General features: G+C 40.3%; 1 protein-coding gene across 4 annotated transcripts; it reads right to left on the bottom strand.

Moving 5' to 3' along the window:
• Positions 1-327: 327 nt before the first annotated feature.
• MAPK6 (mitogen-activated protein kinase 6) lies at positions 328-32,929 on the bottom strand. 4 transcript variants are annotated; one of them, XM_036441818.2, is made up of 6 exons: positions 32,774-32,929; positions 13,656-14,842; positions 13,247-13,391; positions 7,223-7,387; positions 3,093-3,294; positions 328-1,629 (listed from the first exon to the last, which is right to left on the bottom strand). In XM_036441818.2, the coding sequence occupies exons 2-6, from the start codon at positions 14,208-14,210 to the stop codon at positions 528-530; spliced, it is 2,169 nt and encodes a 722-aa protein (XP_036297711.1). In that variant the 5' UTR covers positions 14,211-14,842; positions 32,774-32,929; the 3' UTR covers positions 328-527. The 4 variants fall into 4 exon arrangements, with proteins under 4 accessions (XP_036297711.1, XP_036297727.1, XP_036297717.1 ...); XM_036441834.2 differs by having other exon boundaries at positions 32,760-32,924; XM_036441824.2 differs by lacking the exon at positions 32,774-32,929 and adding an exon at positions 32,073-32,205.
• Between the last annotated feature and the right edge of the window lie 33,876 nt (positions 32,930-66,805).

Genomic DNA, 66,805 nt, shown 5'->3' on the forward strand with positions numbered 1-66,805 from the left:
ATATGTTTTGCCACATACTTTTGTTACCTTGAGGTAGATAACACATGTGTACCAAATTCGGCATTCATTTTCAGTTGCTGCTGGTATCATGTGTTTTAAGAAACGTGTACAGTATGAAAAACTTGAAAATACTCATGAATGAAAAATGTTTTAGGAAAAAAATAGATATTTCCATGCAATTATGTACAGTCTCACTGTGTAAATTTCAAGGCAAGATTTTTGTTTCCTGTAAAACAGATCATTGTTCTATGAGAGAATGTTTTTTACTGTCTTAGTGCATTTCTTTGTCTCCTCCTGCATTGCATTATTTTGCTCTATTCTTTTGTGTGTGTGCAAATGACATGCCAGTTAAAATGAAAACCATCTCACATGTAGGAAAAAAGTCTGGATTTTAAAAACCAAGAACTAATAAAATCCTTTCTAAATGAAACCATCTGATTCAAGTAAAAAAATGACTTAAACACTAGTAATAAAAAAAGACAAACACATTTCATGAAGAATACGAAGAGAAATGTCTGCTGAGTGTTTTAGTTCAGATGTTTCAGAATGCTGCTGTATGTTTTATGAGGAATCTGTGGGGAAGATTTCATAGCAGAAGGTGTTAATGTGGCCTGTATTGACTTAAGTGGTGACCCAACTGGACTGTGAAACTGTGGGATGCCTATGGATTCAAGCTGCTTGTTCAAGAGGAACTCACCACCGTTATTCAGAAACCCTTCCTCATTTCCTCTCTCTCCAAACCTCCCATCTTCTATAGGCTCAGTGTCTAGCATTTCAGTATCTTCTTTCCTACTAAAGAACTTGTCCAAGTAACTGGTATAAGTGTTTTCCTTCTCTATTTGTTCATCCTTCCTTACCTCACAACAAAACTGATTTATGAGAAAACAGTCCTCTGCACCACCCACAAACTGGCTATCCCAAGAAGATTGGTACAAGGCTTCTAATTGAGCTAAGTTTGCCATTCCCTTTTCTTGTTTTTCTCGGCTTACTGACTTTGATATCAAACCTTTCAATTCTAGGTGGGACACTGAGCTATTCAAGTCATTTAATTTATCAACAACATCAGTAGGCTCATGTTGTGAACTAAGTTGAATAGTTCCTGCAATAAAGGAATCAAAGTCAAATCCCTGGTTCTTTTCCCTTTCTTTTTCAGCCAGTTGCTGTGATGCTTCCTCTAGAGCTATCTGGGCTTTAACCAATCCATTCCTTTCACATTTTGACTTGCCTTTCTTATCAGATTTTTCTTTGCTTTGTTCTTTCCAATTGGAAAGATCTATAATAAGCTTGGGTTCATAGTAATGGTTAACTTCACTCTCTCTCCAAACTAAGTTATCTAAATATGATGATGACCTCATTTTGTAGTTACAAGTATGGCTACACTCCAGATCACAATATTTGTTTTCATGATGATCTGGGTACTGCCAACAAGGCTCAGTGGAGTAATTGGTATCAAAAGCAGGATCTTCCAAATACTTTTCACGATCTCCATCCAAATATTTTCGAGGATCAACTTGTACTTCTTCTTCATCAGTGACATCAGACAGATTTCTTGGGTCACGCTGAACTTCATCAATATCAAAGTTAGTATGTATAGGCCAATCATGCTCTGAAAATTGACAATCATGGTACCTGAAAAAAGAATCAACACATTACTGTTAGTCCAGATGTCAAATTTCATTTGTAAATTCACTGAATGCCCTTGAGGTGAAAGCACTGTAAAAAGTCTCTGAAAGATAATAGAGTCTAAAGTTATGTCTTCCCTGCCCTCAGAAACTTATAATCTTAATAGGCAGGTAAGATCTGTATCCATAAAGAAAAATGAGGCAATATTTGGTAATTACTAATGAAATATATACTATAAAAATTCTGGGACCTCCATTCTTAAATAAGACCAATTATAATTTCACACTAACTTCCTCTTTTTTCTATTTTTCATCCACCTTAAATACAATTGCAGGTGAACATCTGAGTGGTTGACATGTCGATAGCTTAATTCCAACACAGTTTTACAGAGACAAAACACTTTATGGCCACTAAATGCAGATCTCTAATCTCAATCAAGTCTTACAGATTTTCTCTCTACTGGTAATAGGCAGACTAGAAAGAGAGGAAGGCTTCATGGACCTCATCCCCAGTGAATAGAAAAAAACTCTCCATGTGTATGTGCTACTGAATGCAGTATCCTCTACTGACATCACAGCAAGGTGACCACACTGCCCAGGTAGAGGCAGATGGAGACACACACACACAAACAATTGGGGAGATGGGAAGGTGGGAACAGAAAAGAGGTTAGGTGATTCAACTAAGTATGATAAAAAAAACAAAGGGATTGGAATACATTTGGGTATGTTTGGAAAGAATGTGTATATATGTGGTAGAAATGTCCATGTGGAAGGAAAAAAAAGGAGTTGGCAGATGTATGTAAACATATTCAGAAATACCTCCACATTTTAGGAGAAAAAATGCATGAGTAAACAAACTAATTTCAACATTAACAACTTCTTTATTAATTGGCAATCATTTTTCTTTTAAACACAGAAATATATGAATTCCTGAAGTTTTTAAGATTGTCATTGGGATTCCCAAATCTGACTACATAACAAAATCACCTGAAGATTTTAAATAATATTGATTCATTATTATATGTTACCAACCCACTTTTAAGATACTTATATCCAAACTTCTCTAGAATTTATAAATCCTAAAAGGCAGCAGGGGGAAGAAATCCTTTTAACTAAAATGTGTAACAGTATACATTTTGATGTTTTATATGGTTCAGATTAGAAAAGTTCCTTATACTGAACTTATGTTAACCATTCCCAAATAAATTGTCATGAGAAAAAAACATTTTAATGTAAATATCATAATTTATATCCTTTGACATAATAAATTATATGTAAAAATGAGATACTTATGGAGATATCTTATTGTATAGGGTTGATTCTTCTCATCCATCTTCTAAACCCAGCGAGACTTTTACTACATTTTTTAAGAATTCTACATTGTGTTATATATAATTTTAAAATAAACTTCACTGTATTGTGATTTATTAAAAATACAATAAATATTTTTCTAATTTAGGATCAATTTACCTTTCCCAGTTATAAATGTGACTATGAGTTTCATCCATAAGCAAAATATCATCAACTTCATCTTCAATATGGAAAGGATGACTGGAAATTGGCTCATCCATTGGAAAAGAATATATGCTCATGTAAGGATGGGAAAGTGCTTCTTCTGCCGTCAACCGATCCATGGGGCTGAATGTCAAAATTTGTTCCAGGAAATCCAGTGCTGCAAAAGAAAGAGATAAAACTCCTTAACTACACTGAAGGTCTAACACCTCATAAAGGAAATAAAAAAGGTCTATGCAATTAAAAGGTAAATTAATTAAAGTTTTGTCAGAGATATAAAACTAGCCTAATATATATATAAAAAGAAAAGACATTCATTCAATAAACATAGCAAAAATTTGAAATGTACTCCAAAACTCACTTTATGGTCAATTATAAAAGAAAATAAATATATTAATATGAGCCATATGAAACTACCATTTTTGTCAGTCAAAAAAAGGTCAAATAACAGCAATTTCATGTGGCTCAACCTAATACATAGGTCCTAATCTCAGCTTTGCAACTCACTAATTTCACTGAATAGAAAAAAACTCTCCATGTGTATGTGCTACTGAAATCTGCTGATTACTAGGTTACTTAAATCTGCTGAACTTCAGTTTCTTCATGTATAAAATGGATAGAGATATCTTGTAAGTTATAAAAACTTAGTATCTAGTGCTTAATAAAAAGACTTTCTCCTTTCCTCCCTCATCTCACTGACTAGCTGTTATACTAGTCACGAATCTCTGTTCACATGAATCTCATGCCAGCATATCACATAATGCTCTTGATCATTTTAGGGCCCTGGTGGAATTACCATACACCTAATTCTTCCCACTAATTCAGACTGTTAGATCTTCCTAAACTCCTTACCCCACCTGAACCACACTATCACCAGCTTAAAGATTGCTCTTACACCACCACACATTCGTATGCTTTATAATTTACACCAATCTTCAACTCTGAAACATTTCCAACATCTACTTTGTCTGCTTCCTAACCATATAGAACTGATGAAAGCTAGATGGAAAATCACATATATATCTGTCTCACTACAAATTCATACTGTAAAATTTCAATTTAGCCTTTGCTATTGTGTTCAGCAATGTTCTACACTATCCCTTCATGCTCTCAATCTTCCCTGTCATTCTCAACAGGTAAACCCACTTCACATTTATCTCAATTCTTGCTTCTTCACTATGATCTGTCACATATCCTATTATCCTTACTTTCTGTCTCAAATGAACAGATAGCCGTTCTCTAAACTACGCTATACTCTAGAAATGACCCTATTCACATTATCTTATTCAACCCTCAAATCAGTCTAATAAAAACTAAAGAGAAAAAAACCTAAGGCTCATTGGTACTCATACCCCTCAGTGACCCAGGGCTGAGATTCCTTCCTTTGCTCTATTTTATTATCCTAACCTAGGAGGTCATTTCACAATATATCAAACTATCCTTGATTCTCCTGGGGGGGGGGGGGGGAGTTTTAATTACCTCTGGGCCCACATGTCTCAAGGCATAAGAGACCGGAAGGCACAGAATTATGGATGGTTGACCCAGCACAATCACCATTCTTAGAGAGGAGGAGATATATTCAACTGCACAAGAAGAATATATAGTAAGATCCCTAGCATGCAACTAATAAAAAGAGGAAGAAATAAGAAACTTGGGAGCCACATTGAGCTCCCAAGTGTATGCACAAATAGTATATGCATTTCCATCATTGTAGATAGTTCTATTGGACAGCACTGCTCTAGAGGAAATGAGTCTAAGATATAGAAATATGTGGTAGCTCTAACCGGTTTGGCTCAGTGGATAGAGTGTTGGCCTCCGGACTCAAAGGTCCTGAGTTCGATTCCAGTCAAGGGCATATACCTTGGTTGTGGGCACATCCCCAGGAGGGGGTGTGCAGGAGGCAGCTGATCGATGTTTCTCTCTTACTGATGTTTCTAACTCTCTCCCCCTCTCCCTTCCTCTCTGTAAAAAGTCAATAAATATGTTTTTAAAAATAATTAAATAAATGAACAAATAAATAAAAGAAATATGTGGCCGAAACCGGTTTGGCTCAGTGGATGGAGCGTCGGCCTGCGAACTGAGAGGTCCCGGGTTCGTTTCTGGTCAAGGGCATGTACCTTGCTTGCGGGCTCATCCCCAGTGAGGGGTGTGCAAGAAGCAACTGATCAATGATTCTCTCATTGATGTTTCTAACTCTCTATCCCTCTCTCTTCCTCTCTGTAAAAAATCAATAAAATATATTTAAAAAAAAAGAAAAGAAATATGTGGTAAATTACAGAGAAAGGGAGGATGAGAGGTAAATATGATAGAGGAAAATGAAGAGGGTATTCGTCTAAAGAAAGGGTCCTAATAGTCTTAATGTGTTAATTGATATAGAACATATCTTTAAACACTGCATTAGTGAGCACGGTTCTGCCACTTGTGAATATCAGGAATATTTGCCCAATGGTTAACTTAATGAATCCATTATCAAAGACACTCATTCAACACATTATGAATTAATTCCAGCCGTGAGCCAAATTTTCAGGTTGGTTTGTAGCTGACTGAGACATTGTCCCACCTTAATGAGGGTAGCAAAAAAGAAGATTCAAATTTAGCTAGATTACAGTGCTTTAACAGCAATATCCAATATTTCTAGCTTGTCTCTTTTGATAAGACAAAGTAATAGAGCAATAACACACTGCAGAGCCTAACCACTTGATCCCTAAGCAGTGTCTTTCAACTTGGCTGACAAGACCATACCTGTAGGAGTTTTAAAAATAACGATACCTGCCTTGGTCCCCACCCCACTTCTGGATTCTGACTTAATAGTCTGCATTTTTAAAAAGTTCCCGCAGAAAACTCTGAGGCATAGTCAAGTGGTATGTGATTGCTATTCAGTTACGAGCAGGATGTTGTGACAGCGGCTATAAGGTTAGAAGCACGAGAACTAGCAATGGAATCTGATTATGAGGACAGTGAAGGCTGGTTAGGAATGTAGAACTACTTAAAAGAAAGCCCACAAAACCTGTTGAAATTAAATACAGTAGCTACCTTTTTATTTAGGCATTTACTATATGAGTTCCAAGCATATCTGGGAAGAGGAGACAATGTCAACATGATTTGCAAACTAGTGCCTAACTACTTCTAAAAACACTTGCTACTTTAAAACACTGACACACACACACCTCATATGAATAATGGGTGTATAATTCAGATAATGTTTAAAATGTTTAGGAAACTACATATCTCTCACTTTGTGATTCATGACAGAACTATACAATCCTGACACTGATGTCTTTTAATACAATATAATGTTTAAAGATGTAAGACACAATCAACTTTTAAAGAAGGTATTTTTCATGTCTAATGCACTTCCTAAAAAAAATTTTTTTAATGACAGATTACTATAAGAGTTAAAGATTTTTGTATCTTATTTATATCAAATCTAAAGATATATCAGTATTTTTAGATATGAAATTGTTTTAGTGGTAAATAAAGTTTTGATTCTCCCCAAGTTCCTACTACTTTCAAGCTTGCATAAACTTCCACTTTAGCACCTAATACTAACATCAATCTGCAAACTTATGTAATGTGTTTGCTCAGTAAACAATTTTGCTCATTCCTCCACTTCCTCCTTGTCCTGAAGCCTTTGCTTCTCCCCTCCCCCCCCCCCCAACTAAATTCACTTTTTCATACCTAAATCATTCTTACTCATACCTATACTTATTTATATAACCCTTACACAATTCCATTCCAGCTTAGGGAGCCAGTGATCCAATATGCTCATCTATGATAGTCAGAGTATAAACTGAAAAAGTAAAAGGAGTTACAACCAGGAGGGAGGTTTACACTTTCTGAAATGTGGAAAATGATTCAAAGGAGCAAAGAAAACAGATCCCAGCTTAAGTGCCAGGCCAAGAAAGAGAAAGTGAGAGTTTAAGTATTAGGTATGCCTTAAGTATCTAAAGACTAATATTTAAGAGAAAGTCATACATCTAAGGATAAAAAGCTAAAGCTTCATAGACAGATCCTGCTTGCTTAAACACACACACACACACACTTTATGACTATAAGGTTAGAAGCACGATATTCTTGAGTCACAATACCTTCTCGACTAATTCCTGGAAGCAGCTGAGTTAAAGGTTTGTGTGGCTCAGTCATGTCATTTCTAATGTAAACTGGAATTACGCTGAGAAGCTCCTGACGATCTTCCTCATGAACAACAGGAATAGATTCTAAAATCAGCTGCATCTGTTCAAGTTCATGTGCACCTGAATGAGATAAAAAAACAAACAAACAAAAAAAAAAACACACCAAATATAAACACACATTCCTCAATGTTTACATATTTGGTAATAAACATTCTAAAGCTCTAAGAAGTTAACTTTAATACTGTAATGACCATTGTGGAAGAAATGGTTTTAACTGAATCATTAATCAGCAGGCTTCATTGTTTTTTTTTATAACATTAATCTTGCCAAAAAAGCCTATCTATTTCAATTTCTAGTTATTAATATATTTAGTTTTAGTTCTTTATTTCCATAAGAAACTAACTCTTAAAAGTCTGGCCTCATATTAAGGTATCAAAGTATTCAGGAGTGGGGGGTGGAGGGAAAGAAGGGGAATCAATGAATTGGGATTCAAGAGACTTGGATTCTAGTCTTAGCTATACCACTACCTAATTGGCTATAACTTTGGGAATACTTAGCATGATGATGACTTCATTTCATCATCAATAAAATGAAAGGTTGAACTAGATTTGCAAAACAAAAAGTTTTATAATTATGTGTTAGGCTCAGTTAGCATTTCAGGACCACTAATTAAATAAGAGGAAACTTTAGGCTAAATGGGTGCAAAAAAACAAAACCCACAACCATTCATTTTGCTTTTCCACTAATTTCTAGAAATTCATTCAGCATTCCAATTTTTCTTTAATGCCTACTGTAAGCAAGACACTTTAGACTATAGCTATGAAACAAATCAGACCAAGTACCTACTTTCATGGAGTTTACAATCTAGTGGAGGAAAACAGATAATAAATGTAAACATTTATGTCAAATGATGACAAATGCTATGAAGAAAAATATATGCTAAAGGGGGGACACAGGATTGTTGAGGGTAGGTTTAATACATAGAAAATTACGAAGAAATAAATACCTCACTGAGAAGTTGAAAGTTGAGGAAATTAGGGAACATACCATATATTCATATAGATAAAAGAAATTCCAGGAAAATGGGAAAAGGCCCAAAAGGCCCTGAGGAGTGAGTAGGCCTGGAATGTCTAACAATTAGGCAAGTGTAGCTGAGATAGTGGAGCAGATCCCAGCCTAAGATAGAACACAAAGGGTCTGCTTTATCCTAAGCTGGATTGGAAGCCATTAGTTTAAGCAGGGAAATGACATAATTTGACTTGTTTTCAGAGAACTACTATGACTGCTATGTGGTAACTGGATTATAGATAGCAAATATTGAAGCAGGAAAGCTAGATAGAGGGTCGTATATAGACCAGGAGAGAAATACTAGCTGACTGAACTGAAGGGTGGGGGATAGCGATAGATAATAGCAGGCAGTCAGATTCTAAATATATTTTGAAGGAAAAGCCGGGATTTGAACTGACTAAGGTGAAGGATGATGATTTTGGCCTAAACAACTAAGAAGTGGCTGTTTTACTATGATGAGGAAGATAGCAGAAAGAGAAAATTTTGAGAAACTATTAGAGATCCAATTGACATATTAAGTTGTACCAAAAATAAGACCATGACACTTCTTATAGGTTAAAAATACACAGATTTCCAATGAATGCTTAGTCCTTGCCATTTATTGATCAGTTCATTTGAGAGGACTATCCCTAAAAAACACTTAGATCTCTTTCATGCTGCTTTTATAGAACGGTTCACTAATCTATCAATAAAGCATTAGAAGGGAACTACAGCTGGATCTTTCAAATAATTTCACAAATAATTCCATTAAATGGTTTACATGAGTTGAAAATAAAAGTTATGCTATTTAGAGGTGGTTTGTTTTTTTTTATCAAATTCTTTTTATTGATATACATATGCAATATCTGAATATACCAAAATACATTATCTTTGTTTAATCAATTCAGCTGTAAATTCTGACCCCATTTCATACAACTTGGAACATTACCTACATTTTAAGATAAATTTTTGCTTTCTTGATAAAATATTATGGTAACTTTAAAACACGTCCACAAATGCTTCGGTAGTCTTCTCTTCAGAGGGTGATATCCAACTCACCTCCCCTTAAGTGTGAGGTGTACTTAGTGACTTACTTCTAACACATGAAATAAAGCTCAAGTGATAGTGTGTCACTTTTGAGTCTAAGTAACAAAAATACATTTTGCATTTATCGGGTATAGTAATAATTAATGTCGTTTTTAAACATTCGTTTAAAATCTTGCTTGGCGTTGACTTGTATTGACATAACCTTCAAACACGTGGTATCTACAGAACGTGTGAGGTGCAATTAACAAGTTTTGCTTGAAAAAGTTTGTGTTTGGTTTGGTTTTTGTTGCAAAACTAGGGCTAAGAAGATGGCGGATGAAGAGCATATTCGGCACTGCATGCTTTACGAGTTCCAATTAGGAAGAAAAGCAAGTGAGGCTGCAAAAAACATCTGTAGTGCTCTTGGTCAAGATGCAGTTAGCGCCAGAAAATGCCAGCATTGGTTTGAGAAATTTCGCGAGGGAAATTTTTCGTTAGATGACAAGAGTGGTCGAGGCCGTGTGTCCAATTTTGATCAAGAAGCTCTTCAAGCTCTTTTGGTGCAAAATCCTCAAATTACCCAACAAGAGCTTGCGACAAGTTTAAATTGTTCACAAAAAACAATTTCCAATCAATTGCGTGCACTTGGCAAAGTCCAAAAGTTTGGAAAATGGGTTCCTCATGAGTTGATCGACAAAAACCGTAATCAAAGAGTCACAATTTGCAGTTCGCTCCTCTCTCGTCAAAACCGTTTGCCGTTTTTAGAGCAAATTGTTACCGGAGATGAAGAATGGGTGCTGTATGTTAATTTGAAAAGGCAGCCTCAATGGTTGGACAAAAATGAGGGTCCACAGCCCACACCAAAACCTGACTTGCATGCGAAAAAAGTGATGTTGTGTGTTTGGTGGAATTTTAAAGGAATTCTTCATTATGAACTTTTACCATCTAACCTAACCATTACAAGTGCAGTGTATAGTGCCCAATTGGAAAGGTTAGCCCAAGCTTTAAGAGAAAAAGAACCCGCGCTGATTAATCGGAAGGGCGTAATTCTTCACCACGATAACGCATGACCGCATACTGCAAGAATCACTGCTGAAAAACTGCGCCAGTTGGAATGGGAAGTTCTCCCTCAACCTGCATATTCTCCTGATATTGCCCCTTCCGATTACCATTTGTTTTGTTCTTTGCAAAACTTTCTTCTTGGAAAAAAATTTAATAATGAAGAATGCCTCAAAAATGCATTGACCGAATTTTTTGCATCAAAATCACAAGAATTTTACAACAGAGGGATTAAAATGCTTCCTGAGCGTTGGGCACAAGTAGTAGAAAACAACAGCAACTATATTGTTGATTAAATTTTGTTGTATTGTTTAAATAAATTCGATTTTAAAAAGTAGTAGAAAACGACATTAATTATTACTAGACCTAATATGATTTTTTATAAAGGGGTCAGAGCAATTCAACAGAGAAAGAATATTTCCCTGTGGGAACGCACTGGCCACCAAGGGGCAGCTCCTGTGTTGAGCGTCTGCCCCCTGATAGTTAATGCAGTCATAGTGACCAGTTGTTCCACAGTTTGGTTGGTTTGCATATTAGCCTTTTATTATATAGGATTGGAACTCATGCACTGCTAACAGGAATGTAAAATGGTACAACTGCTTTAGAAAACAGTGTAAAGTTTCTTCAAAAACTTAAGAGTTCTCATGTAACAGTGTAATGGTTACATGGTATCTTTCAGGAGGGAAAAAATGTTCTATATTAGATCCTGTGAACATACTAAAAAAAAATACCTTTCTTAAAAAAGATACATTAGCCAAAACCGGTTTGGCTCAGTGGATAGAGCACCGGCCTGCAGACTGAGGGGTCCCAGGTTTGATTCTGGTCAAGGGCATGTACCTTGGTTGCGGGCACATCCCCGGTAAGGGGTGTGCAAGAGGCAGCTGATCGATGATTCTCTCTCATCTATGTTTCTAGCTTTCTATCCTTCTCCCTTCCCCTCTGTAAAAAAACTCAGTAAAATATGTTATAAAAAGAAGTTTGATTTCTTTAAAAAAAAAATACATTAACTTTCTTTGCTCTCTCTTTTAGACATTAGTTCTGGGGGAAGCCAGTTGCCATATTGTGAAGACACTCACAGTCAGAACTGAGTAAGACCTCCTACTTAAAGTCATGTGAGTAAGCTATCTAGAAGTGGAATCTCCTATCCCCACCAAGCTTCAGAGGACTGTAACCCCAACCAACATCTTGACTAAGCAAATCTGAGCCAGAACCAGCTAGCAAAGCCACTCACAAATTCCTGACTCATAAAAACTGAGAGATAATATTTGTTGTTTAAGCCACTTAAGTTTTGAGGTAATTTGTCACTTAACAACAAATAATGTAATAATTATTTTATATATGCTGGAATATAACTTGTAATTACAGTATTGTTCCTCAAAAAAATTTAACCCACTGAACAATTTCATTTCCAGTAATCACTGGTATTTTCTGTTTTCTACAATGAAATTCAATCACTATCACACATCATGAAAGAAATTCCAGATAAATTTAGGAGGAAAAAATTCCAAAAGATTAGTTAATGTTAGTTAAGCTTAGTGCTATAAGTATCAGTATATATATAAAAAAAAAAATTAAAGGCACTTATATACACCATCCTTTCAATAAAGCTTTCTTACGTACCCTAATCTTTCTTTTACTGTTTTTGTAAGCAGACTCTTCCATTCTCTTCCTTCTGCCCTTAGCACAAACTTAGAATGGTGGGAGGCCCACTGTAACATTTGTTACAGAGGAAAAAAGGTAAGTCAAAAAAGACAAAAAGACGCAAATCACCAACACAACACTTCTCTAACTCAAAAAAATCTTCAGTAAAATCTTCAGTACTCTACTATTTCCTACTTTTTTCAAATGGCAATTCCTCTGTCTACTTTCTAAGTGTTCTGTCCCCATCTTAACCAGTCATAAATATGACACCTTGTTTTCATCAAACTTTTCTCACTGATTCATGTATACCAGGCCCAGGCCCTTATTTATACAGCTATCCATAAATAGATACCACTTTTTCTCTCTCTCTTTTCACCTTTCAAAATTCTTCACTATTCCTAGTGAAAATCCTTTGACTCCTTTATGTCTTCCATTCCAGCCATCACTGATATATACCAACTCAAAACTTTGCTTTACGATAGCTGGTGTTTTTCATGGATTATTTGCCTCTTGCCATCTTGACTAAATTCTCTTTCACACACACTTTAAGTCCCTAAATAGCACTAGCCTCAGCAAAATATTTCTGAGTTGGTTTGTTTGATTCTGAAAGATCACAGTAGCCAGGCAACAGGATATGGCAGCTCAAACAACAGGGATGATTGGGACAGGGCAGGCAAAGAAAGAAAAACTAGATTTTTTAGTAATAGCTAAAAAATATCACCAGGAAGTGACAGAAACTGACAAAACTAGGTTACCAACAAGCGTCATGGATCTAAGAAATACAAAATTATATTTAAGAAATATATACAAAAGAACACTAGAATCCTTTTTTAAAAAATCTATTGATTTGAGAGAGAAACACTGACTTATTGTTCCACTTATTTATGCATTCTTTGGTTCCTTCTTGTATATGCCCTGGTTGGGGATTGAACCCACAACCTTAGCATAAAGAGACGATGCTTTGGCCAACTGTGCTAACCAGCCAGGACAAAACACTATAATTCTCACTAAATTAACTGAGTAAACAATTAAGTGAATATGTGAATAAGTTTTCTCAACTTTTAAAATATTAAAAACACCATTTTATCTTTACATTTTAATATTCCAGACTATAATAAATTGCTTTAAGTCTTAGATAAATCTTTCTTCATAAATACATAAAAAATTATCTCTGAAATTTTACTCCATATATTTTAACTTTCTAACCTGCAAAGAGGGTTTTACCAGTCAGCATTTCAGCAAAGATGCAGCCTGCAGCCCACATGTCAATGGCTTTAGTATAATTATTAGGAGAAAGTAAAAGTCGTGGAGATCTGTACCATTTAGTAACCAATCCTTCAGAAAGATGACCCTGGAAAAGAAATAAAAATATAGCACATGAAGAATCCTGGATCTACAAAACAAACAAAAAAATAACCATAATTGTGAAAACCTAAAATATTATTGATTTCTAAACCTGTCCTCAGGTAAGGATAAAAAGTAATAAGGTACTATATTATGTAAAATTTAATACAAATAACTAAAAATTCTGCCACAGTACATAAAGGAAATACAAAAGTACATATTCCTACTGATGTACATCATTAAAGGTCTGTTTCGCTGGCTTTCCACATACCTTGTGGGAATAATGGGGATCCATGATCCGCGCAAGACCAAAGTCACCTATCTTCAGCACCAAGTCTTCAGTATTAATGAAAAGATTAGCTGGTTTGAGATCTCTGTGCAGTACATTTGCAGAGTGGATATATTTGAGCCCACGTAGCAGCTGATACATGAAAAGCCGGGCATGCTCTTCCAGTAAAGGGCCCTGCTCCAGCACATTAGCCAAGTCCGTGTCCATGTACTCCTGAACAATGTAAACACTGTTCAGTTCGGTAAGAGAGCCCACATCATCTGTTAACTGGTTTCCATTGGGACCAAGAATTTCAAACACTTTCACAATGTTATCATGGTCAAGTCTTCTAATGATTTTGATTTCACGTAGAGCATGTTTGACACTCTGGGGATCAGTAAGGACAATTTTCTTGATGGCTACTCTTTTGTCACAGTCATTGTCTACAGCAGAAAAAACCAAACCATTGCCTCCACAGCCCAATGGCTTTAAGTCCATATACCTAGAGCCCAGATCAAAACCATGAATGTTCATGAGACTTTCAAATTTCTCTGCCATTTTGAAACCCTTACTATTGCCTTTTCCTCTCGAATTGTTGAACTTGTGTAAACAAGGAAGAAAACTGGCATCAAAAGGAAGGATCTTTCAAAAAGGGAGAAGAAAAACAATTTTGCTTCCACAGCAAGATGGTTTCTTGATGTTCATTGCATATGCCAACCAGGCCCGTTGAGTTCCCCTTAGATTTAAAGCTCAAAAAGCTCTCCTCATATTGAGAATTAAAAAGATTGGAGTACTCATAGTTCAAGAAAGGGGCAGCAATTCTGCAGACATTTAAAGAAAACACTCGAGAAACTCAAACGGAATGAAATGACATAGTATGCACTCAGATTTACTGTGCTAAACGATTTAACATTTAACAAAAATGTGAATAAATATGCACACAACAGGCTTCTATGAACATTCTCCTCACAGTGCAGATACATTCAGTGTTAGACTGGTCCTGAGCAGCATCGTTCTAAGGTGCTGGTAAGCACTATTTCCGTTTTGCTTCTTGTCTTCCTTTGTTGCTGTATATTTCAACAGGAAGCCCTGGCAGCTGTTGGTTAACAGATGTCTCTTGTTAGTGATCAGGTGGCTCCAGCTCACCACAATCACAATCAAAGCTACCGTCCATCTTACTCTGATACAACCTAGGGGATGAGAAAAAAGAATAGTTACTACTGCAGAAAATGCTCTTTTATACAACTCTGCAAAGTGACATAAATTGGGCTTTAGCTATAAACTGATACATTAAACTTATTTTATAGTCACTAAATTTTAAGATTATGTGCAATCAAATATAGCTATCTGTGTTGTAAGCAATTCCTATGTGTTGGCTCAGACTCCAGATCCCCCAACACTAGGTTTTTTGTAATATTTAGGCTCATTAAGTTGTATCATTTCTTAAATGACAACAAGGAAGGGAAAATTCAGAATATTTTTACAGAATTTTTTAGAATTTGTTGAGGGTTAAAATATTAGTAACACAAAAAGGTAAATAAATAGCACATGTATTTATTTATTCTTGGCAATGTATCTTCAAGGAACACTTCTTACAGAAATGCTTGAAAATTAACATACAAAATACTTTTTTTGGTAATGGCAAAAATATTAAAAACAGCTAAACTTTCCACAATGGAATAAATGAACTATATTCATTTAGTAGGCTGCTATATAATAGTAAAAATCAATGATTGAAATCACTAAATATACACTAAATTTAAAAGGCCAATTGCAGATAGAAATGTGCATGCTGAAATTAAATGAATATAGTTCATTTATTCCACAATGGAATAAATGAACCTATATTCATTTAGTAGGCTGCTATATAATAGTAAAAATCAATGATTGAAATCACTAAATATACACTAAATTTAAAAGGCCAATTGCAGATAGAAATGTGCATGCTGAAACTAGTTATATCAGGTTCATAAACATGCAAAATAATACTATTTTATGGGTATATACACATATATCAAAACTATAAAAAAAACATATATGAGACTGATAACAAATTCAAAATAACTTCCTTGAGGAATAAGGGAAGGGATTAGAATCAGGGTGGGATTACACAGTATACTTCAAATATATCTTTGTTATTTCCTCTTGAAAAACTGAAGTATGACAAATTGAATGTTATAGAACTGAGAGGTATGTATATGAGAGCTCATATTATAGTGGGGGAAGACAGGCCAACAAATAAATAAAACACACAGATGTCAGAAGGCAGTAAGTAGTGTGGAAAAAAATAAAACAAAGGGGGCAGGGAGGGTGTCAGGGAATGCCTATCTGATAAGGTGGCATTGGAACAAAGCTCTACAGGAGGAAGTATGGGAGTGGGTGGGCCTTAGGGATGCTACGTGAGTGTTCCAGGTTGAGGAGTTAGCACTGAAGGGAAGTGTGTGTCTCATGTCCAAGAAACAACTAGGAGGCCAATGTAGTAGCCATTTAAATGTATATGCAAGTAATACAGCCTAATCCTAAATGGAAAGGGTTACTATTGCTGACTTTTTATCTAAACGGTGGCACAAGTACAATATCATTTATTTGTTTGAGTTCATCCTTGCCTGAGGATATGTTTCCATTGATTTTTAGGGAGAGTAGAAGAAAGAGGGAAAGAGAGAAACACCAATGTGAGAGAGAAAGATGGATTGGTTGCCTCCTGCATGCCCCCGACCAGGGCCAGGAGCCTGCAACCGAGGTACATGTCCTTGACCGGAATCAAACCCAGGACCCTTCGTCCATTGGCTCTACCAACTGAGCAAAACTGCAAGGAAAGGGTCAATCATTTAAAGGCAACAAGAAACTATCAAGTATGAAATAAAGCAACCCATTCTGAACATGATGTGACAATTTCCAATCACCTTCAGCCATGGCTTAGGAGACCCACTAAGACTTTCAAACACATCAGCTGTTTCACAGTAGTAAAGCTTTTGTGCAATAGGTAATCTGGCTTAATTTCTTGCCTGTTTCACATTCCTACATACAATACTTCACATGTGGAAATACAAGAATCTAAAAAAATATACAGCACTTGCCTCAAAGTGAACAAATCTTCACTTCTGAGAAATCAACAAACATGAAAAATTATGTGTGAAAGAGAAATTGATAATATTAAGAACTCAGGGACTATTTTACAAAAATTGATACTATCCCTGAGCTCTTTTAATAAATATGAGTGCTTCTTGTATCTGCTTAATATTATGAAGGACAGTAACAGCATAATAGCTTTCTTTGTTTTACTATAACAGAGATGCTTTCTTCAGTTTGCAAGTTTTTGTCTGCTTCTCAGAAATCAGAAAAAAAAGAAAATTAGCAGACTCCTAAAAATTCTGTAGCTTGTCAATTTGTAGTAAAACATTTAAAAGTTAATATTTGCAAATTAACTTTTGAATTAAAAAAATACTTCACATTTTAAAGAACTTTAATCAAGGTGTCCGCTTGTTAATATTTTCTAGTTATATACTTGATAATTCCTAGATACTACCAAATATCGCAGAAAAACAGTATTTTTCTTTTTTTTTAAATGTATTTTATTGATCTTTTTACAGAGAGCAAGGGAGAGAGATAGAGAGCTAGAAACGTCGATGGGAGAGAAACATCGACCAGCTGCCTTTTGCACACCCCCTACCGGGGATGTGCCCGCAACCAAGGTACATGCCCCTGACCGGAATCGAACCCGGGACCTCTCAGTCCGCAGACCAATGCTCTACCACTGAGCCAAACCGGTTTCGGTGAAAAACAGTATTTTTCAAAGGTTCCAGTACTTCTGAAATTTTTTATTTCTAGTTTCCACATGAAATAGAATGTTTGCTTCTACCTTTCTGCCCTAATATAGATAATCCCTTAAAGTTCAATCAAGTTTTAAGTTTTTTATAAATGCAAATTTTTAAGTCAGTTCTATAAACTTAACATAAGAACAGTAAAATCTCTAAATAATATCTTAAGCTTCTAGTTCACTAATAGAGCAAATAGCACTTTGTCAAAAAATGACACCACTATTATCTGACAAAACAGCACTATAGTGGGAATTACAGCCATGAGAATGAGATCTCTCCTCAAGAACCCCTCCCATCCACATCTGCCCTGTTTAAATTTTAGTGAGACCAAGCATCTCAGATCAGAAACAAGGGTGAAAACACCTTCTCAGAAATCTCAATGACTGATCTGCACTCATAGGGATAGAGAGTGAATAAAAATTCATCTCAGGGGAGGTAGGAGTCTGTGCCTATGCTGAGAACTGCAGTCCTCATAGATTCAGATGATGACTATACTAGTATTGAAAGCCCTGAACAGACTTCAGAAATATGCGACCATTCAAAAAAAAAAAAAAAGTAATATTTATCAAAACTGTAATTCCACTAGACCAGTGGTCGGCAAACTCTTTAGTCAACAGAGCCCAATATCAACAGTACAACGATTGAAATTTCTTTTGAAAACCAAAAACTGACTTCTGCGCATGGGCCATGAAATTTCATTCACACTGTACTTGCACACACACACGTGGTATTCTGTGAAAGAGCCATTCTCAAGGGGCCAAAGAGCCGCATGTGGCTCAAAAGCCTCGGTTTGCCGACCACTGCACTAGACAGTGAGGGCTACACCAATAAAACTGGGGGAAGGGGAGAAACCCATTATTTACAATGACAGCGTTTGCACAGTAATCTGCCTCACTGTTCTGTATTCTTCCAAGTTCAACATCCTTTACACCAGGAGCTTGAAAAATAAGCCCACCTTAATCAGTAAGTTGGAGGTAATATTATATTTCTACATGATAAAGTGGATCCAGTAAATGTTTTAATTTAGTCACACTTGTTCAGCAAGTATTTGCTAATTTGTATATTACGTGCCTGTCAGTATACTAGGCACCAATAAAAGGGGAATATGCTAATTAGACCAGGTTTTTCCTGACAAAGCAGGGACGGGAGGGAAATCGGTCAGGATCTCGGGTGCCTATGGGTGGTGAGGGAACGGCGGGGGGGGGGGGAAGGAAAGCCAGCCAATGTCTTGGGTGCCTGCCAGAGCAGCGGAGGGAAGCCTGGGTTCCAGGTGCCTGCAGGCGGCAGGAGGAGGGAAGCCCAGGTCCCAGAGGCAAGCCAGTTCAGGAGGGAGGCCGGTGCTGGCAGCTGGGGAAAGGAAGGCCTACTCTTGCATGAATTTTCGTGCATCAGGCCTTTAGTGGTAACCATAAACAGATTTGAGCCCTGCCCTCACGGAGTTGACCAGTAGAGTATGGTTGGAGACAAAGTAACACAGGAAGAAGGGGAATGCAAAGGGGACAAGAGCTACCAAGGAATGGCACAGGATGCTATGAGAGCCTACAGTGGGAGATCTGACCTAATTAGGGAGATCAGGATGTATGTGTGCTGTAGGAGCCATAAAAAGGCAGAAGCCTCCCATGCTCTCTTAGTGACCATGAACAGTTTTCTCCTTACCACACTGACTGTCAGAACAGTTGCATTCCAAACCCTGATCTCTTTAACTATCTCCACCTTTCATATCAATCATGCAGCTCCTTGCCATCCCTCAACTATACCAGCAAACTACTGGTCAGAGCATCCTCCATCCACATCAAGAACCTCTAGAAATGTCCCATTTACACCATTTTTTACACCACCTTTCAGATTTAACTTCAGAAAAGCAAAATTCAAGTCTTATACTTAAGAAAGATCTGGGGTTCCACTTTCCACACACTTCAAGAGAAGAAAAAGAAAACTAAGATGATACATTAACTTAAAATGTCCCTTTCCAGCATCCTTCCCATTTCTTTACCTCCAAATGTTACACATTCCTACCAACCTCAGTGCTGATACTGTGTTGCTTGGAGAGAGATCAGTAAGTTTTAATTAGCTGGGTCAATGTTGTTTTGTTTTCAACAATTTGATGAATGAAATGAAGTACACAGAATGATTTATAAGACTGATGCTGGCTTTATGCTTTACTAGTGATCTTTTTTCAGCGATTCCCATAAGAAGAAAATAAAAGCTCTCTATGTAGCCCAGGCTGGGTATCAGCTTCCTAAGTTTGTAAGACAGTTCCCTGGAAATGCACTAGACACAACTGTCTCATCAAGCATTCCTTTCTTCCCTAAATTACCTCCTGTTTCTTGTCCTTTAGCCTAGCCCCAGACTAAGAGAAATACAGGCACTCTGAGTCAAGCCTAAGTGTATAAAATTATAAAATGTCAAAGAAATAACTGCACTCTGTCCCATCACCTCTGTTCTATAGAAAATGGGTAGTCTTTCCCTCTTATCCACTTACAACTTGGCCTGGGTCAGTCAGTAAGGGAGCCTGGATGTGCAAAGCAAGTTTGAGATGAGGGCCTTATGCATAACAGTTACTTTTCTGGTTCTCTCTTCCATCTTCCACCTGCATCTTCTCAGGATAAATGCTTTTACGGGTCATCTGGCCTGATCAAACTCACTGATGGCTCTCCCCCTCCTCCCTCATCAATAGCTCTTGCCTATTTTGCTCTTCTCCAGGGTCAAGTGAGTAATTTGAGTGAAATGGAATCCAGCCAGCTTCACATCTTCTCAGCCAAAACCCCAGCTGCTATTGGGGAGAAGGGAAAGGTTGAGCTCTACTTATATTCACCCAGGACTGACTCCTAACCCTGGCACAGAGAGGTGTTGCAACCGTCACCCTTCCCTAAATTCAAGTCTTAAGCTCTCATTAAAGCTACCAAGTTTCTAGGGCAGAGAAGCCCAAAGGCTACGGCTTAACTTTTTGCTCATATGCATTCTTAACAAAGCCCTTGCTCCTAATGTAGAACAGTCCTAAGAATTATCAGGAACCCCTCTCAGAATTTGGACCTCAAAGAGCCCTAGAGTGCAAATCTGTCAGCGAATGATCTTAGAAACCTGGAGTGGTAGGAGGAACTTTAAAATTGAAACACCAAAACCTAACAGGCTTTGCCTACTATCAGGAACTACTGATAGCTACATAAACTTTCAAAGTAGAAGACAGGTGATTACATAGCAGCAAGAAAAGTATCCAATTTTTAAAAACTTCTCTTTCACTATGGGGAAGAAAAAAAGAAAAGAAAAAGGAGATATATGTACTACTATATATAATACTTTAAAAAATAAAATAAAATTTAAAAAAACAAAAAACTTCTCTTTCAGCCCTGGCCAGTGTGCCTCAGTTGGCTGAGCATCCTCCCATGCAGCAGCAGATCACCAGTTCCATTCCCAGTCAAGTTACATGTCAGGGTTGCCGGCTCAATAAATCCCCAAAAGAGGGTTGTGAAGGAGGCAGCTAATCAATGTTCCTGTTTCTTTGTCTCTCTCTCAATTCCTCTCTCTAAAATCAATAAAAATGTATTTTTAAAAACCACTTCTCTTCCATTTCCAACCTTTTTCTTAAATTGCCTGAATCTTTACCTAAATATATTTTAAATTGCTTCTGACCGTAAAAGGCCATTGTAAAATAAATGCCATTATGCTTATTTTGATGCTCTTATCTTGTTGCCATTTACTCTAGAGGGTTTCCATATTGGAAAATCAGAACCTTACCGACCAGATAAACAGAATAGTCAAATAATCTCTATAGACCTTTACAATTCTAAAAGTTGATGAAAGCACAGTACGAGTTTTTTATTTCACAGATTTAATTCTTTACAAGGACGTATTATAGTGATGCACCCAAACAGAGGCAATGTTCAACCACTCTACACTGAACATTTAAAAAAAAAAAATTTCTTCTACAAAATTAAGGCTAAAATTTAAAAATAATTATAATAATCCTTCATCTCCTCTCCTATCTTCTTGCCCACGCTCTCACTTCTGATCCCTTTCCTAACATTAAAGAAATATTGGAGCAAATATACAAGCAGGAGACATGCAGACTGCCTCCTTCAAGTACTTTTAGGCATCTAAGATTTAAAGATGAAAATATAAATTTCTGTAGCAGTCAGAATAGGTTAGTAACAAATAACCCCCCAAAATCTCAATGATTTGGCCGTGCTGACGTGGCTCAGTGGATGAGCATCGACCTATGAACCAGGAGGTCATGGGGCATATGACCCGGGTGTGGGCTTGATCCCCAGCAGGGACATGCAGGAGGCAGCCGATCTCTCTCCTCACTGATGTTTCTCTCTCTCTCTCCCTCTCGCTCTCCTTTCCTCTCTGAAATCAATATATATATATATATATATATATATTGATATATGTACTACTATATATAATACTTTAAATATATATATATATTTAAATACTTCAATATATATATATTTAAATCTCAGTTACTCACTAAGTCTTGCTCATGCAATAAGTTCCACAAAATGTAGAAGCAGTTACTATCTCTTCCATTACCACTCAGTGTGCCAAAAAGCAGAAAACATGGAAATATCTCACTGGTACCTAAAGCTTATATTCAAAAATGATATTGACTTCACTCTATTCAAATTTTATTCATCTTTGGTCACATGGTCACACCTACTTCAAAGGAGTGGAAAAATGCATGGTCCCAAAGCTGTTTTACTCAAATTTAGAACAACTTGAGTAAAACAGCTTTTTTTTTTTTTTAAATATATTTTATTGATTTTGTACCGAGAGGAAGGGAGAGAGATAGAGAGTTAGAAACATTGATGAGAGTCATCGATCAGCTGCCTCTTGCACACCTCCTACTGGGGATATGCCCGCAACCAAGGTACATGCCCTTGATCGGAATCGAACCCGGGACCCCAAACCGACGCTCTATCCATTGAGCCAAACTGGTCCCGGCGAGTAAAACAGCTTTAATTCTTCTATCCATCCATTACATTTTTATTCAAAAAAAATCTTCAGTGCTCACTATATGCCAGGCATCGTTTTAGGCATTAAGGTATTAAGTACAAAGTTTTAAGATATTAAAAAATTATTGTGGAATATGGCTCCAAATTTAATTTGAGGATATAAATAACATATTTGATACATAGCTATCCCATGTTATAAACTATTATAAACGCAATTAACTTTTTAACATATATTTTTGTTAAATATTGTTTATATTATAAAGGAAGTCATTTTAAAAGACTGAGAGATAATAGTAAACTTCATTAATTATTATGTATACGTAAAACTTTAGACAAAAAAACATATATATAAAAGAACATATTATGTGTGAAGCATTATGCCAGGTATATACTCTTACACTAAATTCTCCTAACAACATCTCAAAATGGGTCTTAAGATCTTTATTTAAAAAACCTTAAATAAGGCATTCAAGATCACACATTAGCCCTAACCGGTTTGGCTCAGTGGATAAAGCATCGACCTGCAGACTGAAGAGTCCCAGCTTCGATTCTGGTCAAGGGCATGTACCTTGGATGCAGGCACATCCCCAATAGGGGGTGTGAGGAGGCAGCTGATCAATGTTTCTCTCTCATCGATGTTTCTAATTCTCTATCCCTCTCCCTTCCTCTCTGAAGCAATAAAAGTATTTTTTTTTTTTTAAAGAAAAAAGATCACACATTACTGAGAGCCAGGATGTGAACCTCAGGTTTTTAAACCAAAGCCCATGATCTTCTCTCATGTAATAATATAATTTTCTAATTGACAAATACGGTACACACATATATATACTCACACCCAACCCTTTGAGAGTGTATGTCCTACAGAACATTCTTCTGCATAACTCAATATAATCATCCAAGTCAAGAAATTCACACTGGTGTAATACTCAAATCCTATATAATACCATCTAATACTAAGTACCTGCCCCTGTACCAATAATGTACTCAAAAGCTAAAACAAACAAAAAAGAAACCCAGTCCAGAATCTCGTTACATTAATTACAATGCAATCTTTAGCAAACTTTTCCTTTAGAATTTTAAAGTAATCAAATTATTTTATACTAGAGGCCCAGCACGTGATTAAAATCAAGCCCGGCGCCCCACCTCCAGCCGTGCAAGGAGGCACCCTGAAGGGGGACCAGAACCTGCACCTGACCGGCATAACGCCGCCGGCTGCCTGCCACGTGTGTCCTCTGGGGTAGGGGCAGGAGCTCCTGAGTGTTGCGCACTCCAGTCCACCCCCAGCCCCAGCCCCAGCCCCTCTGTGTATTGTCTCCACTCTGGCCTGCCTCCAGCCCCAGCCTCTGCACAGCCACTAGGGCTAGGGGCAACTCACAGTCCCCTCCCGCCCATGCACGTGCAGCTCCTCCCAAGGGGCTGTGATGCAGCCTCCTCCAGAGCAGTCGTGATGCCCAGCTAATTAGCATATTCCCTGTTTACATATACAATAAAAGGGCAATATGCTAATTAGACTAGGAGACCTTCAGACTTCCTTCTGGACAAAGCCATGGTAGTGGGGCCAAGGCAGAGTGGGGGGAGTTGGGGGTAAGCAGGCCAGTGTGTGTGTGTTGGGAAGGGAAGGGAATCTGGGGGACAATCAGTGTGGCAGGGGTGGGAAGTTAGGGGTGATCAGGCTGGCAGCAGAGTAGTTAGGGGCGATCAGGCAAGCAGGCAGGTGAGTGGTTAGGAGCCAGCATACCTGGAATAAGCGAGGGATGTCCAACTACTGGTACAGGCTCAATCCCACAGGGCTCGGGCCTAAATGGGTAATTGGACATCCTCCGAGGGGTCCCAGATTGGAGAGAGTGCAGGCGGGGTTGAAAAACATACTCTACCCCCGTGCATGAATTTCATGCACTAGGCCACTAGTATATATAGATAGTCCACAAAAATTGACTGAGCACTTGTGCAAGGCACTGTTTGATGGTACATTGGAGAATAAGACAATTAAGGGTTCTCCTCTTTCCAGAGTTTATATTCTAAGGAAGACTAACAAGTAAACTAATAACATAATTTAGATTTAGCCAAGTGCTATGATTGGATGCTTGGGAAATGGCTTTCTAAGGAGCTGAAACCCAAATGATAAGATACCAACATTGCTAAGAGATGAAAGAAAACAGAACTTAGTATTTTGAAGGAAAAGAACAGATGCCAGTGTAGCCACAGCACCTTGAGGAAAGGGTGTGTGAACTAATCATTATACATAATCTCCCTCTATAATAAAAGGGTAATATGCAAATTGACCAAATGGTGGAACAACCAGTTGCTATGACATGCACTGACCACCAGGGGGAAGAAGTTCAATGCAGGAACGAAGACTGAAGGCTGGTGAGCACAGCAGTGGTGGCAGGAGCCTCTCCTGCCTCCACAGCAGCACTAAGGATATCAGTCTGGCGGCTTAGGTCCACTTGCTGCCAGTCAGACATTCCCCAAGGGCTCCCAGACTGCTAAAGGGTGCAGTCATGCTGAGGAGACCTTTCCCCCCTCGAGAGCATGAATGTCATGCAAGTGACCATCCAACCATCTAACTGGCCAGCAGGTACAACGTGCACTGACCACCAGGGGGCAGATGCTCAGTGCAGGAGCTGCCCAGCTGCGATGACTTGGCAGCAGCAGTTCTCGGGTGACATACCCTGGAACCAGAGAGAGGGAGCCCAATTCTGGGGTGCATCACTCGAGAACCGCCCTCTCACAATCTGGGACCCCCTTGGGGGATGTCGAGAGCAGTTTTAGCACAATCCCTGCAGGCCAGGCCTAGGGATCCCACCTGCAGAAGGGACCCCCCTCACTCCACAGACGCTCTGCCGCCCCAAGAGGGGCCAGCCTGGGAGAATGTGTGGGAGGTTGGCCCATTTTGCCCAGTCCCACCCCTCCGGCCACTTTCTAATTAATTTCCTTTCAATGTACACGAATCTGTGCACCAGGGCACTAGTATGGAGATAAGATTGGATAAGTTGAAAAGAACACATAAGTTGAAAAGAACACAGGATCCTACATTTTATAACTAAAAGATAAGGAAAATTATTAAAGGCTTGAAACAATTGGTATAGTTTAATTTACATTTTTTAAATTCTGGTGACTGGGAAGAGAATGAATTGAAGACAGCTGAGTGAAAGTAGAGACCAGTTAAAAACTACTTCAACTCTGGGGAGGGAGGGTATGTATGGGGGGGGGGGGGGTCATTGGTATATGTAAAAAAATAATAATTTAATAAAAAAATATATTTAAAAAAAAACTACTTCAGTGGGTGCATGAGATGATGGCTGACACTAGGCTGGTAGAAATGAAGCTGTCAAATAGGAGACAAACTCAAATGATATTTTAGAAACCAAGAAAACTTGGTGATCGAGTAGATATGAAAGATGAAGAACCAAGATGATTTAGGGATAAATCTTAGGTCCCAATTACTGAGAAGAAGACTGGGACAAGAATAATATGAGAGAAAGGTTTCTAGTTTGGAAATGTTAAGTCTATTTAGATAATGTCTATTTAGATAACTGAGTGGTAATATCAAGCAGGCAACTAAGTAACCTATCTGGAGTTCAAGCAAGAAGTCTAAACCAGAAACATAAATTTGAGAATTATCCATAAGCACAGTGTATTTAAAACAGTAAGTTGAAGGAGATCACATAGGGAAGGAATTTAAAAAGAGAAGGGAAAAAAAACGCAGGGCTAAACTCTAGGATATGCCAATACTTAGAGGCAGGAAGAGGAGAGAAACCTCTAAAAAAAAGTATGACGAGAACTCTAGGCGGTGTGTCCCTATGGTTAGAGCTTCTGCTCTTACATCAGCAGTGGAGGGTTTGATCCACGGCCTGGGTGAGGGTGAGGTTGAGTGCTAGAGGCAACCAATCATGTGTCTTTCTCAAATTGATGTTTCTTTCTCTCTCCCCGGTCCCTCTTCTACTCTCTCTAAAAATCAATGGAGCTCTAGCTGGTTTGGATCAGCTTGAGGATCAAAGGATCCCAGGTTCGATTCCGGTCCAGGGCACCCACCTTGGTTGAAGGCTCCTCCCCAGCCTTTGCAGGAGACAACCAATCAATGTTATTCTCTCACAATGATGTTTCTCTGTCTTTCCCTCTCCCTAAAATCCAATGGAAACAAATATCCTTAGGCGAGGATTAGCACACATACACAAAAAAGTATAACAAGGTATGAGGTAGGAGAAAAGCAAGACAACCATGTGTCTCATAAGCTAAGAGAAGCAAGTAAATGGGCAGAAAACAGTTGTCAACTATATTGAAGGCTAGTACAAGATCCTATCATGTGGATTTGGCAAATGTAACTCACTGGGAACCTTTACTAGAACAATTTCAGTGGTAAGATGGTGCTAGAAGCCAGTCTGGAGTAGGTTGAAGAGCAATGGAAAGTGAAAAGAGCATACAAAGACAACTCTTGAAAATTTGCTTGAAAGAATATCAGCAAAATTAAGTAATAGCAAGGGGAAAATGTGAAATCATGAGAGGATATATTCGAGATTTCTACATCTACACTGACCAGTATGGTAGCCAACAGCCATAGCCACATATGACTATTGAACAACTGAAATGTGGCAACCATATTGGACAGAATAGCTATAGAGCACATTTGTATACTAATAACAATGACCCAATAAAAAGGAGAAAATTCATGATGAAGATAAGAAATGGGTCCTTGAGAAGTCAAGAGAAGGAATCCAAAGCACAAGTGGAGAAATCTATAAGCAAGAAACACAAATGAAACAAGGTACAAAATTCTAGTAAGCAATGGGAACCAGCAGGACCTAAAACCAGAATATGTCTTAAACTTGGCTGGAATCTTAAGCATAAGACTAAATTACAGAAGGCTATAAAACCTATGCAGTAGGGGAAGAGAAGGTAATTCATACTTATCGAGTACCTATAAAGTGCCAGGAAACTTTCTATGTAACAAATTATTTGTTATTCAGAACCACTACCATGTAAGTCTCCTTTTATAAACAAGAGCACAGATGCCCTGGGGGGTATAGCAGCTTCACTGAAATCATATAGTAAATGTCAAAAGTTGGACACGGTCTGAGTACTCTAGGGTTAGAATCTTCCCACTGCATAAGGTGGGAGGTTAAGAATCACTCAATGTTTCTGTACCTGAAATAAATAACAAATGACATATCAATCTGGCAACTATCAAGTGCCAACAAGCCTGGAGGACTAGGTCAAGAGAATAAATGTCCCCTCAAAGCTCTCAAGATAATGAAGAAACACTTTTTTAACAGCTATTTTTAATTTTGTTAATCCAACTGAAAATAACTTTATTGAGACAAAAGGAAAACTATACATTCTTGTAACTGAGATTATCTACTTTATTGAACACAGGAGTATTAATCAGAAAATTTGTACTGCTTTAATAACTACTAAAATACCTGAGCATCTTAGAAAAATAGGTAGGTAGAAACCTTCCATCTCTCCAATTTGTAAATGAAGAGGGAAATTATTAAATTAAACCTAATCATTATTAAATTACAGCTTAGATTATTTTAAATTTAATGTAGGTAAAGATCACCCAGATCTGTGCTGTCCAATATGATAGCCACTAGCTTTATGCAGCTATTTAAATACAAACTAATTACAATGAAATAAAATTAAAAATTCAGTCCCTCAGGTGCACCACCTGCAAGTACTCAACAGTTATGTGCAGCTTTCTCATTGGACAGCACAGAACAAAATATTTTAATCAACACAGAAAGTCCTATTTGACAGTAATTATATCCTCAATTTTCCTCTTGACTTTTTTCAGGAGGGCCCATGGAAAGGGCAACTCAAGACCTGAATTTTCCAAATCAGTCACTAATCAGCTGAGCAACTATGTATATGTCACTTACCAGTGCCCCCAGAAATGTACATTTGAATCACCTGCAAATCTTGTTAAAATGCAGATTCTAATTCAGTAGGTCGTAAAATGGGGTCAAGATTCTGCACTTCTGCCGAAACCGGTTTGGCTCAGTGGTAGAGCGTTGGTCTGCTGTCTGCGGACTGAAACACCCCGAGTTCGATTCCGGTCAAGGGCATGTACCTTGGTTGCGGGCACATCCCCAGTAGGGGGTGTGTAAGAGGCAGCTGGTTGATGTTTCTCTCTCATCGATGTTTCTAGCTCTCTATCTCTCTCCCTTCCTCTCTGTAAAAAATCAGTAAAATATGTTTAAAAAAAAAAAAAAAAGATTCTGCACTTCTAACAAACTCCCATGCTTAGATATCTCTGCATCTTTGTTTTTTTTAGCTGTCAAATGATGTGCCAGGGGCAAGATAATGCCCATGACCCTTCTATATTCACTAATGTTTTATAGTTTTACAGTTGTACAGAATTAAATGCAGAGACTTCATACTCTCTGTAGAGGTAGGCTCTTTCCTAAAGTGAATGAACAATTTTTGTGATACCACTGTTTTTTCTTGAAAAGGCATAAATTTAAATAGAAAATGTTGTTTGCTATATAAATACTTAATATTTGTACAACTTTTCAGAAATGGATTTAAAAGGCTGGTATATATAAAAGACAAACTTTTTAAAAACTGTTAGAGGGGCACATTTTATTTTCCATCTATGCAGTTCATTGAGGGGGTAAAAAACAATGCTGGACGCAGTCTACACTGTTACCTTAAAAGCATCAGCTCCACATGAAAAACAACCCCCTGGAAAAAACATTAACTACAATAACATTATTGTTGGTTTTGTAAAGTCTCAGTCATGGCTCTCGAGCAATAAAACTGACCAAAATCCCCATACCACTAGCAGGCTAGATAATGTAACAGTTTACAAAACAAGTTGAAGGAGATGACAAGAGGCAGCCAACAATGCCACAAAGGATTTACTTTTGTGGCATCTTCTTTCTTTTTTAACAGGTTCATGGTTCATGAGGGAATAGGAACAAGGAACCACATAGCAGTGGTAAGGCTAACCATTTCATAAGGTACCTCACTGGAAAGAGGCTAAGATATCCAGTTTGTTTATAAATTCTGAATTATTCACGACAGATAATTACCTATGATCTTAAAAACACACACACAATAAGTACTTGTTCAACCTCTAAGAGATAGAATGCTTTTAAAATCTGTAATACTTTTATATTTGTATTTTTATAATTCTTTTAGTAGGAATATATTTTAAGGTTTGAATTAAACCATTTTAAGTTCCTCTATATAAATTATGCAATGCTCTTCCAAAATCTCACCAAAGATTACTTCACATTAACAATACACTTTATTGCTCACAAAATTCTTCAAATAAGTCACTTTGAGAAAATAGTATACAAAAAGAAGTGAGGGAATGAGGAGTTTTTTCTTTTCATCTTTAAAACAAGCTGCTAGTCTCAATGTTTTTTTTCTTCTCAATCTTATTTTAAGTCAACCTGCTAAACGGGTGCTTTTTAGAATGTCAAAATATCTTAATTACCAAACTTCAGTGTGTGTCCTAAATTTGGAACTGTAAATTCAGCTTAGCTTTTAAAAAAATGGATGAAAAACAGCGCCACCTTGGCCAGTGTAGCTCAGTCGTATGTCGTCCCATGCACTAAAAGGATGCCCAGTTTGATTTGGGGTCAGGGTTCATGCCTGGTTGCTGGCTTGATCCCCTGGGGTAGGAGGTATGCAGGAGGCAGGTGATGACCAAGGATGTTTCACTCTCACATCAATGTTTCTCTCTCCATCTCTAAAAAATAATCAATAAAAATATATACATATTTTGTTTTTAAAAACAGTGCCTGTAACAATACCTATCTATCATTGTTAAGCTGAAAACTCATTTAGATCTGGAGAAAGCACTATATATGATTTCATCATAGTGGAATGCTCATGTTCAGATGCAATATTTCTGTACCTTTTCCACTTATTTAAACTAATTTGTACATTTTATAAAGATAATTTTATATTACCAATGAAAACATAAGGTTAATTTCTACCATAAAAGTACTATCTGTCTTTTGTAAATAATCTCTAACAAATCTCTCTCAATAAGAACCAAAGACAGTTGGGATCAAACATTTAATTTCAGCAACTGACCAGCAATTTTATCTTTCAACAAAAGTTCTAACACCTGTAGGATGTATGATAACCTTCTGAAATGCAATTTAAGAAGTCATCACTTTTTTAGAGAAACTATGGTTCCTCCTGAGAAAGAGAGAATTATAATGTGGACAGAAACATGTTAGTCTATCATTTAAAAAAATACAGAGTATAAAAAAAAAAAAAAAAGGCCACGTAGCAGCCCGTGGGCAGGATGAGTCATCACCCAACTCAAAACTTGCAGCACTTCAAGCTTCCTCCTACCCGACCCTATCCCCTTCAGCAATGCACCCTGAGTCAGCAAACTTTTTCCATTTTGTCAGTTACGAATTCTCACGAAGCTTAAATGAATTTATGCAAAACACTGCAACACATTTGGGACTAAACTTGTCATTGGAACATGTGCTTTTTCTACTGCAAAATTAACAGATCTTCAAATCAATCTTCTCTAGAATCTTAATTTACAGAAAGTAATCAAACACTAATCCTCTTTTGTAAATAGGTGAACTTCAAAATATGGTGACATGTAAACGTTTTTAGAAAACAATACTCCATTTCCCGGAAGGTTTATTTTTTCCCCTTTGAATCTGAACAGTAATATCTAGATGATAAAACGTGTCCTGCTCAAATCTGGCATTTCCTGGATGACGGCAAATTGCTGAATTTAAGACACCAGTAAGTAATTTGACAAGTTTCGCAAGGCAGTACGCTTAAGTGACGTAACATACATTTGTGTGAAAGGACTTTACACATCTTGGCACACAGCAAGCCCTTCCTAAACATATTTGAACAAGTACTCGCTAAGGATATATAAAGTTTCTCCCACCCAATAAAACATTATTTTTCAAACGTAAAAAAAAAAAATCTGACGTTGCTAGGAGAAACTCTAGAGGCAAGTCCCTCTTTGGACCCTTCATTCATCTAGTCCGATTACTCTTTCCATCTCAGTTTCCGGACGTGGAAACAAAGAGGCTATGCCCATCCAGAACTTCAAAATATAACAAGGCAGGAAGAATCAAGCAATCAGAAAATCACTCTGAAGCTGCTGGCGCTCCATTTTGTCCCGTTCATTTTTTTTTTTTTTCTCAACAAATCATCTTGTATCCGTAAAAAACAATAAATAGATAAAAATAAAGTTAATACTGAGACTGACTGCTAAGGGCATTTGTGGCACTGAAGAAAAAAAACAAACAAACAAAAAAAAACACGACTTTTGCTGCAAACCTAGCAGGCTTCCAATTCCACATCACCAGTCCCCTTTCCCTGGACTTTTTCCAATGAGCAAGCGAGAGAAAAACCGGGAAAGGAATAAGAAAAAAGATCCTGCTTCCCAGAGCTCCCACCCTTGTCACCTGAACCAGCTGAATTCTAACTACACAACTAGGAACAAAGGACGGCCAAAGCACCTTCACTTTGCAACGCGCCTCCTCATCCAGCCCGACAGCAGCGCGCCGCGAAGGCCGCGGGCACTGCGCCGACAAGACAAGTTTTCACGGGGGTCCTCCCCGCCCATCGCTCCCCGGCCCGGGCGCGACTGTAAGCAAAGGCTGCGGGAGGGGAGGGAGGCAGGGAAAGAGGAATTCCCAGAGACTCACGAGTTTTCTGCGTCTCTAGTGTGACCAGACTCGAAACTTGGGCAGAGGACTCGCGGCGAGCCGGCGAGGTGCGCGCGCTACGCAGTCTGCCGAGTCCCGGCCCGCCGCCGCCGCCGCCGGAAGACTTTGCCCAGCAGAGTCAGCTGAGGCCGAGTCACTGGCCTGGGAAGGGGGAGGAGACGCGGGAGCATTCCGACCGGCAGCGTGCCAGGCGGGCGAGACTCCGCGCCACCTCCGGCTCCGGGCCGCCCCTCCCAGCCCGCCGGGCCGGGCTTCGAACCCGCGGAGTAAGCGCGGGCGGAGGGGTCGGGCGGCGCGGCACGCGGGGCGCGGAGCCGGCGGGCGGGCGCGGCCGGGACCCGCTGCCGGCGAGGGGCGTGCCGGGTGGGAGGGGCGCGCCGGCCGCTCCGCCGGCCCCACGCGGGGACCCCGGCCCGCCGGCTCGCGCGGGGGGCCCACCGACCGAGCTCGAGCGGGCGGGCGGGCCGGCGAGCGCGCGAGGGAGCGAGCAGGCGGGCAGGCGGGCAGGGGCGGGCGGCAGGCAGAACAAAAGCGCCTTTGTTGAGCGGCGGCCGCCGGAGGGTCACACACAATGGAGGAGGGAGCCGGCTCCGCCGCCGCCGGGCCCGCCGAGGCGCCCTCCCGAGCCGCCCGCGGCGCGCCCCGCACACGTCCACACACACACACACACACACACTCACGGGACTTCTCCGACTCATCGAGGGCGTGCGGGGCCCGCGGAAAGCCCCCAGGGTCGGCTCCGGTCTCCGGCTAGGCGGGCGGCAGCGGCGTCTCGGAGGCTCCCGCTTTGCCGCAGTCGCCGCCATGTAACCCCGACCCGAGAGAGAGGGAGAGGGAGGGGCGGGGCCTCGCCCGCCACGCCCCCCTGCGTCACAGCTCACTCCACGGCGCCCCGCCCCCCGCCCCACGCGCCGGCATTTCCAACGCCCGTGACGGCAACGCCGGGGTGGCCGTTGTCACGCGGGCGCGGCGGCCGCCTCGGTGGGCTGGGCCGGGCCGGGCCGGGGGCTGGCAGGCAGGAGCCCCCTCTGCTCTGCTCTTGCCCCAGCACCAGAGCACCAAGTGCCAAACTCCTTAGGACCGCTCACCGCGCAGCTAACTGCATGCAGGGCCCTGGGCAACCGGGAGGACAGGTCTTCGCCCTTGCCCCCAGGACGGGCCCGAGCAAGGCTGGACCTGAAGATGGATGGACTAGAAGGCAAGAGCCGACCCTCAAGCCCACCTGTTAGAGGGCCACGTGCTCACAAGGCCATTCATGCTGCCTGAGGGCGTGGAGGAAGGCTTCTCAGTCAGGTCGCCACCGTGACCTGCGGCTCCATCCAAAGGAATGGGTTTAAGTTGAGGAGGTGTGGGGGAGCGTGCCAATGCTGGGAGGAGGAGAGCAATGGGGGGAGGTTGGGGGTGGGGGTTGTTGCACCCACTGTGGGACGAGGCCAATGTGACCAAAGCGGAGAGGAGGTGTACTGCGATGTTATGGGAAATAACGGACTGATGCCTTCTTGGACCCACTTGGCTGAGATGTAAACTTATTTTATCATGGCTTGTTGGGTCCAAGGAACCTTTCCGGTGTTTATGTGAAATCTATGTAGGTATTCATGAAATTAGAGACACGGGTCAACATATTTTTTCAGTGACTTCATCACCGTTCCTGAATGAGAACCAAACGCTTGGCAGCGCCTATATCCATTATTATGACCAGCTTCAAGCTTCAAGCGTGAGGCAAAGACCACTTCAAAGATCCTGTAGTGTCTTGAAGTTAAGTGGTTGGGATGGCGTTTCAATGTTTTGTTTTGTTTTTATATTTAAAACGCTACCATCTGAGTACCAAGTGTGAAGAGGCGATGGTGAGTAAAAACCGGGAGGAAAGGGAGGCTTGTTCCACCCGCAGGATTTTGAATTTGAAGATGCAGCCTCACACTCTGCCACAAGAGCTCCTCACCCGCATCTCCGCTGCCCCTGCTCTGGCTCCTCGCAGATTCCTACAACACCTTACCTCCCTCACCGTCAGTGTTGGGTTACCAGGAGGCAGGGGGGAGGAGACTAAGTAACAAGCACTGTGCCTTTCCTCAAGGAGCTTAAGAGCAATGTCAGCTCCAGACTTCTAACAGGGACCACCAAAATAACCAGTGCATCCCTTAGGCAGAGCCAAGTTTATTGCTTTCAGCAGTAAGAGAGAGACCACTATGTTGCCAGTCTTAGTAGTGTCTCAAAGAGGGAGGTCAAGATTAGGCCAGTTTGAAGATTTGATGGATCTGGTTTAAGATAGGTCTTTCAATGAAAGAGCATGGCTGAATTTGTGATATAATCATTTAGGATGACTGTACCCAGGGAGGAGAGAGAGAGAGTCTTAGCAAGCCTAGAAGAGAGTAAACTGTTTTTAGATACTGACTATAGGCAAGTCAGTAGCCTATTGTTCAGAATAATGAACTTTGAGGAAGTTCCTGAAACTGCAATTGAATTATTTGCATCTCCTTCTTGGACAAGACTTTCTTGACGTTTAAGACATGTTTATGCAGACCGTTGAGTTGTAAAGTATGTAAGTCCGTCTTAGTTTTTAATCCTATTGTATGGCTGTAAATCGTTTCAGTTCTCAGTAATTTCCCACAACTTTATCGGTGAGTAATGAATTCATTTTGGTGGAGTATAACCTGCCTTTTCTTCTTAATGAGACAGAGCAAAAAATTAGAGCACATCACCCATGACAAAGGGTAAATACTGTTTTTGCAGGACTTTTGTTTCAATCATGTACCGTATTTCAACAACTCTACAATGTCATCAATTAAGATATGCCATTATGTTATGTACTCTTGAGAAAGTGAAAATTCTATCAAAATATGATAGCCTATTGCTACATCCTAATTTCAGATATATTAAAATCGAGAAAGTACTTCTTGAAATGAATGAAATATAAGGGATATATAAGTATGCCAATTGGATCACCAGGTAAAATGTGTTTCTATTTATTGCTGATATTGCTGTGAACTATGCTCTTGTTAAAAGTGTTTGAAAGCCCTGTTTTAGTGGAAGGATGCAGGAGAGGAGCAGGTAAATACACCATAAGGCAGCTTGAGATGAGTGCTTCCTGAGCAGAGATGCAAATTACTTGTCTTGTTGGAAGGAACAATTGATGACAATGGGAGACTTCAGGAAAGATTAGTTTGAAAAAGAAAGTATTGGAGCTGGGCTTGATTCCATCAGGAAGTATCAGGAAAGTCATTGCTGAATGAGAGGGCACAGTTCTGTACAAAAGCATGAATGTACAGGGCACACTCTGGAAAATGGGTCAAGTTTGACAGGCCCAGGAAAATTAAGATGTTAGCACCATATTGAGAAGGCCTTGATTGGATATCAGGACTTTGGATTTATGCTAAAGGAGAGGAATTTAGATGATGCAACTAGTTTTTTAGAACAATAATTCTGGCATGAATGGGAAGGATAAACTAGTTGAGCAAGAGATTGGGGTCAGAGAGAGAGTAAGAATTCATTTTTTTTCTACCCTACATCCAGCCTACTTTACTCTGGTTAAAATACTTTGATGTTCTTTAAGGAACCACCCTTTCCTGTTTACAGTGGTCCCTCCTTATCCACGGTTTCACTTTGCATGGTTTCAGTTACCAGTGGTCAACCATGGTCCGAAAATATTAAATGGAAACTTACAGAAATAAGCATTCATAAGTTCTTTACTGAATTTTAAACTGTAGCATAGTGAAATCTCCAGCCGTCTAGCTCCATCCTGCCTGTAATATGAATCATCACCTTGTCCAGCATATCAGTGCTGTATATGCTAGCAACTACCCACACTTTAGTCTCTTATAGCCATCTAAGTTATGAGATGGACTATTTAGGTATCACAGTGCTTATTTTATTTTACTTTTTAAAGTATATTTTTATTGATTTCAGAGAGGAAGGGAGAGGGAGAGATAGAAACATCAATGATAAGAGGGAAACATTGATCGGCTGCCTCCTGCACGCCCCCTACTGGGGATTGAGTTTGCAACCCGGGCATGCGCCCTTGACTAGAATCAAACCTGGGACCCTTCAATACACAAGCCAAAGCTTTATCCACTGAGCCAAACCAGTTAGGGCTCACAGTGCTTATTTTACATAAAAATGGCCCAAAAGCCATTTACATAATTTTTATTGCAATGTATTGTTAGGATTGTTCTATTTTTTATTACTATTAATTTCTTACTGTACCTGATTTATAAATTAAGTTATCATAGTAGGTATATGTCAGAAAAACAGTATATGTAGGGTTCCAGGCGGCTATGGGAAGGTCTTGGACCATATCCCCTGAGGGTAAGGAGACTATTTTATGAGCTACAAAATTGGAATTTTGTTTTTTGGGTGATTTCACATGGGAGTTAAGTGCTATTATATTTGTATTTCAAACTGGCATTACACAATATAAAATGTAATTAAAAAATGCATGCTAATTTAAATATTTAATTTTTCCTTAGAATGATATTTAATCCTACCTAATAAAAGAGTAATATGCAAATTAACCATCACTCCACTCCACCAGTCATGCCCACCAGCCAATCAGAGCGAGTATGCAAATAACCCCAACCAAGATGCTACAGCCACAGAGAGCAGGAGGGAGGCATTTCCCCAGCAACAGAGGAAGCCAAGCTTTCCACCTGTCCTTGCCGGCCTAAGCCTCCACTTGAGGCTACAAAGTTTCAATTACAGAAGGTAAACAAATCCAAACAGAAACAGCTGCTGCCACAGAGCAAGCAGGAGGCTTGGCTCTGTTCCAGGCTACAAACTTTAAATTGTAGAAAGTAAATATAAATTAGATACCAGGGCCTCCACTTTGGTCACCAGGGGGCATGGCCGGCCTTTAAACCACCACAGGCCCCTCACTCAGGCTGCCCCTCGCCCCAAGGGAAACCCCCCCTGATGTGGGACACCCTTCAGGGCAAACCAGCTGGCCCCAACCTATGCACCAGGCCTCTACCCTATCTAATAAAAGAGTAACATGTAGATTGACCATCACTCCAACACACAAGATGGCTGCCCCCTTGTAGTCAAAGATCCTGCCCCTATGTGGACCCAAGATGGCCAGCAGGGGAGGGCAATTGGGAGGCACCAGGCCTGCAAGGGAGGACAGTTGTGGGTGATCAGGGAAGTAGGGGAGGGCAATTGGGAGGCACCAGGCCTGCAAGGGAGGACAGTTGTGGGTGATCAGGCAAGTAGGGGAGGGCAGTTGAGAGGGACCAGGTCTGCAAGAAAGGGCAATTGAAGGCGATCAACCCTGCAGGGAAGGGCAGTTAAGGGTGACCAGGCTGGCCGGGACCGGTTTGGCTCAGTGGATAGAGTGTCGGCCTGTGGACTGAAAGGTCCCGGGTTTGATTCCAGTCGGGGGCATGTACCTTGGTTGCAGGCACATCCCCACTGGGGATTGTGCAAGAGGCAGCTGGTCGGTGTTTCTCTCTCATTGACGTTTCTAACTCTCTGTCCCTCTCAATTCCTCTCTGTGTAAAATCAATAAAATGTATTAAAAAAAAAAAAAAAAAAAAAAAAAAGGGCGGGGGGGGGGGGGGGTGACCAGGCTGGTAGAGGAGGGAAGTTGGAGGTAAATGGGCTGGCACGGGAGCAGTTAGACATCAATCCGGCTGGCATGGGAGTGGTTAGGGGGTGATCAGACTGGCAGGCAGAAGTGGTTAGGGGCAATCAGGAAGATAGGCAGGCGAGCAGTTGGGAGCCAGCAGTCCTGGATTGTGAGAGGGATGTCCGACTGCCTGTTTAGGCCCAATCCTGATGTGGGTAGTCAGATTGGAGAGGGTGTAGGCTGGGCTGAGGGACATCCCCCACCTCCACCCCACCCCCATGCACGAATTTCATTCACTGGGCCTCTAGTAGTTGTAATAGTTAACTATCTATCTAAATTTATAATACCATTAGAGGCCTGGTGCACAAAGATTTGTGCAAGAATGGGCCTTCCTTCCCCTGGCTGCCGGCACCGCCTTGGCTCCTGCCCAGAGCCGCCTTTCCATCTTCCCACACTGCCTAGAGGCCCAGAGTCACTGGGACAGTGCAGAACGCCTGCATTCCACCGAGCCCTGGCCGCTTGGCGCCTGCAAATGCAAATTAACTTGCCATCTTTGTTGGGTTAATTTGCATAGTCACTCCTGATTGGCTGGTGGGTGTCACAAAGGTACTGAGTTTGCATCTTACTCTTTTATAAGTATAAATAACACATCAAGAGAGAGAAACCAGAAGAAAGAGGGGGAAAGCTTTATATTTTAATTATTTAGCAGCATCGTTTCCTAGTTTTTGAACAAGGGGCCCCAGGAGTTATTTAGCTGGCTTTGAAACTCCCATCCCCCACTTCTGCCTCCAAAAGAATCCCAACAGTTCTACTCTGAAGAAGGTGGAGTCAGGGGAGACTTCCCACCTACCCTCAGGCCCCTCACTGACAGGATTAGTGTAGGAGAAGTTACAGGATGAATACATCTCTGCCCTGTGAATATGACATCCAAGGCCACAGCGCCCAGCTGCCCACACTCAGGAGCTGCATTTCCTATAGTAAACATACCAGAGGTAGGAAGTGGGGGAGGAAGGAAGACCTTGTTCCGCACATTTTCCCATAGAATCAATGTTGTGGATAACAGCTCTAACCCTCTTAGGGGTCAGGCTGCATGTGGGCTAAATAGGCTTCTCACAGTTATTTCTCTGGGGAATATGTATTTTCAGATTCAGACAACCAAGTTAAAAATCAACTTTTGAGAATATAACTTAGTTATAAACAGGGACTCTATACCTTTCTAGCTCAAATTGCTGAGACCATAGAGAAGAATTGTATCTGTAAGACCCAGGTAAACAACTAAATGTAATTGAGGAGCTATTAAAAGTTATAACTTGCTCAGCTGCTATGGCTCGGTGGTTGAGCATCGACCTATGAACCAGGAGGTCACAATTCCATTTCCAGTCAGAGTACATTCCCAGTTGCAGACTTGATCCTCAGTAAGGGGCATGAGGGAGGCAGCCGATCAGTGATTCTCTCAGCATTGATGTTTCTATCTCTCCCTCTTCTTTCCTCTCAGAAATCAATAAAAATATATTTTTAAAAATACTGGGTCATTCGTTTTTTTAAAGTTAAAACTTCACTTTATCTTCTGAGTGGTATGACGAGTCCAGTTCTTCAGATTTACAGTTTGAGAATTTGATTGCAGGTTCACAAGGGTTGATTGGTCTCTAGCAGCCAACATCCACCAACCAAACCCCAGAAACTGCACTGTAAGCCGGATGCTAATCCGTTAAGAACACAGGACAAGTTGTGAGAATTGGGCTAAAGATTTATCCAGTCTGGTATTCTCTGACAATGATTGTGAACTTAATGTTTTACTCATTGTAAGCTCTAGTGTTGAGCACAGTGGCTGAATATAATGTTCATTCAATAAAGGTTTGTTAAAAATGAAGTGTTTTTCTCTGAGGGAACAATAATAAAGTTTACATTGATTTTTTTTAAATGAAGTGTTTTACATTGCCCTCTATGACATAAACTTCAGAAAGATATTTCCTCCAAGTGTTTATCTTTCTAAAATCTATTATCTATTTTTAAAGCAACTTTCTCCTGAGCTTATTGTAGTTGCCCTTTTCTATGACCTGGAGCAGTGTTTCCCAAACTTTTGACATATGTGTACCCCTTCTATAATTTTCGTAACGCTGAGTACCCCTTGTACTTATGAGAATGTAGAATTAGGTGCAGCTAAGTACGGTGCAGTGCATATCCCCACCAAACTCTGGTGCAACGCGTACTCCCACCAAACTCTTCCCGTACCCCTGGGAGTACGCATACCACACTTTGGGAAACACTGACCTAGAGTATCTACTAGACTTTTTTTTAAGGGTTTGCAGCATAATTAAATGAGTGACTAGAGGCCCAGTGCATAAAATTCTTGCACGGGGGGGGGGGGGGGGGGGGGTCCCTTAGCCTGGCCTGTGTCCTTTTACAGTCTGAGAGCCCTCGGGGGATGTCTGACTGCCATGGAGCGCTGAGCTTGCCAGCAGTGAGCCTGGCTCAGGGCAGCTCCTACATTGAGCATCTGCCCCCTTGTGCTCAGTGCACATAATAGTGACCGGTCGTTCTGCCATTTGGTCAATTTGCATATTAGCCTTTTATTATATAGGATGCTTTTAGGAAACCAATAACTCCTGGTTCTCTTTCTTGGAATAAAACATAGCCCCAAGCTCATCTTCTTTTACATGTACTTCAGACTAACAATCCTAACTGCATTATCCAAATCAGTACAGAATGAAAGTCATTTGCCACACTTTGTCCATAACTTTTGGCAATTCCCTTTTCTTCAATTTAGATCCATTTGCTTTGTGTTTACTACTCTAAAGAGCTTAAGAACATCTCACCCCAGTGACTTTTCTTCTATGAGCTCACTTTCAGACAGTCCATGGAAGTTTTAAATAACACAAGTCCCCTTTGAGGGCTTAACCCTTGAGGGCTCCACTCTGAAATTGAAAGAATCCATGTGGTATTCTGGCACCAACAGTAGTCAGCTGATTTGGGGACTGCCCCAATTCTGCCACTTAGTTGTTAGACTCTAGGCAAGTCATTTAATCTTATCTTTAAAATGGTATAAATAACACCTGCCTCACCTCCCTTGAAGGATTGTTCCAAGGATTACATGAGATAATGTGTGTGAAAGCATTCTGAAAATGCTAACACTGCAGTGTATAAATAAGAGGTGTTATTAATATCTGCATGCAGAAGCTTGTCTATTTAAGCCATGGTTTCCTGAAGTTAAGCTAGCTCTTCTTTCATTCAATTCATCCCACAGATATTCTTACCTGCCTTTATCCAAAATAGAATTTTCTCCCTACATACACACAGACACACTAGAGGAGGCCTAGGGCACAGAAATTCGTGGACTAGGGGGGGAAGAGGGGGGAGTGGTCTCTCAGTCTAGCCTGCACCCTCTCCAATCTGGGATCCCTCAGGAGATGTCTGTTAGGCCCTGTCTCTCTCACAATCCAGGACTGCTGGTTTCTAACTATTGTACTTGCTTGCCTGCCAGCCCGATCACCCCCTAACTGCTCCCCTGCCAACCCAATCAATGCCTAACTGCTCCCCTACCAGCCTGGTAACCCCCAAATGCTCTCCCCTTTCTGGCCATTTTGTGGTGGTCATCTTTGACTACATGGGGCAGCCATCTTGTGTGAGGGCATGAGGGTCAATTTGCATATTACCTCTATTATATAGGATATATTTTATTAATTTCAGAGAAGAAGGAAGAGGTAGAGAGATAAGCACATCAATAATGAGAATCATTGATCTTCTGCCTGCTGCACACCCCCTGCTAGGGATCAAGCCTGCAGCCCAGCCATGTGCCCTGATAGAATTTCAACCACTAAGTCACGCCAGCTGGGTTCTTCCCACTTTCTTGGTAACTTAGTTGGGTAGAGCTTTTTTTTTTTTTTTTTTTTTTTTAATGTTTAAGGATGTAAATTGGTAGAAACTTTAAAAAATGTAGTGCTCCCTGATTCCATGCTTATTTTTCAAAGAAATGTGGTCAAATAGTGAAGTAGGAGACATGTTCAAAAACGTTACTGCATAGGTAGAAGGCCTACATCTCCCCACAGAAAGCAGGAGTGACACTCTGGTCAGGTGCTCAGTGGTTACAGTGTGGGCCACACTTAAAGGGTGAAGGGTTGGATTCCCAGTCAAGAGCTTGTACCTGAGTTGTGGGTTCATTCCCCACCCCTAGTCGGAGTGTGTGCCTGCAGGATGCAACCGGTTGATGTGTGTCTCACATCGATGTTTCGCTCTCTTTCCCTCCCTCTCTCTCTTTCTCTATCCCTCCGGCCCTTTAAAGAAGGGATCTCTGAAAAACAATGGGGGCAAAATATCCCCTGGTGAGGATTAACAACAAAAAAGAAAACAGGAGTCACTTCTACTCTCACACAAGGCGAGACAAAAGGGGAAGTCCAGAGGCAGGCTCAGCTGAGGAGACAGCCAGAAAGGGATGAGGGGTAACTGGACACAGCCTCTAAGATCCTAGCAATCAGGATTATAATAAACAGACTTACTTACATAACAGCAGCTTAAGGCTTCTCCTTTCATTTAGCCTGTGGTCCATTCATCAAAGGAAAACTGCTTTCATTTTTACAAGCCTCTGATGACGGTTTATAGATACTCTTCCAAAAGAAAAATAAGAGGCAAACGATTCTTGGGAAAGAAGCAGAAAGATATTTAAAAAACTGATTTAGCTGTACAGCAGGTTATGAAGGAGGGAAAAGAGATTAAAATGGTTCTTTCCCTCCTCCTTCTATGACTCAGAGATTAAACCTAAAAATAATCTTCAGCCCCAGTATAGGGAAGCTGAACAAAGACACATCACATTGCAACTTTCATGATGGCCTTGGGAAGGAAGGGAACAAAAAGGCAGGAGGTAGGAAATAGCTATTAATGGTAATGTGGGCCCAGTGGGTGTGGCTCAGGAGTTGAGCATTGACCTGTGAACCAGGAGGTCACCGTTCAATCCCTAGGCAGACACATGCCTGGGTTTCAGTCTTGATGCCCAGTAGGGGTATGCAGGAGGCAGCCAAATTAATTATTCTCATCAATGATGTTTCTATCCCTCTCTTCCTCTCCCTCCATCTCTCTGAAATCAATAAAAATATTTTTTAGGAAATATTCTTAAAAAATAAAAATATAGCTGAGGCCGGTTTGGCTCAGTGGATGGAGTGTCGGCCTGCGGACTGAAGAGTCCTAGGTTCGATTCCTGTCAAGGGCATATACCATGGTTGTGGACACATCCCCGGTGGGGGTGTGCAGGATTGATGATTGATGATTCTCTCTCATTGATGTTTTTGGCTCTCTGTCCCTCTCTCTTCCTCTCTGTAAAAAAATCAATAAAATATATTTTAAAATAAAAATATATTTAAACAAACAATTTTTAAGATAATCTGGAAGACTATCTACAGAGAGGTGAAGTGAACTTGAAAGGCAATCTAGCTATGATGAAACAGGCATTTTCTTGTCCTGTTCTGAGGTATGTTGCATCAGTAAGGATGGAGCCTCAACTTGCCTTTCCAGTCTTATCTCCTATTAACTCTGCTTGTGATCCATATTTTACTCATTCAAATGAATTTCCATCTTTCAACATCATATCCCTTTCTTTATAGCAGCGACAGAAGACTCTTTTAGGTGTTTCCTTAGTCACAATTTAAGTATGTTCATTTAAAACAAGTCACTTATTTTGGAAGTATTTCAAACTTACAGAGAAATTGTACACATAGCATAGTGAACTTTTTTACCTGAAAATTTTTAGAGTACACGTTGGTAACATGATACCTATGGTGGACATTGAGATGCATTGACCAGCTGCCCTTTAAAGAAGGACTTATTGTCCTAATATGGGCACTGCGGTCAGCACACAGCTGTCAGCTGTCATTTCCCTCATGGTTTCCCTCTTTGTTTCATCTGCAGAGAGCCACCTTACCCAAGGAAATGCCCCTTTTCCAAAACCAATGCCTGATCAAGGCAAGCTTAGAAAGGCCTGGCTATTTCAGCCATGTGCAGGACAACTTCCCTGGGTCATTTCTGCTTAAGAGCTCTCATTGAGGGGGGGGGGGGGGCGGGGGGAGAGAAAGAGCTCTCATTGGGCTATCAGCCTACCTCTCAGGTCAACTCCTCTTTCTTTCCCCACCCATCCACCAATAGTGATCCCAAGAACTCTACCAAATAATTAGCCTGCACACAAAATCTATCTTAGAGTCTGCTTCCTGCAAAACCCAAACTGCCTGCATTGGGATTAGGAGAGGTCTGAGGGAACAGTCGATAAGATGGGGTTTTTGAGCTGGATCCCTTACCAGTTAGCTGGTAGGAGGACTTCGTCAGTGGTGATAGATGGAGCACAGATAGCCCCTTTCACAAGGTGGCAATCAGTTATGAGAAATTTTGCCAGTGGTGAATTGAGATAGTTCACTAATAAAAGAACGTATTAGCTGGAACAACATATGAGAGAAATAGTAATTATAGCAACCATAGGATTGGATGATTATTGTTTAGCTCTCTTGAAACTCTAGGAAAAGAAAATAAAAAGCAAAGAGAATAACTAGCAGCATCTAAAAACCAGTGTGAAAACTAGAGGGTCTCTGGTAACATGTAAAGAGGCTTTCATAACCTGCAATGGGAGGGCAGAGAAAACGAACTAAATATTTAATGTGTAAATTGCTGGAAAAGTTCAACATAAGGTTACTTTTGACAGCAATTTCATTCCTAAGTTATATATCCAAGAGAAATCAAAACATATGTCCACATAAAAATTTGTACACAGATAGTTATAGCATCATTATTCATAATAGCCAAAAAGCAGAAAAATCCAAATATCCATCAACTGATAATCAGTAAATGAAATATACTAAATCCATACAATGGAATACTTCTCAGGTATAAAAAAAGTGAATGAGACTGACACATGTTACAACGTAGATTAATCTTGAAAATATGATGCTAAGTGAAAGAATCTATATATATAAAAGGCTAATATGCTAAGTATACAACCATCTGACTGGTTGCTATGATGTGCACTGACCACCAGGGAGCAGATGCTCAACACAGGAGCTGCCATGATGCACACTGGCCATTTAGAGAGAAACAGCACCATGGACCTGGCACCCACAAAGCAACACTCAGCTTCCCCCAAGTGGGACATAGGCCCTGCCACCACACTAGCGGGACAGCCCACCAAATTGCAGCGGATGCTGTCACAACCCCACGGTGCAAAATGCAGCCCACAGCCCAGCCCAGCCTGGAAACAGTGGCTGTTGGTGCTGGGTAATAATGTCACATAGCAATGCCCGGCTTCCTCTCCCTGTGACTAGCTTTCTTGCAGTTTCTTCTTTTTTTTTTTTTTTTTTCATTTATTTATTTATTTAATATATTTTATTGATTTTTTTTTGCCCCCCTCCCTCCCTCCCACACATCCCCTCCCTTCCCAGAATTTTGTGTCCATTGGTTGTACTTATATGCATGTACACAAGTCCTTCGGTTGATCTATTATCTCCCCCAGATCTTCCTCCCCTCCCCACTGTAATTTGACAGTCTACTTGTTGATATACTGTCTCTATATCTATCTTTTGGTTCATCAGTTTATAATGCTCTTTATTATCCACAAATGAGTGAGGTCATGTGGTGTTTCTCTTTCATTGATTGGCTTATTTCACTCAGCATGATGTTCTCCAATTCCATCCAGGTTGCTGCAAATGATGAGAATTCCTTCTTTTTTATGGCAGCATAGTATTCCATTGTGTAGATCACATGTGTCAAACACAAGGCCCGCGGGCCAAATCCATCCTGCCAGGCCTTGCAATGTGGCCCGCACCGCACTGTCATCACTGCACTCCGCTGCGTTTCCATCACAATGACAGTTTATGACTGTTCAGTAAACCATTCGGCCCGCGATTTAGGCTGGATTTTAGATTTTTTTTTTTAATATATTTTATTGATTTTTCACAGAGATGAAGAGAGAGGGATAGAGAGTTAGAAACATCGATGAGAGAGAATCATCGATCAGCTGCCTCTTGCACACCCCCTACTGGGGATATGCCCGCAACCAAGGTACATGCCCTTGACCGGAATCGAACCCGGGACCTTTCAGTTCCCAGGCCGACGCTCTATCTACTGAGCCAAACCGGTCCCGGCTGGATTTTAGATTTTGGCCCCTTCTCTGATTGAGTTCGACACCCCTAGTGTAGATGTACCATAGTTTTTGGATCCAATCATCTGCTGACGGACACTTAGGCTGTTTCCAAATTCTGGCTATTGTAGATTGTGCTGCTATGAACATAGGGGTGCATATATCCTTTCTGATTGGTGTTTCTAGTTTCTTGGGATATATTCCTAGAAGTGGGATTACTGGGTCAAATGGGAGTTCCATTTTCAGTTTTTTGAGGAAACTCCACACTGTTCTCCACAGTGGTTGCACCAGTCTGCATTCCCACCAGCAGTGCACGAGGGTTCCTTTTTCTCCGCAACCTCGCCAACACTTGTCGTTTGTTGATTTGTTGATGTTGGCCATTCTGACAGGTGTGAGATGGTACCGCATTGTTGTTTTGATTTCTTGCAGTTTCTTCAGCGAAGGAACACGACTTGCTTTATAGCCAGGTGTAAACATTTTACACTTCAACCAAATGTTTGAAACATTTTTCCATGCCTCATCTCATTTGATCCTTACAGAAGTCCTGGAGTAGGTAGATAGGAGACTCAGTGGAATCCTATTTTTTTTTTTTTTTCATTAGCCAGAAAACAAAGATTTAGAAAGCTTAGAAATTTGACCTGACTGAAAAGAAGTAAATGGTAGAACTTGAAAATGACTTCAGGTTTTCTCACTGTACAGAATATAGTCAAATACTGCTGCAGTTGAATATTTTACCCTTTGTTCTCCTGCATGATCTACAATAATAATGTGTTTTGTGTTTATATTTACTGCTGTGTTGCTGACAATTACCTGAAAGAGAAGTTGGGGTGCTTCACTGGGATGGAAAAAGTTTAGCTAAATCAGAAAGCAGGTCTAATTAAGCAAGTTTATTCTATATATATATAAAGCTCTCACTGGCACCAATCACACATGTGTGTTTTGATCTGTCATTATGATTGTGAATTTGGATAACATTCTATTATAGAGAAAGTGCATATAGCAATATTAAGATATTTCTTCTAATTAATTTCCTTTCAATGTGCACGAATTTGTGCAGTGAGCCACTAGTGAAGTCATAAAAGGCCACATAACGTATGATTCCATTTATATGATACTAGAAGCCCAATGCACAAAGATTCTTGCAAGAATGGGCTTTCCTTTCCCTGGCTGTCGGCAACACCTTTCCACCCCAGCCCCAGAGCCGCCTCTTTCTGCTCTGGCCTTGCCTTCCCACACTGCCCAGAGGCCCTAAGTGGCTGGGGCAGTGCGGAATGCCCTGCCCCTGGCCAATCAGCGCCTGCATATGCAAATTAACTCGCCACCTTTATTGGGTTAATTTGAATACTCACTCCTGATTGGCTAGTATGTACAGTCAATTTGCATCTTTCTCTTTTATTAGTATAGATGTCCAGCATAGGCAAATCTGTGGCGACACACAGGAAATCAGTCGTTTCCAGGGCTGTTGGTAGGAGAGTATGAGGAGTGACTGCTAAATGGCACAGGGTTACATTTTGGGTTGATGACAATATTCTGAAATAGACTCTGATGATGGTTGCAGAACATTGTGAACATACTAAAAACCACTGGGTTTTATACTTTAGAGTGGTGAATTTTATGTATGTGAATGCTATCTGAAATTTTACAAAAGGGCTCAGAGCAGTGGGCATACTATTGTGTATTATGTAAAGCCAGAAAAACCATCAGATGACTATTCAATAGGAAGACTTGAAGGTCATACCATCCACCAAAGCAATAAAGAATGAGTTGGTGAAAGGGCACCTATAATATATTGCTATGAAGCTCAGTGGTGACTCTCTTGCAGGCTGGACTCATGGTAGAAAATGCTACTATAAAACTAAGCTCCTATTATCAATGGGAATGATACAACCCAGAAATAACTGAGTCAGATAGCATCATAAACCTGTAAGAAATCATGTGGACATAATTATGATAATGAGTGGCAAGACCAAAGTGATAACCAGAGGCATCTGGCCTGCAGAGAGTTATGGAAAGAGTTAATAAAACATGGTGTCATGATGAAAAATAGATGGACAGTCAATAAGGGTACTGCTCAGTCTGTACAAGAAAAAGAAAACATATAGGTTGAAGAGAATGGAACTATTTGGGAACAAAGTTTTTGTATATTTTTAAAAATAAGTTGGTGTTAATCTAAACTAGATTATTATGAATTAAGATTGAATTCATATATATCTATATCTATATATAAAAGCTTAATATGCTAAATGTCCAACCAAACTGTCGACTGACTGGTCACACTGACCATGAGGGGCAAATGCTCCAACTGGTAGGATAGCTTGCTGCTATGGTCCAGCCGATTGGGACCGGGTGAGACAGGGCTGGACACACCCTGGAGCCCTCCTATGGTCTCTCCTGTGTTCCCTCTCTGGCCACCAGCTCCAATAGGCCCCAATAGGGACTGGGCAAGATAGCCCTGATCAGCCCCAATCTCTGGCCAGGTGGAAGAACCCCACCTGTGCATGAATTTCATGCACCAGGCCTCTAGGATCTATATATATATAAAGCCCTAATATGCAAATAGACTGAATGGTCAAACAACTGAATGACCGAATAACCAGTCACTATGATGTGCACTGACCACCAGGGGGCGCACGTGGAACATGGTAGGCTTTGGCAGCAGGCTGCAAAGAGCGAAACATGGCGGGTGTCAGTTGCGGTAGGATGGTGGAACAGGTGAGCAGTGGCGCTGGTTGCTGTCATTGAGGTGAACCTTCTATGTGCTGCGGTCTCACCCGGCACTCACACCTGCTGCTGGCGCCAGCCCCACTTGCACCCGCTGCTGGTGCCGGAGCCACCACTTGCACCCACTAATAGCACCCGGCGCTAGCCCCAATCACTCAGTGCATCAGTGGGTCCAAGTGGCAGCTGCTGGCCCCAATTGCCTCTCAGGGCTTCTCCATCTTCTCCTGCTCCTGAGGAGCAATCGGGGTCAGCAGCTGCTGCTCACACCAACTGGTGGCCCTGGCCCCAGTCACTCCTTACCATCAGTGAGTGCAAGTGGGGCCTGGCACCATCAGCCATGTGGGAGTGGCAGTGGCAGGAATGGGGCTGACAGCAGACAGGGGATCAGAGCCATGGCAGGAGGGGCTGGGTTAGGGTACGGAAAATGGGTTGAAAACCACCCTTATGCCCACTGCAGCCTTGTGGCCCACAGTTCCTTTCAAGATACACAAATTTGTGCACTGGGCCCCTAGTATATATATAAATTACAAATTGCCTCAGGCTAGGGGACCCAGTTTATAGTAAAGATGGTGTGAAAGTGGACCCACAACTGTGGTATCTACTGAGAGTACGTGCCCTGATCCAATAGAGCAGGGTTTCCCAAACTTTTGACATATGTGTACCCCTTCTATAATTTTCGTAACGCTGAGTACCCCTCGTACTCATAAGAACGTAGAATTAGGCGCAGCTAAGCACGGTGCAGTGCATATCTCCACCAAACTCCGGTGCAACGCGTACCCCTCCCCCACCCCATCCCCAAAACTCTTCCCATACCCCTGCAGGTACGCGTTCCACACTTTGGGAAACACTGCAATAGAGCATTGGAACGTCTTGCTGAAGGCACAGCTGCAATGTAGCTCAGATGCAGTGTTCTGTGAACTCTTCCAGGTTCCATTAAACCCATCAAATCAAAGATCTTTATATGGTTCAGTGTCCCCAACAGGAAGAATACAGGGGTGGGCAAAAGTGGGTATACAATTGTTTGTATGGAAAATAATACAATCATTAATAAATAATAAAACAAGAATAAACTCTGTTTCGCATACTCACAACCAAGTAAGCCTACTTTTGCCCATCCCTGTACATAGGTCTGAGAAGCAAAATATGGAAGTGGGAGTGGTCCTGCTTATCATCACTCCCAATGACCCCTTAGGGAATGTGTGCTTCCTGTTCCTGCTATTCAGGACTCTGCAGGGTTAGAGGACCTGGTTTCTAAAAGGGGAATATTTCCACCAGAGGATACAGCAAAAGTCCCTTTGAGTTAATAGTTAAAACTACTGCCTGGGTATTTTAAACTCCTAGTATCCAGGGATAAATGGACTGAAAGTAGAGGAACAATCGTGGTGGGAGATTAAGCCTAATCACAAGGAGTTAGGTCTGCTGTTATACACTAAGTATCTCTTAGCACCCAATCTACTTTGATACTTCTTATTATCCCCTGGCCTTGTTGCAATGGTAAATGGTTAACAGAGCAAGGACGTGGCAACTAGGAGCTCACACCTCTTTGGGATGGGAATCTACATTATGCACCCAGGTAAGTCACCAAGAGAAGTGTGGCTAAGGAGAGAAATTTAGAAAAGATGGTTGAGAAGGGAGGTGGTACGTTTTAACTGAAGCTGCATCAATGAGGGCTTCTCTCTATTTTTAAAAAATATCTATTGATTTCAAAGGGGAAAGGAGAGGGGGAGAAAGAGATAGGAACATCAAATATGAGAGAGAAACATCTATTGGCTGCACCCTGCATGCTTCCCACAACCTAGGCATGCGCCCCGACCGAGGAATCGATCTGTGACCTCCTGGTTCATAGGTCTATGCCCAACCACTGAGCCACACAGGCCAGGCAGGGCTTCTCTTCTAAGTTTCCCCAGAAGAGGCTGATTGAAAACACGGAAAAGCTATTGCTTAACATATATGGTGAAGTGGATCTGAAAGCAGCACAGGGAATGGACATGGAGATGAGTCACTGAAATCTCCCTTTGCAAAAGGACTTCTTGTCCCAGCTTCTTGAAATAAAGTCTGGCAGACAGCCCTCAGTTATCAGCTTCTACAGCTGCAGAGAGCTGCCTCACCAAAGCTCACCCCTTTTGGGGACAGCCTTCATCCAATGACTATCAAGGCCTGGTTTTAAAGCCCAGACATTTCACCCTGGTGTGGGACAGTGCTGAGGGGCCATTTCAGTTCCAGCGCTCCCCTTGGGGTCAGTTGAGGTTGCTGGGCCTTCCACACAGCTTGCTTTTCCATCTGTTTAAGCCTGCTTCCGTCTCTTCCCTTCCACAGGTGTTGATCTCAAAGGCACTCCCTAACAAACATCCTGGACACCGAATTCTGACTCAGAGGCTTCTTCCTGCAGATCCTAAACTGTGAAAATGCCCCATCATCCCAAATACTGGTAGTGTGTGTTTCTTACTAATGAGAGCATTCATCTACATGACTCTGATACAACTATCAAAATCAGAATTGTAACATTGATATGTTAATGTCTAATCCTCAGACCCCATTCAAGTTTTGCCAATTATGTTCTTATAGCAAAAGAAGACCAGAAACTATGCATTGCTTTTGGTTGTGTCTTCTTCAGTCTTGAACAGTTCCCTAATCTTTACTTTTATGATCCTGACACTCTTTAAGATGACAGGCCACTTATTTTTGTAGAATGTCCCTCAATTTGGGACTGTCTAAGGCTTTTTCATGATCAGGTTCAGGTTATGCATCTTTGGCAGAACTCTCAGAGGAGTGATGCAGTGTTCTCATTGCATCCCATCAGGGGCAAATGACTGGCACCGTTAACTTGATTAATGTGGTGTCCGCCAGGCTTTGCCACTCTAAAGTTACTCTTTTCCCCCATTGTAATGATTTTTGTTGAGGAAATACTTTGAGGCTATCCCATTCTTCACCAAACTTCCTATTTCATTTACTTATATCCATATTGGGTAAGGAAGTCTTATTTTACTCAATCCATTACTGTAATTATTTTGACAGCCTAACTGTTTCATGTTTGATCAATGGAAGCCCCTTTAAATTGGCTTATTTTATTTAAAAAGTTTTTTAAAATTTATTTTTGAGAGGAAGGGAGAAGCAGAGAGAGATAGAAACATCAATGATGATCCCTGACTGGTTTGTCTCAGTGGATAGAGTGTCGGCCTGAAGACTCAAGGGTCCCAGGTTTGATTCCAGTCAAGGGCATGTACCTTGGTTGCGGGCACATCCCCAGTGAGGAATGTGCAGGAGGCAGCTGATCGATGTTTCTCTCTCATTGATGTTTCTGGCTCTCTCTCCCTCTCCCTTTCTCTCTATAAAAAAAATCAATAAAATACATTTAAAAAGAAAAAGAAAAAAAAGAAACATCAATGATGAGAGAGAATCATTGATTGGTTGTCTCCTGCACACCCTTCACTGGGGATCAAGCCTGCAACCCGGGCGTGTGACCTGACCAGGAATCGAACCGTGACCTCCTGGCTCATAGGTTGATACTCAACCACTGAGCCAGGCCAGCCAGGCCAAATTGGCTTCTTTTTCCTCTTGCCATATCTCCATCATTCCTTTTGTCTTTTCTGGCTTATTCCAAGATAGTTCAAGGTTATTTTGTACTTTTCGTGCCCCAGCTCTGGAATCAGCCATTTCTCCAAGGAGCTCTTGTTCCTTTTGGTGGAGAATGGCATTTAGAAACTAAGATTTTGATCTCAGGTGTTCTCATTGCTACTGAGGTGTCACTGTTCTCAGGCTTTCACAGTGAACAGAGCTAGGGATGATATTATATAATAAAAGCCTAATTGCTAAGTGTCCAGTCGTCCATTCAACCAATCAAAGCATAATATGCTAATGGTATGCTAAGGCTGCTCAACTGCTCGCTATGAGGTGCACTGGCCACCAAGGGGTAAACACTCCGACCGGTAGGTTAGCTTGCTGCTGGAGTCCGGATGATCAGGACTGAGCCAGATGAGCCAGACATGCCCTGGAGCCCTCATGCAGTCCCTCCCTGGCTGGCTAACCTTCTGCATCCCTCCCCGACCTGATCATGCAGCAGTGGAGTCCCTCAGCCTGGCCTGCGCCCTCTCACAATCTGGGCTGAGGGACACCCTTTCCCCCTGAGTGCACGAATTTTGTGCACTGAGCCTCTACTATGAAATATATGTACTAGAATGTAACAAATATTCATATACTTGTATTTATATGTTTATATAAACACACATTTCTATATGTAAATATTTTCAAACTCAAGAGCTTACACTGAGCCGAAACCAGTTTGGCTCAGTGGATAGAGCATCGGCCTGCGGACTGGAAGGTCCTGGGTTCGATTCCTGTCAAGGGCATGTACATTGGTTGCGGGCACATCCCTGGTTGGGGGTGTGCGGGATGCAGCTGGTCGATGTTTCTCTCTCATTGATGTTTCTAGCTCTCTCCCTTCCTCTCTGTAAAAAATCAATAAAATATATTTAAAAAAGAAAAAGAGCTTACACTGATACCTCTAATTCTAATCTAACACCAACTAGTTCATTCTTGTTTTTTCACTTTTCATATATATAACTGCTATCTCTACCAGTGAGAAACCTGATTCCCATCATCTACTTACTCATGATCAAGCCTTCTGTATATAAACAATCTCCTGTGATTGGTCCTGCCCCCAGTGTGGACACCCTCCTCACCCTGCATTTAGCTGCTGCTCTGCCCAGACAGCTTCTGCATCTTGTTTGGGATTTAGTGCCTTAAGGAGGATCATCCCCTGCCTAGTCACCCTCTTTGCCCTGGTCTGACGCACTGTGCCAGATGACCTTCCTTCATGGATAATCTTGTTACCCATTTTGATCTGGGCATCCATGCTATCCCTCCTCTCTTTCTCTCCCCTTCCCCTGCCCCATGTGGATAGCTATCTGACCCCAACAATAGCTATCTGCTGGGCCTCCACACATAGCACAGACTGCCCCCCTGCAGAGATACCATTCTCACTCTGCTCAGGACACCATGCTGGTATCCCCTCCCCATAGTGACACCCTCTTCGTCCAGTCAGGCCTTCTGCCATACAGATGCCCTTCTCGGGCTCTGACACCTGCACCAAGCTAACCTCTTACTCAGATGCCATCCTTACACCTCTCGACCACCATGGCTTCACACCTCTCCCACAGACACCTGCCTTGCATGGCCCCATGTAAGGCTTTTGGATTGATTTGTGCCAGAAAGGAAGGGCAGAGAGTGGGAAAATAGAGGAAGAAGTGGCAGACCATTTATTCATTTTTTTAGTTCATTTTAAATAGAATCATTTTTCTGAGATTCACTTCCATTTTTATTGTTAACTAGATCTATTTCTGTCATCATGTCTGCTAAATTCATACTTGTTGGGAGAGCCAAAGTTGCCTGCTTAGCCCATTTTTTATCTATGATGGTGACCATCTCATTTACCAGAACCATATGGTTCTCATAGGTCAGTACATACAGGCTGCTCAATTGAAAATTTCCTTCTGTCACCATTTCTTAAAAAGTTTTATTTACTGACTTGAGAAAGAGATTTGTTGTTTCACATATCTATGCATTCATTGGTTACTTCTTTTATGTGCTCTGACTGGGGATGCAATCTGCAACCTTGGCATATTGGGATGATGCTCTAACCAACGGAACTAGTTGGCCAGGGCTTTCACCATTCTTTTCAGTTGAGTTTTCAGGATAATGTATCCTAGTAGATATGAACATGCATATTTAGGAAAGGGGTATCTTGCTCCAGTGCTTTCAAATTATTTTCCATTTCCTTTTTCTTTCAGAACTCTATTGCTAGGTTAGTTTAAATGGAATCTCAGTTGACTAATTTTGTTATATAGGAAGATATTTCAAATGTCCTAAAGCTGTATCAATGACCCCAGATCCCACTAAATGGATTATTTACTTCTCTTAAAATATGTCCAAGCTGTTCTACTTGCATGCCTTTATTCACCCTGGTGTTCTGCCAGATTCATCCTCTCCTCACTTCTCTGAGGTCAAAGTCCTACACGATGCAAGGTGTACTTCACTTCCCACCAAAGCCTTTGCCAGCATTCCCAACCCTGGACCCCCATAGACTTTATTAAAACTTCTTTATTGATTAGGGTGTTACATATGTAACACCTTATTCCCCCATTACTCCCGTATACCCCCCACTCATGCCCTCAACCCCCTGCTGTCTGTGTCCATTGGTTAGGCCCCCATAGACTTTTGATGCATCTACAGCATCCAGCCATTTCTGACATTCTCATTAACATTTCTAGGAGATTGGATACTAGTTCCTTGGGTGTTGGCAGGATTTCCTTTTCATTTGTTTATTCCCTGGAAGCCTTGCACATGGTAGAGGCTCTACATATATTTGTTGAATTGAAACATAGTAAAGGTTTATATATTTTATATTACTTTTTCCTTACATAGTACACTCTTCAAAACCCCATTTCCTAGTAGTCCTTTTTGGTCTGAGACCTAAATTTTCTACCTCATAGGAGAGAAAGATGTTTATTTTTATCATCTAAAGGGCAAGGAAATGAAGGTGTTTATCTTTTTCCAACATGGTGCAATAGGTTGTGTTAGTATGCCAAGAGAAAAAATCTATTCCCAAAGCAAATTCATATTTGCCTATGGAAATTTATATTTTTATCCTGCCCAAATGGCATACCATTTGCAAGTTATTAAATATTGACATTGCCTCTAGAACATATGCAATACTTTACACAATGAATGAAATCATATTTTCACCTGCAGAGAGATGGCCCCAATTTCTCACTCCCCATAGGAATTATGTAACTACAGCAGGAGACCAATCTGCTTCTTTTGTGTTGGTCTTAGCCTGGATTCTCATAATCTGTTCCAAATAGGGCATTGTACAAAAATTGAGGCTGTTTTGACATATTTTCTTTCTATTTTAACTATTTATTGCAAGAGCAATAATTAGATTGCTAATTCTTTGACTGAGAGAGGTGTCTTCTAACTCTCTTGTAGCCTTCTTTTTAAAAAAATAATCTTCACCCTTGCAGATCCCATACTGGGGTGATCCCACAACCCTGGGCAAGTGTCCCAACCTGGAAGGGAACCAACAACCTTTCAATACATGGGACCATGCCCAAACAGCTGAGCCATACTGGCCAGGGCTTAACCTTCTCTTTCTGAATCATGCCTTGAAACTGGAAGGAGTGGAGAAAGAAGGATTGGGGATGATGAAGAGCTTTCCCTGTATAGTATTAAAGCTCTTTCTGACAAGTATCCAGGGTAGGCTAAACCAATGAATGTTTTGCCCATGTATTTTTGTATATCTGTCAAATTATTTTCTCAGGATAAATTTCTACACATGGAAATGTTGAATCAAAGAGTATACAATTTAGGTAAATTTACAATTAGATAAATAATACCAAATTGCTCTTTCAAAAGGTTGTCTCATTTTTATAAATCCCTCACCAGTATATGGCAATGCCTTGAAAAACATAATTTAAATGATTACATAGTATTTCAGTTTATGGATGTTTATTTGCTCAATTCCCTATTATGTGTTGCCAATATTTTTCATTTCTATGAGTAATGCTATAATAAATACCTGTGTATATCTTCATGTGAATCTCTTATTTTCCTAACAATAAATTTTTGGATGTTGAATTAAGAGTCAAATATAAGAATGTTTTTATGACATATTGGTACATATTATCAGCTTCAGGTCAGTATTTAGAACTTGATGTTGTTTTAAGAATTTACTTGATGCTGAATAGAAAAATATTTCTAGTTATTTATTTTGTTTTTAGAAACAAAGTCTATGATTTTCAAATAAACTTCAGGTTGTTTTCCCTTTAGTTACTTCTTTGGCATTTTAAGCTGAGGATTCCAGCCTGTTCCTCCATTCAAATTTTGTTACTGTATTAAGTAGCATATAAAAAAGTATATGCATGTGTGTTTGCACATTGGAAAGTTAAATGTATGTCAATATGAACCATATGTCAATATGAACCATTATTAACCTAAAATGACACACCAGTTTAAGGTAAGGGATTATCCCTTAATAAATAAGGAAATAAAATCTTCATTGCACTCTTAGAGAAAGTTCATTTTATGAATCTGGAGGAAAAAAATTTAACATTTTCCCAAAAGGTAACAGTTACTTTAAGCTTATTGCTTTACCAGTAGATAATAAAAATCAGAGTGCCTGCAGCTGAAAAATGTTCTCTTAGTGTTTTTTAATTGGGGAAAAAAGAGAAACCAAAAAGAAAAATACTTCTAAAAATATATTAAAAAAAGAAAGAAAAATATTTCTAAATTTTGTTGTGCTTTTATTACTATCTAAAGTTAGATTTTCAAATATCTGCTCTCCTTCACACCACCGCCACAACCACTCCCCTGAGGCAATTTTTGTGTTAAGGAAAATTGGTGTGTGTGTGTGTGTGTGAGAGAGAGAGAGAGAGAAAGAGAGAGAGAGAGAGAGAGAGAGAGAGAGAGAGAGAGAGAGAGAGAGAGAGAGAGAGAGAGAGAGAAGAGAGAGGAGAGAATTTGGGGTATGCTATCACCATCTTGTGGCCTTTTGCCATACTACCACCAATGGTTTTAACACCATAATGCTTTTTGGCAGTTGCAAACATGAAATACGGTATATATATCTCCTTGTAGAAATCCCTCTATGGATTAGATGAAATATGGTGAGGGTCAGATACAACCTGCATGCCAACGATTCCCCCTTACAACGAGATGATATGTCTGCACTTCGGCAGTATTCTCACAGATCTAAAATAACCCATTGAGTATCTGATGGGAATCAGGTTTATTAGGGTGACTACTTAGTAAGTTATATAATGTCTGATCACTATGTTATACACCTGAAACTAATATACTATTGTATGTTTAACTGTCATTGGAAAATAAAAAAGTTATTTGGAAAAATAAAATATTGAAAATTTTCATCAAAGATAAAATAAACAGTTGAATAAAGATACCTGGTGAAGAGATTTAGAGTGGTTTTGTTGTAGTGAAACTTTCAGGGCTTTTTTTTCTTTTTTAACTGGATTTATTGGGGTGACAGGTTTCCAGTGTACAATTCTATAATACACCATCTGTATATAGTGTATTCACCATCCCCTCTTTACCCTTTTCTACCTCCCTTATCCCTCTTTGCCTCTGGTAATCTCCATACTGTTGTCTGTGTCTGTGAGTTTTGTTTTGTTTGCTTAATCCCTTCACCTTTCTCACCCTGCCCCACAATCCCCTCCCTTCTGACAGCTAGACATTTTCAATTTTGCCTTTTCTGTTTGAGCCGAATCTGTCTTAGTGGTTCCTTTTGATTTGTTAGGATATTGGCTGGCAGGCGAGTCTATAACATTTACAATTTTTCTACCTCTTTGGTTATCCTGTTAAGAGTATTTTAGTTTCCATTTTTGTTTCAATAGCCCCCCTTCTTTGTAGGACTTTATGTTCTTTTAAAAAGTTTTTTCCATCCTTTTCTCGTGGATGGTTCCTCCTTTCCCTTTGCCTTTTTCATCGATTTTTCCTTCTTTCCTCTCCTTCCTCATACTTTTCATTTTTCAATTTCTTTGGTCTCCTGGCTGCATATCACTTTACTTATTCGGCTTGCTCTACTAACACCCACACCCACAGCAGCCAGCCCACCCCTTTCGGTGTCCTCCTTTCTTTGTTCCTTCCCATTCCTTCCACCAGAAGTAGAAGCTCCGGCTCTGTAATGTGCAGTGCACTGACCTCACCCAGCCTGCTGCCTGGGTTTTTTAAGGACACAGCTCCCTGGTAACCCTTCATTTTCCTGGAGGAGCCTCAGTCCTACCCACTCAGGGAAGCCCGTCCCTGAATCTAACTCTAGATTCAAGAGGAAAGGTTCAACTTCAATAGTTTCTGACTCATTACCTTCTGTTATTTTTTCTTTACAGAAGTGCAAACTTTCATAGGGAGTTGTACAGGGGCTTTTCCAAACTCGAATTTGCAGAGAGAACAATTACATACCAGTGCTTTGGAGTTGACAGTTGAATCTTTTACAAGTGAGTTAGATTAATAATGATGACAGGAAAGAGATTTGGGGGAAATTCTTGCTATCATTTTGGAAAACAGTTTACATTTTATTATGTGATGTTTGTCTTTTTTAATTTTTTTTAATTGCCTGAAAGCTCTTCCATGAGGAAACCAGGTTTACATTTACATATTTTTGTAACTCCAACTGAGTAAACTGAGGTCCTACATAAAAATAATTATTATTAGAGTCCACTGTGGATTATGACCAACTTTCATTTATTAGCTCAAGAGCCCCAATCTTACTCATTCTTCAGATCTGAACAATCCTAGTCATAGAACCCGAGATGCCAAATTAGTAAGAAAAATATAGTTGAATGAAAGATATACCCCTGAAGAAGGTTCCCCCCCCCCTCTTTTCTAAAACTAATCTATGTTCATTGTAGAAAATTTAGAAAACAGAGACAAGAACAAAATTTTAAAATATCTCAGCATCCAGAGTTAACTGAGCAGTAATGACATTTTGGTATCTATCTTTTTACTTATTTTAAATTTAATTTTGGCCCAACCAGCGTAGCTTGGCGCCGGGGCGTCAATTATGAACCAGGAAGTTACGGTTCGATTCCCAGTCAGGGCACCTGTCCTAGTTGCAGGCTCAATCCCCAGTGGGGGACGTGTAGGATTCTCTCTCATCATTAATGTTTCTATCTCTCTTTCCCTCTCACTTCCTTTCTGAAATCAATAAAAATATATATTAAAACATTTAATTTTGCAAACCAGTTACTTGGGACAAAATTAAAATAATACAAAAATGTACACAATACAAAGTGTTGTTTTTTTCCTACTATTCTCAAATCCCCTGGCTCCTCTCCACTGGGGCAGCCACCATTTCTAACTTCTGTTGCAGCCTCCCAGAGACAACCTGTCCACTTACACAAATACACACAAATTTTAATGGCAGCTTTATTTGGGTACTGAAATTATAAGTGTGTGTGTGACATTATAAAAGTCAAGTGGTACTACTAAACTTAAAATATTCAGTGTTTACAATATTATGACTAAGCCAGTCTTATTAGCTAAGTGGCCTACGGCAAAGCCACTTAGCTTCTCTGCTTCCTTCAGGTTCTTTAAATATAAAACAGCAATACAGCCCAGCTGGTGTGGCTCAGTGGTTGAGTGTCGACCTATGAACCTAAGGTTCCAGTTTGATTCCTGGTCAGGGCACATGCCCAGGTTACAGGTCAATATCCATTGTGGGGGGTGCAGGCGGCAGCTGACCAATGATTCTCTCTCATCATTGATGTTTCTCTCTCTCCCTCTGCCTCTGAAATCAATAAATATTTTTTTAAAAAACTTCTCAAGGTTCATCTATGTTGTATGTAGCACCTATGAGGACTTTATTTAAAACAAAAACAAAAACAGTGCTTGGCAAAAGTATCATTCATTATTATTATCAGCTTAGCCGCATAGTATGCTGTATGCACATTCATTTTGTTTTTCTTGGAGTTAATAATTGCCTTGATTTTCTGTTTGCTTTGTTTAATGGGTCAGTTACACATTTTTAAGATATTGATTACAAAAAAAATACTTATTAAAATATTCAAACATAGCAAATATAAATATGTATATAAAATATATTTAATATTACAGTATATTCCATTATTGTGTCTCATCCCCCATCAAAATGGAAGTTTCAGAGAACAGACATGTGGTCTATTTTATTTTCTGTTGTATTTCCAGTGACTGCATTAGTTTCTGACACAGAGAAAGCACTAACATCCTTATTGGATAAGAAAATGTAGCAGGTATTCCATTAGTCCAGTGTTTCCCAAACTTTTGACATATGTACCCCTTCTATAATTTTCATAATGCTGAGTACCCCTCATACTCATGAGAACGTACAATTAGGCGCAGCTAAGCATGGTGCAGTGCATATCCCCACCAAACTCCGGTGCAACGTGTACCCCCACCAAACTCTTCCCGTACCCCTGGGGGTACCCATACCACACTTTCCCATTTCCTTCTTAGCCTGCTTTCTCTTGGACCTTGTGTCCTCTTCCTCCAATTTAGGCCAGCAGCCCTCTAGGCCTACAGGCCCACTTATCATCCTACTCATTTCTTTATCTCTTTCCAAGTAAGGTTTCCTGCCTCTAAAGCTTTTTTCCCTTGGGTTAGTCCCTCATTTTGGTGCACTACAATTCATAGACTGTAAAATTTCTGAGTAACAATTACAATTGGCATTGATGTGTAATAAACCTACTTAAAACATAGAGGCACTGTACCACAACACCCACTTACTGACTCACAGTTTTTGTGAGACAAGAATGGAGGAAAGCTCAGCTGGCCATTTGTGGTCTCTCAGTGAGGTTGTCTTCAGGATAGAGCTGGAAAGGCAAGAGATAGACAGCAGCTGGGGCTGCCAGGATCTCTCTCTCTCTCTCTTACATATTTTTTTTTATTGAATTTTTTTTTTTTTTTTTTTTTTTTTTTTTTTTTTTTTTTTTTTTTTTTTTTGTACAGAGAGGAAGAGAGAGGAATAAAGAATTAGAAACATCAATGAGAGAGAATCATCAACCAGCTGCCTCTTGCACGCCCCCTACCAGGGATATGCCCTCAACCAAGGTACATGCCCTTGACCAGAATTGAACCTGGGACCTTTCAGTCCGCAAGCTGACGCTCTATCCATTGAGCCAAACCAGTTCCGGCAGGCTCTCTCTCTCTCTGTCTCTCTCTCTCTCTCTCTCTTTTAAATATATATTTTATTGATTTTTTTTTACAGAGAAGAAGGGAAGGGATAGAGAGTTAGAAATATCGATGAGAGAGAAACATCGATCAGTTGCCTCCTGCACACTCCCCAATGGGTATGTGCCTGCAACCAAGGAACATGCCCTTGACTGGAATTGAACCTGGGACCCTTGAATCCGCAGGCCAATGCTCTATCCACTGAGCCAAACTGGTTATGGCGGGATCTCTCTTTATGTAGTTTCAAGGCCTCTCCATTTGGTCTCTCAGCCAGATCTATTCAGGCTTCTTCAAAGAACCACAGCCTCAGGGCAGTTAGACTGCTGAGGTAGAGGCAGGCTTCTGCCCAATATCATTATTCTTCCCTTGTACTTCATGATACTTTGACAGGTATAGAATTCTAGAGGGGATCATTTGCCTAAAGGATTTTGTTTTCTAACAATTCTTCATTGTATTCTAACTTTCAAGAATTGTTATTGAGAAGTCTAATGTCATTTTAATGCCAGGTTCTTTATATGTCAGCTGATTTTCCTATATATAAATTTTTAAATGTTCTCTTCATCCCCAGTGTTCTGAAATTTCATGTGAATGGGGAAATAGATTTGATAAACTAGCTGAAGTTTTGCTTGGTTGAATTTTAGGTTCTGTTCAATTTTATGTCCTAAAAACTGGATTCCCTCCCATTACTTCATTAATCTAGCTTGAATTATCCTATCTTTCTTAGTCTGTTTGGACTACTTTTAAAAAAATACCACTGCCGAAACCGGTTTGGCTCAGTGAATAGAGCGTCGGCTTACAGACTGAAGGATCCCAGGTTCGATTCTGGTCAAGGGCATGTACATTGGTTGCGGGCACATCCCCAGTAATGGGTGTGCAAGAGGCAGCTGATGGATGTTTCTCTCTCATTGATGTTTCTAACTTTCTCTTCCTCTCTGTAAAAAATCAACAATTATATATATATATACATACATATATATATATATATATATATATATATATATATCTATCTCGGGTCTAGTAATAATTAATGTCGTTTTAAAACATTCGTTTAAAATCTTGCCTGGCGTTGATTTGTATTGACATAACCTTCAAACACGTGGTATCTACAGAACGTGTGAAGTGCAATTAACAAGTTTTGCTTGAGCCAAAACCGGTTTGGCTCAATGGATAGAGCGCCGGCTTGGGGACTGAAAGGTCCCGGGTTCGATTCCGGTCGGGGGCATGTGCCTTGGTTGCGGGCGCATCCCCAGTAGGGGGTGCGCGGGAGGCAGCTGATGGATGACTCTCTCATCGATGTTCCTAACTCTCTATCCCTCTCTCTTCCTCTCTGTACAAAATCAATAAAATATATTAAAAAAAAAAAAAGTTTTGCTTGAAAAAGTTTGTGTTTGGTTTGGTTTTTGTTGCAAAACTAGGGCTAAGAAGATGGCGGATGAAGAGCATATTCGGCACTGCATGCTTTACGAGTTCCAATTAGGAAGAAAAGCAAGTGAGGCTGCAAAAAACATCTGTAGTGCTCTTGGTCAAGATGCAGTTAGCGCCAGAAAATGCCAGCGTTGGTTTGAGAAATTTCGCGAGGGAAATTTTTCGTTAGTTGACAAGAGTGGTCGAGGCCGTGTGTCCAATTTTGATCAAGAAGCTCTTCAAGCTCTTTTGGTGCAAAATCCTCAAATTACCCAACAAGAGCTTGCGACAACTTTAAATTGTTCACAAAAAACAATTTCCAATCAATTGCGTGCACTTGGCAAAGTCCAAAAGTTTGGAAAATGGGTTCCTCATGAGTTTACCGACAACAACCGTAATCAGAGAGTCACAATTTGCAGTTCCCTCCTCTCTCGTCAAAACCGTTTGCTGTTTTTTAGAGCAAATTGTTACCGGAGACGAAAAATGGATGCTGTATGTTAATTTGAAAAGGCGGCCTCAATGGTTGGACAAAAATGAGGCTCCGCAGCCCACGCCAAAACCTGACTTGCATGCGAAAAAAGTGATGTTGTGTGTTTGGTGGAATTTTAAAGGAATTCTTCATTATGAACTTTTACCATCTAACCAAACCATTACAAGTGCAGTGTATAGTGCCCAATTGGAAAGGTTAGCCCAAGCTTTAAGAGAAAAAGAACCCGCGCTGATTAATCAGAAGGGCGTAATTCTTCACCACGATAACGCACGACCGCATACTGCAAGAATCACTGCTGAAAAACTGCGCCAGTTGGAATGGGAAGTTCTCCCTCAACCTGCATATTCTCCTGATATTGCCCCTTCCGATTACCATTTGTTTCGTTCTTTGCAAAACTATCTTCTTGGAAAAAAATTTAATAATGAAGAATGCCTCAAAAATGCATTGACCGAATTTTTTGCATCAAAATCACAAGAATTTTACAACAGAGGGATTAAAATGCTTCCTGAGCGTTGGGCACAAGTAGTAGAAAACAACGGCAACTATATTGTTGATTAAATTTTGTTGTATTGTTTAAATAAATTCGATTTAAAAAAGTATTAGAAAACGACACTAATTATTACTAGACCTAATATATATATATATGTGTGTGTGTGTGTGTGTGTGTGTGTGTATATATATATATATATATATATATATATATATATATATAAACACTAACTGTGGTAGCTTATAATTAATAGAAATTTACTTCTCACAGATTTGGAGGCCAGAAAGTCCAAGATCAAGGGGCCAATATGATTGCATTTAAGTGAGAGTTGGTTCAAAGCCAGCCCTTTCTAACTGTCTCCTCACAGTCAAAAGTGCTAGAGAGTTCTCTAAGAATACTAATCTTATCCATTATGGCTCCTCGATGCCCCAGTGACCTAATTACCTCCCAAAGGCCCACCTCCTAATACAAGACTTTGGTATTAGAATTTCAAGATGAATTTTGAAGGGGACACAAACATTCACACCATAGTACTATCTAAGCAACGTTTCCTGATTGACCCCCATTTCATAATGATCATTTTTTTGGCTTTCCATTCCTCAGCACCTATACATAGTTCATAATTTACTTCTGAAACTAAAATTCTTTAGATGTTTTAGATCATGTTTCTTCTATTTTTTTTTAGATAATATTTGTTTTTTAAAAATTGATTTCACAGAGAGGAAGGAAGAGGAAAAGAGAGACAGAAACATCAATGAAAGAGAGAAACATCGATTGGTTGCCTCCTGAATGCCCTCTATTGGGGATCAAGCCTGAAATCGAGATATGTGCCCCAACCCAGAATCGAACTGATCGGCGACCTCTTGGTGAATGGGATGACAATCAATCAACTGAACCACACCATAGTTTTTGCAAAAAAGGAATATGTGTTTTTAAATTTGTATATCTTAAATACTTAGAGGAAAAACAATGGTGTGATTAAACAATACATTAACTGAAAATTCACTCCATTTATGGTAAACTGCCAATCTATCGGAGGACCATGTGACTTATTCCTGAGTACTGTAGAGGGAGCTAGTTTTCAGAAGGGACATGTTGATCTAAATTAAAGCAGTGGGGAAACTCATTTATTAGAAAATACCAAGCACTAATTCACTTATAGTATGCCTTTATTAGATTCTGTACTGAATTGGGTTCCTGCAAGGGGTACTATAGGGATATAAAGAAAATAGAAATATAAAAATAATAGCAGCCTAGCCAGTGTGGCTTAGTTGATTGATTTCAAGGTGTTTTTTTGTTTTGTTTTGTTTTATTTTTTATCTTGTAAAAATGTAAGGATACATTGTGTTGCAATGTGATCATTCAACCTAGTTGAATCTCTGTTCTTTGAGTAGGGGTGTTACGGTGTTTCAAAAGTCACTATTCTGAGGATCTCTCCTTATGTTAGGAAGGCAGAACATGGAAAAAAGAGACAATCTCTCAAAAAATAGGAAATAAGATAAAATTACTCTCGGAGTTGTTTTATTCAATCTTACGCACCTAATAGATGAAATTCTTCATCTGTGGGAGTAAATTAAGAAGTTACCTTGCCTAGCTGCTGTAGCTCAGTGGTTGAGTGTGGACCTATGAACCAGGAGGTCACAGTTCAATTCCAGTCAGGGCAGGGGTCATGCAGGTGGCAGCTGATTAATGAGTCTCCTATCGTTGATGTTTCTAACTTTCCTCCCTCCCTTTCTGAAATCAATAAAAATATATTTTTTAAAACAGAGAGGCCCGAAATTAAGAAAAGAAAAAAGAAATTACCTTAACACCTGAGTTAACTAGTTAAACATAAACCCAATGGGATGAACTTTCCCATCTCTGGTAGTAAATTAAAATATTATTAACACTCTAAACATCAATGAAAGTGAACTGGGTGTAATCTCGGGCAAGCCACACTGGAAAACGATTGTGATTGATTGAGCTGAAATCTAATTGATGTATTACATCCCATTTAAAGAAAGACAATGAATTGAAGAGTAATGATCAGCATAAGGTATAGTAGACAAACAAACAAACAAATAAATAACCATAAGTTATTTGCTTTGAATTATCCATTTGGGGAAACATGATAATTTTGCTGTACATGGTAGGGGTATGGTGATTCAACATGCTTCACTCTAATTCAATTTAAAATTTAATCAATACAGCCAAGACTGGTTTGGCTCAATGGATAGACTCTAGGGGTGTCGAACTCAATCAGAGAAGGGGCCAAAATCTAAAATCCAGCCTAAATCGCGGGCCGAATGGTTTACTGAACAGTCATAAACTGTCATTGTGATGGAAACGCAGCGGAGTGCAGTGATGACAGCGCGGTGCGGGCCACATTGCAAGGCCTGGCGGGACGGATTTGGCCCGGGGGCCTTGTGTTTGACACATGTGGGATAGAGTGTCGGCTTGGGGACTGAAGGGTCCTGAGTTCGATTCCGGTCAAGGGCATGTACCTTGGTTGAGGGCATATCCCCAGTAGAAGGTGTGCAAGAGACAGCTGATTGATGACTCTCTCTCATCAATGTTTCTAACTCTCTCTCTCCCTTCCTCTCTGTACAAAATCAATAAAAATATATTTTAAAAAATAAAATAAAATAAATAAAATTCAATCAATACACTTTTCAAGGATAGTACTTTAAATGAAAATGAAACTGAATCTCAAGAAAATATTCCAGTATTTCACAAAGTTTTAAAGTGATCCCATCTACCTACTCTTACATCATCCACTTTATACACAATAGCTATAGGACTGATGATAACATATTCAGTCCCTTGCCTTTCCCATTTGAACCTTGTCAGGCACTCTTATTTGCAACAAAAAATGTATCTCATACTCTCCAAACTAAAAACTCCTGTTGCTTGTCCAAGGTCAAAACCCTCACATTGACCTAATTAGATAATTACTTAACACAGGATGTACATTTTTAAAAGCAAAGTGTTAAGCTTTGTAAACGAGGCCCTCGCCAGTTTGGATCAGTGGTTGGAGCATCGGCCCTCAGGCTGAAAGTCTGAGTTAGTTAGATTCCAGTCAAGAGCACTACCTTGATTGCAACGTTGATGCCCAACCCCGGTCCAGATGTGTGCAGGAGGCAGCCAGCCGATGTGTTTTTCTTATATCAGTGTTCCTCTCTGTCTCTCCCCGTCCCTTTCGCTCTCTTTAAATATCAAGAGAGCCTGGCCAGCGTGGCTCAGTGGTTGAGCA

This window comes from Pipistrellus kuhlii, unplaced genomic scaffold (assembly GCF_014108245.1).
Source record: "Pipistrellus kuhlii isolate mPipKuh1 unplaced genomic scaffold, mPipKuh1.p scaffold_m20_p_1, whole genome shotgun sequence".
Taxonomy (NCBI): Eukaryota; Metazoa; Chordata; class Mammalia; order Chiroptera; family Vespertilionidae; genus Pipistrellus; species Pipistrellus kuhlii.

Bases quoted from the DNA above. Each gene is read 5' to 3' on its own strand.
- MAPK6 (XM_036441818.2), bottom strand. From the start codon at position 14,210: ATGGCAGAGAAATTTGAAAGTCTCATGAACATTCATGGTTTTGATCTG. The intron at 3,295-7,222 runs GTATTGTGACTC...TTTCTTTTGCAG, and splicing joins TCCAGGAATTAGTCGAGAAG to CACTGGATTTCCTGGAACAA. The intron at 1,630-3,092 runs GTAAATTGATCC...TTCTTTTTTCAG, and splicing joins CACATTTATAACTGGGAAAG to GTACCATGATTGTCAATTTT.